Source organism: Miscanthus floridulus, chromosome 9, assembly GCF_019320115.1.
Source record: "Miscanthus floridulus cultivar M001 chromosome 9, ASM1932011v1, whole genome shotgun sequence".
NCBI classification, from domain to species: domain Eukaryota; kingdom Viridiplantae; phylum Streptophyta; class Magnoliopsida; order Poales; family Poaceae; genus Miscanthus; species Miscanthus floridulus.
Genome location: NC_089588.1, coordinates 122,624,557 through 122,695,612, shown reverse-complemented (window position 1 = coordinate 122,695,612; position 71,056 = coordinate 122,624,557). Strand labels below are relative to the sequence as shown.

At 46.5% G+C, this 71,056-nt stretch overlaps 4 protein-coding genes, 1 long non-coding RNA gene, 1 other non-coding gene and 1 pseudogene across 6 annotated transcripts; 3 read left to right on the top strand and 4 right to left on the bottom strand.

The window, feature by feature from the left end:
- Window positions 1-6,880: 6,880 nt before the first annotated feature.
- Window positions 6,881-7,019, bottom strand: LOC136484589 (small nucleolar RNA Z247). Its single transcript, XR_010766097.1, has one exon. It is a non-coding gene; the product is annotated as a small nucleolar RNA Z247 (small nucleolar RNA).
- Window positions 7,020-12,435: 5,416 nt separating this feature from the next.
- On the bottom strand, window positions 12,436-14,848 carry LOC136480793 (scarecrow-like protein 34). Its single transcript, XM_066478244.1, has 2 exons — window positions 14,097-14,848; window positions 12,436-14,065 (listed from the first exon to the last, which is right to left on the bottom strand). The coding sequence occupies exons 1-2, from the start codon at window positions 14,729-14,731 to the stop codon at window positions 12,520-12,522; spliced, it is 2,181 nt and encodes a 726-aa protein (XP_066334341.1). The 5' UTR covers window positions 14,732-14,848; the 3' UTR covers window positions 12,436-12,519.
- A 3,635-nt stretch (window positions 14,849-18,483) lies between these two features.
- Window positions 18,484-18,816, bottom strand: LOC136480792 (scarecrow-like protein 9). The gene has a single exon (XM_066478243.1). The coding sequence runs from the start codon at window positions 18,814-18,816 to the stop codon at window positions 18,484-18,486; it is 333 nt and encodes a 110-aa protein (XP_066334340.1).
- Window positions 18,817-26,609: 7,793 nt separating this feature from the next.
- LOC136482833 (scarecrow-like protein 14) lies at window positions 26,610-28,973 on the bottom strand (annotated as a pseudogene).
- A 2,810-nt stretch (window positions 28,974-31,783) lies between these two features.
- Window positions 31,784-33,220, top strand: LOC136482832 (uncharacterized). Its single transcript, XR_010765212.1, has 2 exons — window positions 31,784-32,799; window positions 32,867-33,220. It is a non-coding gene; the product is annotated as an uncharacterized lncRNA (long non-coding RNA).
- A 3,944-nt stretch (window positions 33,221-37,164) lies between these two features.
- On the top strand, window positions 37,165-48,663 carry LOC136480791 (transcription factor TEOSINTE BRANCHED 1-like). The gene is made up of 5 exons (XM_066478242.1): window positions 37,165-37,190; window positions 44,979-45,584; window positions 45,681-45,830; window positions 45,974-46,032; window positions 48,281-48,663. Exons 1-2 carry the CDS (start codon window positions 37,165-37,167, stop codon window positions 45,391-45,393), a joined length of 441 nt encoding a protein of 146 aa, XP_066334339.1. The 3' UTR covers window positions 45,394-45,584; window positions 45,681-45,830; window positions 45,974-46,032; window positions 48,281-48,663.
- Window positions 45,398-48,383, top strand: LOC136480790 (mitochondrial carrier protein MTM1-like). The gene is made up of 5 exons (XM_066478240.1): window positions 45,398-45,404; window positions 45,493-45,584; window positions 45,681-45,830; window positions 45,974-46,032; window positions 48,281-48,383. Exons 1-5 carry the CDS (start codon window positions 45,398-45,400, stop codon window positions 48,381-48,383), a joined length of 411 nt encoding a protein of 136 aa, XP_066334337.1.
- Window positions 48,664-71,056: the final 22,393 nt, after the last annotated feature.

The window sequence follows — 71,056 nt, the reverse complement described above, 5'->3', positions numbered from 1 at the left end:
CATTGCCGCCAGCCCGAGAGAAGCACCGAGGTGCACACCTTGGATGACGGCCTGATCAATGCGGCCGTCCACAGCATCAAGGCGTGCTTCGGATGTCTCCCCCTGGGCATTCACCTTGTCGGCAATCTTGTTCGCCGCCGCCTTCAGGCGATCATTCTCCGCAGAAAGAGCTGGGCAGAAAAGAAAAAAATGGATCAGCAAGCAAGGGAAGCCAGAATGATAAAACCAAATGGGGATATCAAACCGGTGATGGCGTCGCAGAATTGCTTCCGCTGGTCCTCCCATTCGGCTTGATCGATGCCGAACTTCTTGGAGACGTCGCCTAGCTCCTCCTGGGCTTCGTCCCTCTCCTGGCAAAACTTGAGCGCCTCCTCGTGAGAGTATGGATGGTGTGCATCTGCTGGTTCTGCCGGGCCCCAAGGATTGGAATGGTAAGAGCTTGAAGAGCTGGAAAATCCGGAGGAGCCGGATGATGGAGTTCCCGGTTGAGCTGCCGTCACCGGAGGAAGAAGATGATATTGGCTGGAGCTGATGACCCTTATCCTGATGAATGAGGAAGGAAAAATCGAAATTAAGAGATGAACAAGGAAATTGCAAAGGGGGCAAAAAGCCGAATCATACCCACGACGCCGGCAGCGCGATGCTCTGCTTCCTTCAGCCTCTCCGTTGGCAGGACGCTTGCCACGGTTGCCACTGTTCGTCATTTGCTTTGATGGAGGTTAGGGTTTTCTTCTGAATGAATCGAACGAAGGAAGTGGAGGAGACGGATGTGGGAACGCTAAAGCGAAGATAGCGATGAAGGCTAACGGAAGGGTCTATTTATAAGCCGAGGCGAAGGATCGTGGCGAATTCCATGGGGTTGTGGGGCGAGAATCCCGAACGGTGGAGTAGGGTTTTTCCCTTTCGGCTGGGCCGCTACTGGGCTGGGCCAGGCATGGGTTAAGTCGAACGTCGCTCGACTATCTCCCTGGTTTGTTGGAGCCAACATTGTTCAGCTATACCCTCACAATATTTGAATTGGATTCGTTCGGCTATCGGAAGAATGGAGACAATCGGCTACATTCTAATCGAGTAATTTAAGGGAAAGTGGCCGATTGCTTTTTTTTCGAACGAATAAAAATAAGTAAACATAAAGCTGGTTAATCAAGGGAAAGAGGATATCACACTTAAGTTTATTACAAACCCAATGTCTACTGGTTCAGAAGATGATTGATTGCCTCTATGGCCTTAGTCCTGATTCGGCTAACATTATCTAGCACTTTTTGATCTTCATCTTCAAAAATCTGGATGCTGGATAACTTAGTTTTGATTTGCTGGTCTTCTTTGATGATCGAAGTCATCTTCAATGAAGCTGCTTCTATGTTCTTTGGCAAATTAGCTATATGGGCCCTGTGAGACTGAATTTTGGCATTCAGTTCGGTTAGTTGAGCTTCTAATCTGCTTTTTTCGTCCTCCATGGCTTTCAGTTCAGGCTCCAAGGTTGTCAAGGAATTTCTTGCAGTATGGATATGAGAGTGAAGGTCTTTAATCTCCAGTTTTTTCAAAGATCTATCCTTCTGCAGAGCAGCACTCGAAGATGTGTTCTTGGTTGCCCTTCTCACCATAGCAAAGTGGTCATCAAGATGGGCTACAGATTCTAGGGAGGCTTTGAGAGCAGAGGGGATATCTTGATCAATGAGTTCAAGGAGGTCTTTTATCTAGTCTGCATCCTGAACCAGACTAATGGTATCCTTGTTCAGCAGAATGATCACCTCTTTTAGCCGAGCCTGATTTTCCAGCGATAAGGTTTGATGGGAAGTAATCTCTTCACCTTTCTCAATGATGTAGTCCTCAATAGAGAAGGAGTAACTGGTGGTCGGTTTAGTGATGTTCTTCTAAAGAAAAGAGAAGAAAGAAGGTGTTAGCCGGTTGGGTAATTTTGTTAAAATATAGTGTAATAAGGAATTACCTGCTGAGCTGGTTGATCATCAGGATGGGTTATACCCTGGCTTGCTGGGGAACTTGGCTGAAGATTCAGTAGGGACAGGTTTGGAGCTTGATCAGGAGAAGTTTCCCTTGCCAGTTCATCTAAGATTTCATCTATTTTCAGTAAAGTAAATGATAATGAGCACAAGAGATAGATGTTATTAAAAAGAAAGAAAAAGAGAATTGGTTGAACAATGTTACCTATAGTCTCATCAGGTTTATGAGCCTTTGAACCTTCAGCTTCATGAGTCTCTGAAGTTTTGCTATCATGGATTTCTTCATCTTCAGTAAAAACTTCAGGGGTTGGTTCTACAGGTGCTGAGGTATTGCCTAGTGTGGGAATTTCGACTTGTGGCTGCAATGGAAGTAATGAATGTAAGAGGTGGTCAGGTTTACTGCTAAGTGAGGTTGGTAACCTGATAGAGAATAAAAGGTTCATACCTTAAGAGATAATTTGGCTTTCTTGGTCCTTGGTTTCTTGGGTAAGAGAAAACTTTCAGGTGTTTTCCTTTTGCTTTTTCCTCTTGAAGATGCAGCAGCTGAAGTAGCAGGAGTTCTCATGAGTGCCTTTAGAGGTGCTGAATCCAAAGTTGCAGAAGTTTTCATGAATTCCTTTAAGTTTGGAGCATCAAACCCCAGAGCAGGCTTGGGACCAGCCGAATAGTACTGGATTGCTTTGGCTGGGGGAGTAAACTCAAGATCCTGTGCATGACCAGATGTTAAAATAAGAAGTGGATTCAAGAACAAGAAATGATGGGCATAATGAAATTACCTCACTGTCAGAAGCAAAATCAGGTTGCAAGTTTTTGCATAAAGAATGAACTGATATATTGAAGATATGAGCATGCCATTCTTGCCACCAAGAAACAAAGAAGGGATGAGCAACATCTATTAGCCCAAATGGAGATGGTTCGTATGTTGGCAATTCTCATCCTAATTCAAAGACCTTCTTGGCTTCCATTCCTTCTGTTATTACTTCCCTTGACTTTATGATTGTTGAGAAGAGGAATTTTGGAGGCAGTTGGCCACATCCTAATTGTCTGGCCACCATGTTTGGATAATAGAATTCATAGGTGGATTGCACTAACCTCCCATGATGAAATTCGACTGGCAAAGTGCAAGGTTTGATAAAGGAGTTGAAAATCTCCGTGGATTCTTGACCTGAACAACCAATTTCATAGCTAAACTTGCAGGGCAAAGTCAAATTTTCATTTTCTCTGTAAGGAAACCAGAGCACATTGCCGAATCCTTTGAAAAATAGCTTGAAGAAATGACCGATGTCTATATCAATGCTTATAGATGATGCTGCTTCCCCATAAGTCTGACAAGCCTTAACCTTTGCTGTACTGCCTTCAGCATAGTTAACTGAAGGAAAACTTAGATTGAAGAGGCTCACAGAGGTTATCTGATGCATATATAGCTGGAGCCACATTTGAATTAGCCACCAGGGACCATTCACACAAGAGATTTCTCCACCTTGGCGCATCTGAAGAGTAATCTGATGCATCATATGATAAACAGACCCTAAGAGATATTTGCCTAGTGGGATCTGAGTGCCTGCAGCTAAGTCTTCAGCCATTACCATGTGATTCAGGGTTGGTTCATTGGATTTTCCATAGAAGATGAATCTGCATAGCCACATATTCATGAAGGCTTTCAACTCTTTGTCAGAGACGGTGCCAGATGCATTCATGTAGTTCTGAATATGTTTGACCCATCCACATCCAGAGCTGACGGCTCTTTGATTACTTTTGCTCTTGTACTTATAGGGATATACTGGCAATGACACGTTCAAGCCAGTCATCATGAACACATCGGCTAGAGTGATGGTCATCATACCATGACCAAAGATAAAGGCATTGATAGTGTCAGACCAAAAATGGGAAGCTGCTATCAAAAGGGAATCATTCCTGGGTGTTTCTGCTAAAGATAATTCCAGACAATGACTGATGTCCTGACTTTCCCAGTGGCTGCTGCTTTTCTCTAGCATTCTCCTGTACCAATTACGCCATCCGGTGATTGGGGGAAATGACCAATTCTTGAACGTGTTTGGCCATCGGTTTGACGAGGTGATCCCAGACTTGAAAGGAATTCTTTGGGTTTCCTTCTCAATAATTTCAGAAGGGTCAGGATTTCCCATTGGGCCAAGGAAATAGGAGTCGGGGTTGGCAGCATAGGGGATCAAAATCTGGCTCTTGTATTCCTTTAGAAGGTGATTGAAATCAAAGGGGAATAAATCAAAAGAGGAACGGGAGGATAAAATGAAAGTTGCTGAATATAAGTAAAGTTTACCTCTGGGATTTCATCCTGGGTCGCCATTGAAGATTCGAAGGAGGTCCGAGGTTGCGCTGAAAGCTTGAATTTTTGGGCAGCGGCTGCGGTATTGAACGGTGATGACCTAGGAGGATGAAAGAGCTTGTGGTCAATTTCAGAATAAAACAACTTTTATCCCGAAATTGAGGGGGCATGTGTTAACACTGGATTTTGGTCGATTCTGGAAGATGACAGGTAGACCCGCATGCGGGAAGAAGGGTGTTCGGCAAACAAAACAAGCGGTCGACTAAATGCTTGTGCGGTCAGTTACTCCAGAAGGCGGTAACTCCATTCGGGAAAACAGAAGATGGCAGGCAATACCGATCGGAAAGATGAGAGTTGTAATAATAAAGGAATCTAGAAGTTTAGGGTAAGGAATCATAAGTTTCCAAGTTTGTTTAAAAGTTCCTTTGTAAATCGTAGTCCTTTAGGACTCATGTTTTGTCTAGGGTATAAATATTGACCCTCGACCATTGTAATAAGGGTTCACAACCAAATCAATACAACCGGCCCCGTGCCAACTTTCGAGTCCTCTTGTCGTGTCGTCGAGTTCTTTGAGAGGAGTCATCGATCCGTCGACCTCCATAAGTTCCGACAACCTTGTTATCATGTTTAGTATCATGCGGTGGATTTAGACGTGATGCAAGTAGTCTTGTTTGTTTTCAATGGTCGTGTGGCGGATCTTTGCTTGACAATCAAGAAGTCTTTGCTTATGCTTTGTTTATGAGTAGATACCGTGCGGCAGGCGTTTGCTCAATATGCTTAGTGAAAGCGAGATAGTTATTGGCTCTATATTAGATATGGCAAATCTAAATAGATTCATTAAGTTATCCAGTGTTGCATGTTTTAAACCTTTTATATATTTGTAACACACTTCTGCCCAATTTAGATTGATATTGTTCGGCCTTCTTTCTCTCGTGGTTTTATTCGTGCTTCAACGATCATTGTTTTTTATATTACCTTTGCAAAAATAGATAACATGCTCATAATGGCTGAATTGTTTTAATCTAGATTGTCACATGTTGCGGGTTCATGCATGTTAATCACGTTTAAGCTTTAACGAAACTAGGTGTCGTGCGGCAGATGCAGGTTTTAGTTTAGTTTAATCGTTTTCATTTGTACGTTCCTTCTTCATGGACCCCAATTCGGCTGGATTGCCGAGCTTGGTTATGCATTAACTCATAATTAATTTCACTTGTTCAAACATGTCTTCCCATGCACATGCATTTGGCAATTAGGTCTTTACGTGCATTCACCTTACGATTAGCTGAATGGTTTATGAACTTGTTGGCAGACAGCTCTCTATAGCTGTATGTCGTTGTAAGTGGCTTCAGGGCCGTATATGTGGAACTGTCTGGTATTACCCGACATGTTCCGGTTTGACATTTAATTGTTTTATCCCTTGTTAGTTTTCAGGTCAAACTGACTGGCACGCTTCCGGATCACGAAACACCCGGGAACCCGATTGAAGCCACGCTTTCCGGCTTGCTGTGTGTGAGGCACAGTGCGTCACATTTTGTGTCAACACGAGGTTTTGAAAATCTTGGAAAACCCGGAAAACATCAGATTTATGTTTCAAGAGGTAGATCCATGTATATTTGCTATAGTCGTCAATAAAGCTAACATAGTAGCTGTAGCGCCCAACAGAGATAGGAGCAGGTCCCCAGACATCAGAATAGATCAAATCAAGAGGAGCACTCGAAGTTTTATTTGATAAAGAATACGGAAGTTGATGACTCTTGGCCCTTTGACATGAATCACAAACAGACTCCACACTCTTGGTGCTATCACATGGTAATTTATTGGAACTAAGAACTTTCTGAACTATAGGAATAGCTGGATGACCTAGACGACTATGCCATAAGGAAGTAGACGGCACATGGACCCCAAACACTTCATGTTTCGACCCTCTCTCTTCTCCTGTTGATCTTGGAACAAGAGGGTACAAGCCTCCCTTGCATCTACCGCGGTGTAAAATCTTCTTCGTGTCCTGATTCTTAATAAAGAAGAAATTAGGATGAAATTCAAGGAAGGCATTGTTGTCTTTGGCAAGTTTGTGAACGGAAGCAAGACTTTTGGAAGCAGTAGGTACATGAAGGATATCCAAGAAGAAGTTTACTAGAAGGGGTATGAAAAGTTGCATGTCCAATATTACTGATGTGCATACCTGTGCCATTGGCGGTGTGAACTTGCTCATGTCCGCTATATTTGTCACGAACAGTCAGCTTCTCAAGTTCGCCGGTGACATGATTTGTGGCGCCACTATCAGCATACTAGTTGGTGTCGACGCCGTAGGCTTCTGTAGGTCTTCCACGGTACTGATCGTCTTCGTCATAGCGGAAGTAACACTGCTTCGCTTCATGGTTGGTCTTCTTGCAGATTTGACATGGCGGCCTCTTGTTTCCTTGCGAGCTGTTGCCTTGATTGATGGTGTAGTTCTGATTGTTGTTGCTTTGTCTCGTACGCCCTGGATTGAATCGGCCACCACCAGATCGGCCACCACCACGACGACCACCAGGGCGTCCACGATTTCCACGGCCTCGGGACGCCATATTTGCTGAGGATTGGTATTGTCCGGCTCCTTGAAACATCTCAAGCCGGAGGTCATATTCCATGAGAAGTGAATATAATTCAGAGAGCGAAAGATCTCCTGATCGGCCCATCATGGAAGAGACAAAGGGGTGATAATCAAAATCTAGACCATTGAGTATATGAGCAACAACCTCATCGTCATTGACGGTGACGCCAGCTGAAGCGAGTTCATCCTTAATATTTTGCATCTTGTTGAAATAGGCCGCCGTCGAGAGGCTTCCCTTCTTGGTGGTGGCCAGTTGCATGCGCAGGTTTGTGACCCGCGCTCTTGATTGCGCTGCAAACATGACCCCTAGTGCCTTCCATGCTTGAGCGGAGGTCGTTGCAGTCGCGATCCCGGTGACTGAGTTCACCAGGTAGCTAAGGAGCTGTTGATCTTTGCTTACCCATGAGTCATGCTCTGGGTTAGGGACTTCTTTCTTCTTGCCGTCGACTTCGACTTCTAGTACTTGTGGCGGCTCAGGGATTGATCCATCCAAGATGCCAAGCACCTTGGCGCCGCGGGCTGCCGGGAGAAACTGAGCTTTCCATAGGACGAAATTGTCCCGCGTAAGCTTGTCAGAAATCGGCAGTCCTAGTGGTGTCGAGAGGGGCGCAGAGGAGGACGACGCCATGGGAACGTCGGGGCTTCTTCTTCGCGCAGACCGAACGTCGAGGCGTCAAGATCCTGCCGCAAGGCTTCTGTCTCTCGTTTTTTTTTTATGTGTTAGGGAGAGGCGGCTCTGATTACCATGATAGATTGGATGGTAACTATGGTTGCCTATCTTGGCTCACCATAGGCTGCGCGTTTATATATATAGAACCAACAGTTACAGATATAGATTGTTTAAACTAGGACTCCTGTGTAGATATTACATTGAACCCGAATTGAATCTATCCTATCTATAGGAGTCCCAATTGTAACAACCTGGAAAGCACGTTACAATATCTTGTATAACACGTTTATCTCTAACAGATATGTGAGAATTGTTGGGGCAGCTGGAATCTTCATCATTATTTTCAGAGAGGGTGCCTCTGATCCCATCCTAGCTTTTGGGCATGGATGGTAATACTGAATAATGCTTGGTGGAATTGATTCAGGATCCTGCAGGTATTCAGAAATAAATTTGACTAAAAGGAATGAGATTTATATAATAAAGGAAAAGGGTTTACCTCACTGTCAGAAGAGAAGTCCTCATCCAGCATTACACATTTATTATGGGCTGCTTCACAGAAGAGGTGAGAATGCCATTTTTGCCACCAGCCATCAAATGATTCAGAGGTGAATGTGACTCTGGTCCAGTCTGCCAAGTGATATGAAGGTAGCTCTGATCCCAGCTGAAATACCCTAAGGGCTTCCAATGGTTCACTAATTCCTTCCTTCGGCTTTAAGATGTTGGAGTAGAATAGCCGAGGGGATAAATGACCCAGACCAAATTGTTGAGCTACAAAATTTGGATTATAAAATTCATAGTATGGCATATTTTCTGGGTGTGAACTGCTGCTTGTTTTGCCACGACCATGGCAAAATTCAGCTGGCAAAGCACAAGGTTTGATAATACAGTTGAAGATTGAGGTAGCTTCAGGATCAGAGCAACCTGTTTCAATTCTAAAGTTGAAAGGCAGGGTCAAATCATTGTCTTCATCATCATAGGGCAGCCAGATGAGAATATTTGTCTCGAAGCCTCTATAAAATTTCTTGAAGAGGTGGCCTCTGTCAAGATTGATTGAGATTGCTGAGCAGCTTCACCATAATTCAGACATCCTCTGGTGATCTCATTATACTGTTCGACAAAGTGGGTAGAAGAGAAACTCAGGTTTGTCAGATCTGGCTTGACAATTTTATGCAGATATAAGTTTAGCCACATCTGAATTAGCCACCAAGGGCCATTGCAGTAAGGAACAGCTTCATTTTTCAGAAGATAGGAAGCACTTGGTTCATCAGATGATAAGCTGCTCCTAACAGGTATTTGTCCAGAGGAATGGCATCTCCAACTACTAGGCCTTCTGCCAGATATTTGTGACTATAAACTAGACCACAAGAAGATCCATAGAAAACAAATTTCTCCAGCCATATGAGCATGAAGGCTATATACTCCTTATCATCTATGTTGGGTTCAGTCCCTTGATTCTTCTTGATGTAGCTAGCCCATCCTGAATATTCTAATATTTTGGGCAGTCTTTTGTAACCAGTGCCTAGCAGTTCGGAGGGTTGCAATGCTCCGGTGATTTGAAGGCCGGTTAACATGTGAACATCGGCTAAAGAGATGGTCATTGGTCCATGACAAAAAATGAAGGCGTTTATTGAGTTGGACCAGAAGTAACAAGCCGATGTCAGCAAGGGTTCATTTCTTTCCATCTGGGATAAAGATAGATTAAGGCATTGGTTTAGGTTTAAAGTTTCCCATTCTGCGCCCTTCTTATCAGAGATCATGCGATACCAGTTCCTCAACCCTTTAGGCATCTTGGGCTAGTATCGCATGATCTCTTGTTCGTAAGGCATTGATCTATGTTATTGTTCGTAAGGCTGCATTAGCTGATTGATCTCTTGCGAGTGGTAGTATAGATTAGTTATCGACTCTTGCTTAGTTCTTGTACGGCTGCATCGGTTAAGTCTGACCTCCACTGCTCGAACTAGATTAAGGTCAAGTTATCGGCTCTATCTAAAGGTGGCACTTACAAAAAAATCATAGGGAAGCTACTTACAAAAAATTCAGCTCCAAATTCCATGGTCTTCATATCGGACACTCCGGTATTGATAAGCATACCAGAAAATTTCTCCAAAGAAAATAAGAACTGATACAAATCAGGTTTAACTAAAACGCATAGAGCTTCCGAGGGTGATAGTTAGCCAAACTTAAAAAAAGTTTGACTCCTCGATAAGGAGATGTGCACTTATCCTGTGACGGAGGATGTACATAGACAAAGATTGTACATGTTAATGTTCAAGAAACACTGAATATGCATGGAAACCAACCGTACATAACATGGCCAGAGAAGAAGCGATGTACCTTCCTCTGTCATGACATATACAGCGTTTATTAACAACATCACAAAAGTCTGCATCATGACAAAACGGGAAAAAAAAGTAAATGCGTGGTGGCAGATAAAAACAGAGCAACAGGTTACTCTGAAACAGAGCAAAAGGTTACTCTTCTTTTTTTTTAAAAAAAAAAAGATCTGTAGACCTTCGGTGAAAACCAAACTGTACCTGCTTGAAGTACGTATCACAAGGTTTCATTGTGTTCAGAAACCATCACAAACTGTGTAAAGTAATCAGCTACAATTCTAAGACTGTCATCTACAGCCCATGTGGACATCACAGGAGTCTGCATCATGACAAAAAGAAAAAAAAAAAAAGAAAAACTAAACAAGTGGTGCAGATAAAAACAGAGCAACAGGTTACTCTGAAACAGAGCAACAGGTTACTAAGTGTCACACAATTAGTGCTAAGATACAGTAATTAACCTAGTATGCAAACACACGAGCGAACAGAGTAACAAGCATCTCTCTCTCTCTCTCTGTCTCTCTTTCTTTTTTTTTTTGTGCTGCTGACATAAGTGAAACAACCCTTGACCTTGGGTGAAAACCAAACTGTACCTGCTTGAAATACGTATATATGTTCACCTGTAACTGTAACCTTTCGTAGTCATCGTTAGCATGCTTACAAAGGTCACCATAAGGTTTTATTGTGTTCAGAAACCATCACAACAGTGTAATAAAGTTCATAATATTTGTCACCACACCAATTAAGCGGGTCCCGGCCATCAACTCTTCCCAAACTGCAGAATACACATCAGTTATTCAGCGATCTTTTATTTAGCTGTTTATTTACTCACTCTGATGAAATCATAATTCCACACCGCAGGCAGACGACTACCAAAATGAAACAAAAAAGAGTAGCCAGAGCAGGAGCTGCTTGATGATTAATCTTGCATCTGCTTGAGCTCTCCAGACGCAAAGGGAAGTTCCAAAAATCTGTTTGTTGTTACAAAAGTGAGCTCCTCGAGACAAGGCATCTGTTGAATTTCAGCAAGTGAAATAATATACAGGCATATGGTACGAAAACGAAATAAAAAAATGGTTTTCAGCTATAATTCTGATGAGATGGTGTCATCTGCAGCCCACGTGGACATGACATGAAGTATGCGGCCCTTCCAGCCATGTAGAAGTATGCGGCTACTTCTTGTACATTCCTTTTCTTCGCATCATGTTTCTGGTGCTACTTCTTGTACATTCCTTTTCTTCGCATCATGCCCTGACAGAGATTTATAAGCTTTGGAAGAGGAGAAAATGGGAGATCCCCAAATGTAGGTCCACTTATCATTTAAATAATTGAGCCTGAGAGTTGACAGTTCAAGTTGAAGTTCCTGAAATTGCAAGTGAGCTTCTACTGACAAAGGCAAGTTAAAGAGTTCCAAGAGTGAGTTAGAGCTATGAGCTTGGCTTAGGCTCAATGACTTGATTCTTGCAAAGGAGTGCAGTTCTGGAAAGAGCAATTTTCTCACTCGACCATTCCAAAGATCATCCCAGAGAAGGCATGTTTGTCCACTAGAAATGATTACACTTGCCAAGCCGTTGTATTTATCTAGCAACTTCAGAGCATTTCTCCACCAGAAGGAGCCTTTGGGGGCATTTATATTTGGCAATCTTCCATTTCTGTAATACTTATCCCAAATCAATTCTACCCATGGTAAGTCACTTTTGTTGAAGAACTTGTGTAGATGCTTAAGGATCAAAGCTTCGTTATGAGTTTGGAGATTGAGAACTCCCAGTCCACCTTCCTCCTTTGAAGTGCAAACTATTGGCCATGCTGCTTTTGCCACCTTTTTTCACTTGCCTCTGCCCCCCTCCAGAGACAATGCCTTCTATATTTGTCAATGTGTTTTATCACTGTTTTTGGTAGTACAATTGAGCACATTGTGTAAGTTGGCATAGAAGAAAGTACTGAATTTGTGAGTTCAAGTCTGCCAGCTTGGCTGAGGAAGGGGGAGATGTAGTTTAACCTCTTCTCACAGTACTTGCTGATGAGTGGCAGAAAGTCATCCACCTTGGGTCTGGTTAATCCCATGGGTAAACCCAGATAGGTGAATGGGTAGGAACCCGTTTGACATCCAAAAGTTCTGGCTAGATGCGTGAGTTTTTCAGGTGATCCATGAGTTGACTTGTGCATGTAGTTAGAAGACCCTAGTAGCTAGAAGACCATATCACGCATGTCAGATCGCTACCAGCAGACTATGGAGCGCACATGTATCAGGAACTATATTTGTATTTCTTTATCCAATATGAATAAAATATGTGTTCCCTCCTTTTCTCTTTATTATGTACTTTAGTACAATGGCACGTCCGTAGAATTTTTCTTCATATATAGCAGAGAGATCCCGTGTGATTTTTCTCTCCAAACAAAAACACATTACAAAGACATATTTTTGTGTTACAAAGAGAGAAAAAAACATATTACTTGGCTAGCCTACCGTTGCACCTTTTTTCAAAAATATTACATATATAGCAAAAACATATTCTGTGTTACAAAGAGATAAAAAAAAACATATTACTCTGCTATATATGTTTTTGCAATGGTAGGCATGCATTTCTGTAGCAGAGAGACCCTAGTACAACCTAATTAATTAAGCATGTCACATGTATTACAAAGACGACATTTCTGTGTCGCTAGCCAGGACTTGAGATACCATCATTTGCAACCCATGTGGACATGGCATAAAGTAGGCGTCCCTTCCAGCCTTGTAGGAACCATTGCTCATCTACATTGACGACAAACTCCCTAGAGTAGTTCTCGCGGACCTTGTTACTCACAGCCTTAACTATATCAGCGTCCAACGGCAGCTGCCTCAGGCCCGCCCGGTTGTTTCGTACTTGCCATTGCTTATATGTCTCGGGCCGCTCCACTCTATCCCAGCCCTCACAGGCGATAACATTAAAAGCATGTCGTCCAAGGAGGTTCTGCTCAAACAATATGCGATCGTTGTTGTCCCGTGGCGCCACTGCATCCATCATGTCAAACACTGCAGAGTGATAGAACAGTGCCCCCCGGAAGCGTGTTAAGAAGAAGGGTGTGTTGTATGAGCTGTTCTCGATAAAAAGGATGAACACATCAGGACGCATCTTTTGAATATTCTTGAGGACCATGTCCCTAGGGCTTGGGCAATCTATGTTGTGGACGCTCTCATCCATCAGCCTCCCAAAATCAGCTAGGCCATTGACAATTAGTACCTCATCATGTTCAATGTTGAGGTCATCAGCACATACCGTCTCCCACTTTGCCACGATGCTGCGGAACTTGAACGGGATGCCACGCCGACGAGCAAAGTTGTTGAGTCGGCGTCCAGTCTCCTCAATTCGAGCTGCCGGACGGAACCCGGTTTTAGGAAGGACAATGCAGGTGATTCTCACCTCCAGTGGTCGTCCTTCTTCCTCCAAAGTTGCCCAATTGCCAAGCAGGGTCGGCCACTGGAACCCATAATGCTCACCATAATCCACAATGTGCACCTTTTTTCTCCTAGCCCTACCGGCGACAGCCTTCAGGATGGTTAGGTTGGAGAACATGAACGCCATCATTTTGAAACAAGAAGCTGGAATGCAGAGCTGATAGGCCTTGAGGAAGAGGAACTCATTAGCTGAGGTGAGCTGCTTCACCATGAGTGAATTGTACAACTGGCTTCCCATGCCATCCAAACGTGCTTCTAGCGCCTGAGCATAACAATGTGCCAACCTTTGTGTGGCATCTCCCATTGGCGAGGAATGTTGCTTGATCTTGTAAAGCAGCTCGGTGGCACCAAGACGGTTTCCTGTGGCCACGGCATGAGCACATTGCATGAGCAGGGCGCGCAAGTCGACGGCAGGCTCATTGCTCGTGACCGCTACGGACTTCCTTTTGCCCTTGTTGGCATTCTTCTCAGCCTCCATGTCCACGGCGATCATCTTGTCGAGTAATGACTGGTACTTGATCAAAACAAATTTGTCTATCTTTTCCCTGGTTTGATCTGACTCTGGTGCTATCACGGCAATAATGCTCAAGTCCGCCATTTTTCTGTCCATCTCGACCTCCAAGTCGTCCCAGCGGTTATGGTCTTTCTTACAGGCTATGCTATCGCTACCACTTTCTTGTAACATTGATGATGACGTGATCCCATCAACAATCCCCTTCTCCTTCACTTGTCCATCGGCAATCCTGTGTCTGTCTCTAGACAGGTGCTCCCTAGACGACCCACCCAGAGATGGCCTCTGAGTGGATGGGGAGCATTTTGGTGGTGGGCAAGAACTTGTTGGCCTCTTCCATACCCTTGAGGAATGCCTGGTTGAGCATGTCCATGGTTGCCTTGTCTGCGTTCTGTCGTCGGAATTGTCCCACGCTGGTGGTGTAGTTGTTATCTTGCTCGGCCAAGAAGGTGGTGTTGGCACGACCATGATCACCCGTGGTGAGGGTGAGGCCATCACGTCCGGTTCTTCTGACGTTGTCGGGGACGTGGTACGGAGTCCTAGAAAGGAGATGTAGGGAGAGCTCGACTGGGTCATAGGGCCAGGTAGCGGTTCCGAACGCGGACACGGCATTATTGGGGAAGAAGGGCGAGACGGTGAAGGTGCTGGTCGCTACGTTGGTATTGGTGGTGGTGGTGGTGTCGGATAGGATCTCAGCGAAGGGCTGCTGAGCTTGGAGTACCGCTTGGTGATCGGGGCACTGGTACGACAGCTTGTCGTCGTCGTCCATGAGTATGTGTGAGATGAAGGGGATCACGAGGTCGTCTGACGAGACTACCGGGTCCTGCCCATCATCGGGAGGAGTTGGGGGCAGGTTAAGAAAAACAGAGGGAGAGAAGGGCTGCTCGTCGGTGTCGGCGATGTACCTTGCAGATTCGGATGCCATGGCGAAGCTCAACTTGAGAGCTGGCGGTTGAGTACGAATGGTAGGTACGTAGCTCACTTGCTGCTTACTCGTGGAGTTGTGATGCTAGACGAATGGTGAAGATCAAGAGGAGGAGGATTGAAACAGAATGAGGGTCGGCCTGCTGTTGCTGGGTGGGTCTGAGTGCATAAAAAGCAAAGTTTTGATGGAACCTTTAAACTGCAAAGGGAGTTGGTGGACGACGAGTCCAGCCGCCGGGGTTGTCGTGTTCATCACTTCACTGTGGTTGTTGACGTTCCATTGCGTGATGAAAAACGAAATGAGAATAATTAATGGAATAATGGAAAGAGAGGGAGGGTGCATAAAAAATCAAACCTTTGATTTGACGACGACGCAAGCCTCTAGACAGCAAGCTAGCTAGACGGATCAAACTACAGAGGAGCAGCTGAAGAAGAGAATTTTCTGGGAAGCTAGCTAGGCAGCCAGATGCGACTGCGACCGGAACTGCATTATTATTTTTGTCATCCGTAGACGTACTACAGTGGAGCAAGGGACAAAAGAAGACGAGACCAAATGAGGTTTCAAACGCACTAACAGCAACTCTAAAAACCTTTTTATATCATTCCTAGTTAATAAGAATAAAGATTCTGATAAAAACATATATATTCTTTAATAGCTTTTCTAATTAATCTCTAAATATTGTTATCCTTTATTTCGGATTTCTCGCTAGCCAAAGATATAAAATATAAATGGCTATGTACACCGTATAGGTAAGCTATTAGAACATCTTTATGAGTCTTTCTAAACTTTATTCTCTAAATCATCATTTGAAAAGTCATTTGAATAAAAAATGTTTTCTATGTCTTTGTATCTTTCAACAATTGTTTTTACATCTTGTGCGCGCTCTAGAGGTGCATAAAAATCCACCTCCACCGTGGTATCTGCGTAGTCTCTTTACTGAAAATATTCACTGTTGTTGTATGTACAGCTTTTGATTTGTTTATCTGTTAGACAACGGCACGCGCTGGCCCTTGGGTTCGGTTGTCAAATAGGTACGGCATAGAAGCTGTCCTAACAGATAGATAAAAAAAAACATAGGGACCAAGAATCAATGGAAACAAAAGGCACTGGTAAAGAACAGCAAAACCGAAGCAACAACTATCTTAGGCTCTGTTTGGATGTAAAGTATTTTTAAAGTATTAAAGAAATAATATGATTATATAAAATACTTTGGTACTCAAAAGCTATTTGGTGTTTGGATGCAACAAATCCTATTGTCGTTAATTCAATAGTTTTGTCAAAATTGTAGTCTTTCAGAGTTTTAGAAACTCTACTCATAGCCTCTTTTTTTCTAAACAACATTTTTATGTCCCTTTGACTAAGTTATGGAGCAGTATAGGGAGAAGAAGAAGGACCTACACATGGTTTTTATTGACTTGTAGAAGGCTTATGATAAAATACCAAGGAATGTTATGTGGTGGGCTTTGGACAAACATAAAGTTCCAACGAAGTACGTCGGGCTCATTAAGGACATGTACAACAATGTTGTGACTAGTGTTCGAACAAGTGATGGAGACACGGGTGACTTCCCGATTAGGATAGGACTATATCAAGGGTCAGCTTTGAGCCATTATCTGTTTACCTTAGTGATGGATGAGGTCACAAGGTTCATACAAGGGGACATCCCTTGGTGTATGCTTTTCGCAGATGATGTAGTGCTAGTTGATGAAAGTCGGACAGGAGTGAATCAGAAACTGGAGTTATGGCGGAAGACTTTGGAGTCTAAATGTTTTAGACTCAGTAGAACTAAAACTGAGTATATGAGATGTGACTTCGGCACTACTACTCGGGAGGAGGAAGATATTAGTTTGGAAGGTCAAGTAGTGCCTAGGAAGGATACCTTTCGATATTTAGGATCAATGCTACAGAGAGACAGGGATATTGATGAAAATGTTAGCCATAGAATCAAAGTAGGGTGGATGAAGTGGCGCCAAGCATCTGGTGTCCTATGTGACAAAAGGGTACCACAGAAGCTAAAAGGGAAGTTTTATAGGACGGCGATTAGACCTGCTATGTTGTATGGTGCAAAATGTTGGCCTATGAAAAGACGACATGTTCAACAGATAAGTGTCGCGGAAATGCGTATGTTGCGTTGGATTTGCGGTCATACAAGAAGGGATCGAGTTCGGAACGATGATATACGTGATAGATTAGGGGTAGCACCAATTGAAGAAAAGCTTGTCCAACACCGGTTGAGATGGTTTGGACATGTCCAACGGAGGCCTCTAGAGGCACCGGTGCGTAGTGGAATCCTAAGCCAGGATAGTAACGTGAAGAGAGGCAGAGGAAGACCGAAGTTGACTTAGGTAGAGGCAATAAAAGGAGACTTGAAAGGATGGAATATATCCAAAGACTTAGCCTTAGATAGGAGTGCTTGGAAAACAGCTATTCACGTGCCTGAACCTTGATTGCTTCTGCTGGGTTTCAACTCTAGCCTACCCCAACTTGTTTGGGACATAAGACTTTGTTGTTGTTGTTGTTGTTGTTTGACTTATAAGACCACAATTTTCGAAAGCTGCATAATCTGAACATGCCCTTATCTAATTCTTGCTAACTGGAGGCTCTACATCAATCCTTACTAGACATGTAAGAAAATGACAAGTCTATATTCTCACAAAAAATCAGAAGGAGTTGATCATCAATTTGATACACTCTAATCACTATCTTATCTTTATCTTTACTATAAAGGAGCGAAGGAATTGGAAATCATCTGTTACCATAAAAACTTCCCCACTGTAATTGACAAGTGGACCCAGAAGAGAAGACGTCAGCAACATGTGTGTTTCACATTGCCAATCTCCCCTCCACTCCGGTTTTTTTACGCGCGCCGAACGTACCCGCCCGCCTGTACCCACTCGTGATCTCCTCCTGCGACCCCACCCTTGTACCCACAGGCCCAACCGCATCCGCGGCATCCCGAAACCATCATCTCATTCTCCTTCTCACGCACACCCACCCGCCGCCGCCATCCCCTCCTCGTGTCTCCCGGCACTCCGCGCGACTACCTCCGACCCCAGTATCGCCCGCGTCCACTGGCATGGCCTCACCGGCCGGCCAAGCAGAAGACCAGCCTCTCTTTCCCATCAGCATCGCCCCTCCACTCGGCGTGGCCAAGCAGAAGGCTGGAGGACGTGCTCCAGTCATTCGGCGTCGATGGAAAGAAACGGCCTCGGGCGGAGATCCACCCCAGCTTGCCGGTAAGTTGTCCTCATCTACTTTGTGTCGTTCAAGGTCAAATCCAAGCCTAATTCTAATCTTTTTTCCCTTCTGTACATACACTTTCCGATCCAGATAGTCCCGCCTGGATTTGTTTTGCTACTCTTGCATAGCACCAATCCGACCAATATTTGTTACGCGAAAGGTACATTAATCCTCTGAGCTGTGATCTCTCTATTTTCGTTAGCTCTAAGGACTTGCAGCCATGCCTTCACATAAGTGAAACAATCCTTGACCTTGGGTGAAAACCAAACTGTACCTGCTTGAAATACGTATATATGTTCACCTGTAAGTGTAACCTTTCCTACTCATCGTTAGCATGCTTACAAAGGTCACCATAAGGTTTCATTGTGTTCAGAAACCATCACAACAGTGTAATAAAGTTCATAATATTTGTCACCGCACCAAGCGGGTCTTTTGGCAGCAACTCTTCCCAAACAGCAGAATACACAACAGTTAAAGTTTCAGCAATCAGCTACGACAATTCTGAGATGGTGTCATCTGCAGCCCACGTGGGACATGGCGTAAAGTATGCGGCCCTTCCAGCCTTGTAGAAGCCAATCGTTTTCGACGTCAATGACAAAGTCCTTGTGGTACTCGTTCCTCATCTTCTCGCTCAGGATCTTCTCAGCATTTGGAAAAAACGGCAGCTGCCTCAGCCCTGCCTTGCGGTGCCTTGCCTGCCACTGCCTATACATCTTTGGGCGCTCCACCCAGTCGTGTCCTTCACAGGCGACGACATTCAGGGCGCACCGGCCGATGAGGTCACGCTCCACCACCAAGCGCAGATCACTGTCCTGTGACACCATGGCGTCCAGCATGTCAAACATCGCCGAGTAGTAGAACAGCGCCTCTCGGAACCGTGCCACAAAGAACGGCGTGGCATATGAGCCATTGACGACGGAGTGTGTTCACAACATAGTTTTAAATAGCGGGCTAAGGTGTTTAGCGGCATACCTCTGAATCAGATAATAGCGGAGCTAAATCGGGCTATAGCGGCTAAATTGTACATGAACACAAATAACGGCACCTTGCCTTAAAAGGCTATAGCGGGCTATAATGGTAGCTATAACGGGAGATTTAAAACATTGGTTGACAACCAAAATTGTCCATTTTATGAAGTTGTCAAAATGTGAAACGGACTACATCATTGTGTTCCTCTCGTCGAGATGGTCAAAAAATATATATGGAACGTCCAATTCGGAGTCCGGATGAAGGAGTTATGCCCCCGGAAAGATGCTCCGTTGCCGGAAGTTCCGACCCAAGTCGGAAGTTCCGACGGAGGTCAGAACTTCCAGCAGACCTACTAAAAACCATGTTTGGATCTAACCTTTTGGATTCCAATGTGAACTATTCCAAACTCGTGGGAAACTTGGAAAATAAGTCTTGGAGAGGTTTCCTGCTAGGATAAGACCACCCCCTCCATATATATGAGAGGATCATGGCCGATTGAGTTCCCATCTATCCAATCGACAAAATCAATCTACTCCAACTCTTTTACCCTATCTTCCAAACCCCATGCTGTTCATCCCTTGATCCGACGATCAAGGATGGCGCCCTAGGCTTGCCGGCCGACCTAGGGCAACCCGGCGATGTCCTTGTCCTAACGGGGTCCCTCCCGGGCGAGAGCTTCGGCGGTTTCTTTGCTAGTTTGCCTGAAAACTATCCGGTTCTTCGTCACGTAAGTATGTTGGTTATCCTTTGATGGTTTGCTTGTAAACCTCGCCGCTTTTCACCGTGAAAGTGTGTTGGTTACCTGCTGCGTTCTTCGGTCCATGGCGACCCTGGCGATCTAGCCCTAGCTGGTGTGTGATCCTGGATCAATCCGGCGTCAACACACTTTTTGGCGACTCCGCTGGGGAAGAATTTGCTTCGGCTCTACTTTGTAGGCGAATCTTCTTACCCTAGCCCTACTCTTTGCTAATTTATCTTCTTTTGCTTGCCATTACCATTACATCTGGCCCAAAAGGCCGATCACTTTTGGTTTTGACCCCTTGTGATCCTGTTTGCTATTTTGCAACGTGTTGCACTTGCTATTGGAAAATTCAGCAAGGTGGTCAAGTTCTAAATCATGCAGTACCAGGGTGTTGCGTCACAAAACAACTACAATTACCCCGTGGTACAACTTGCACATGCATCTTATGGTTATAAGAATTATTTTGCAAGTAATATGAACTCTCATGTTGGTGTTGCTAGGTACTAGTAATAGATATATTGCATTGGCTAATGCTTTTGATAATAGTCCTCATCATACGCATCATGGATATTATGGTCAAGAGCTGATGTAAACTATGAATTCTTCGAGTTTTTATTCTACTAGCAACATACAACATGCATATCCTGATTCATCAGCTATAAGTTCGCAATATGTGGTTCCACCACAAGACATGCCGATGAATGAGAGAATTGGTTATGGTAATGCCGATTATTTAGCCAATTATTCTCAAATTTCATATGATGCACAACATGCTAATAGATCGAAGGTTTTGCCTACAAATTCAGCATCATATGCAAATGCTAATGCTCATAATTCGGCCTCATATATTAATAACAATTATGGCCGAATTAATGAAATTTCAGCAAGGCGTTCAAGTGCTAATACTTAAGATTCGGCTTGACGTGTAACTAGTAACCATAGCCGAATCAATGAAAATATTCATGATTCAGCTTTAATTTTAAAAAAGCCAAATTACTAAAATTTTAAATGGCATGCCTACTCTCCCTGAGCATGGAAGTATTAAATGGCATATTTTTTTTAAATAAATTATACGATGCTTCTCTTACTCCGAAGGAGAAATCTAATGAGTACTATCTTCAGGTTAAAGCTGCTTTGAATATAAGCGAGAGTTCGGTTGACAAGACCGAACAAAACAATATCCAATCCGAATCGGTTCCTTCTCAAGAAACAAGTCTAGTTGTATCAAAACAGGGGAAGCACAAGAAATTGGCTAGACTTGATTTTTCTGGTGCTAAAGGGTTGTGCATTTATCTCATGATTGCCGTATCATTGATGGAGATCAAGCCCCTACAAATTGTTTTCTAGAGATAAAGGGCAACGTCATGCAAATCAAGGACATGTACTTCTCCGGCATGATTAACAAAGTACAAGGTGCAAGCATTTTACCAAATTCCCAATCTGGTCATATTATTTCAATTGCTATATCTAAGAGACCAATTGGGGAAAGTAATTTACTTGTTGATCATGAAATAAATTTAGATTGCATCGGCCAACATATTGTCCCTTATCAAGAGGCCGATGGCAATATTTTGTCAAAGTCAAAGCTTTCCCTAATGTTTACCTTGGATTCTATATCTATGTGGGTTGCTTTACTTGTTTTAAATTTAGTTCATATTTGGTCCCATAGAGATACAAATTCTGTAATTATTTTGGGTTTAATAATTCGGAACCAAGATTAAAAAATATTGCCCATACCGATGTAAATTTTATGATCGATTCTAAAGCATCTAGTAATAAAGGCAATTGCAAAGTTGTGGCCGAATGGATTGATATTAAATCTAATCCCTTGGTTTGCCTAGCTTTAAGGCTGACTCCACAAAAGAGTCGGTTAAAGAAATCAAAGTACACATTTGACTTTACTTTTTGTGATCATGTCTTTGATATCTTGTTAAAGAATAATTTTATTAGGATCATTGATCACAAAGCTTTGCCATCACTTCAAAACTTCGAAGAGCTTACATATTGCAAGTGGCATAATTCATTTGATCATAATACTTCTAATTGCAATATGTTTCGTCAAGTGATCCAATCGGCCATTGATAAAGGATGATTCAGATTTTCTGAAGCTCAGCAAATGGAACAATTGGAATCAATTGGTCTCGATGACAAACAAGTTTCAAATCGGCTACCATTAGCTGATTCACTCAAAGCTCAAGGCTCAAATGTCCAAGAGAGTGATGTGGAGCCCTCAAGTGAAGACAGGGTCGTTGACACTAGGAGGTAGAAGAAATCTCTCCAGTTAAAACAAAGGCTGATTGATCCCATTCAGCAAGAGAAATCGGCTAAGGATCATCCTTTGGAGCATGTCTATGAAGATGGGGAGAAGAGGGAGGATGCCCATAGAGCTAATGGAGGTAAAGGCCAGTACAAGGAGAGTTCTAGAAGGCCGAAGCTCAGCTTCGAAGAACTTCTAGTTAAATACAAGAAGGAAGCAGAAGCAAATGTCACCAATCGGCCAAAGAAGGTCCAATCATCAAAATTGCCTCCAAAGCGCAAGTCTCAAGAGTGGAATTGGCAAGGAGAAAGATCTCACATAGCAGCAACATATTCTCCTTTCGAGCATCCGATTCCTATGTGATATGGAACACGACCCACAGGTTTTCATCCTTATTCTTCTTGGGGTTGGTTTGACCAAGAGGCACATGTTCCACCACATTTTAGGCCAAGTTACATAGAGTATGCAGCTCCTAAATATTTAGAGAAATCATCATATTGCAAAGACCATTTTGATCAAAATCGGTCTGGAGCTCAACCAAAGAAGAAAGTCGTAAAACAGATTTACCGTGAGTTCATATTTAAATTCAACTATGCAAAAGCCGATTACATTGCTAAAATATCGGGCTATTGATGGCAAAGAAGTGGGAAAATCATCTATTAATATTTTAGATGCCAAATCTGAACAAAAGAAGGTGCGAGTGCCCATAATCAAGGAAGAGTTGCCGCTGTCCAAAACAAGAACAAAACCGAGATGCTCACTCGGTTTATCAAAGTGGCAAAAGAAGAAGTTGCAGAAGCTTAGTGCAAAAAAGCTAAGAGAAAAGGGCTTAGCATGGGCTCCTAAAAAGAGTGTTCAAGCATAGAAGGGTGATATTCAGGCAAGTGGTGCAAAGGAGAGACCGAGATTCAAGAAACAATTGACAAGTTAGAGGTTTGCTCCAAATCATCAAAATTATTGGTCATGGCATCATCCATATTCTCTACCTATGTCTATGTGGAATTTATTCACAGGTATGTAAGGTTATCCCTCATCTCCTTATTTTGATCCTTGGTATGGGTCTCTATATTATGGACGGTTGCCAAATTATTTTACTTATCGATGATCAAGAGCCGAAATATTTTATTTCGGTTATGCATGCTCTTGTGGATGAATTCATATGGCCGATACATGTATCGCCCTTAGAACAAATATGGCCGATGTATACATCGCACTTAGTCGCTGAGCAGCCGATGAGATGGGTATCGTCGCTGTTCGGTTTTGTTTGATTAAGTGTTTTCAGGTTCATGCATTATTCGTCTGAAAACGGGGGGCATATGTTGACAAACAAAATTGTCTATTTTGTGAAGTTGTCAAAATATGAAACGGACTACATCATTGTGTTACTCTCGTTGAGATGGTCAAAAAATATATATGGAATGTCCAATTCGAAGTCCAGATGAAGAAGTTATGCCCCCAGGAAGATGCTCCGTTGCAGGAAGTTCCGACCCAAGTCAGAGGTCAGAACTTCCGGTAGACCTAATAAAAAACCTAGTTCGGATCTAGTCTTTTGGATTTGGATCTGAACCATTCCAAACTCATGGGAAACTTGAAAAATAAGTCTTGGAGAGGTTTCTTACTAGGATAAGACCACTACCTCTATCTCCTACAACTAAAAAGAACAAAGCGTGGACACTTTTTGGTGCGCCATTTGTTTTGGGTCTGCCTCTCTGCCAACAACGTGCGACCGCGACTCTCCTTCTTTCAAAGCACCGGCAGGTGGGACCGAATCGTCCGTCTCGTCGCACCCACTCCTCCTCGTGCGATGCCTCCTCCTCCTCCTCCTCGTGCGACGCCCTCGCGAGACCGCGGCTTCCTCCTCACGATGCCACCGCCTCGTGCGATGCCATCGTGAGACCTCGTGACACCGTGGCCTCCTCCTTGCGACCTCGTCTCCGTCCTCCTCAATCCCGATCCATCGATCGGCCTGACGCCACCGGATGCCAGCGTTGCGCCGCCGACCCGACGCCACTAGACGCCGCCGCCGACCCGACGCGACGCAGTAGGATCGCCAAGTGTGCCAATCCTCCACCTCCTCTTCCTCGTGGCCCTCCTGACGCTCGCCCACTCCCTACCGCTACCACGTCTCGGCGTCCGCCGCGGTAGGCCTCAACGGCACCATAGCTCCTCTGCTACCCCGCTCCCACTCCGATCCATGACTCCCGCCTCACACGCCCGCTCATCCAATAGGCCCTATCAGCAGATCTGGTGCCTTGGTACCGCACCGTGGGAGGAGACCAAGGTAATGCCGTCAATTTGCTAGAAAACTCGCTGGTGGTTTGGGGTACGGGACAGCTAATGACATCGAGTCGCCGGACTACACCATTGCCGATCTATTCACTCTACAGCCGATTCATTATCTTGCCCCATTGTTGCAGGTCTTGTCCCATTGTTGCAGGAAGAATCCTGCTTTCCTAGAACCTCCACGTCGATGATACCTCCACTGGTTCCCACAGCAGGCTGCAATTTAGGATCCGTGGCTCGGTTATATGGCAGTGGCAGCACGGACAGAGGCAGTGGCAAAGAAGGGCTGCGGCACCAATCTCGTCATGACCTTGGACTCAGACGAGGCATTAAGAGGTTGCACTCTATGGTTTGCTCTAGAAGTCATGATTTGTTTTTCCAATAAATACACAAAATCAATTAGCTTGTAAGATGTTTCGTTTGGGCATCTGATTTGCGCAACAATTTTTGTGAAACAGTTCGTAAACTGCAATTCAGAGTAGATGCATTTAGTTTGTTTGGGACATGTAACTCAGTTAATATCTAGAACTGTGATTCTAATTAATTCATGGATTACATTACACAAGATAAAAAAACAGACAAACTCTATCTACAGTCTATAGGTTGTTGTTATGAGAGTAGATTTATGTTACGAGAGTAGATTTGTGTTCCTGAAGTGCAAAAAGGGTGGTCGGGCTGCTACGCTTCCTTTGTTCTCTGTCTGAGCAGAATTAGTCTCTCAGATTATGCATTATGAAAAATAGTTTGGTCCAGATGCAGATGAGGAGTTGATATATGGAAGACCTTGAGTTATAAATGCAATTTATATTATGTGACCTGAAATTGTGCAACATTTCTTGGCAGACAATTTGGTGGTATTGGAAGCTACTGTTTCATTTCTGGTGAAGAGGTGTGACACTAGGTGAGAACACAAGCAGCTCACCAGATAATTTTGCTGTTTATTTCACAAAGAGAAAATATTTTAGCATGTGGAAAATATTATTACCACTTGGCTTATTCTCTGTATTTATTCTGTGCTGACCCTGTATTTTGAGCAAGTTGGCAGTATTGGTTTAAAAATGCTATACTGGTAAGTTTGATGTGAAGTGAGGCTTTTCTTTTTATAAATTTGATGGTACATAATTGTTTTATCCTAAATGCGGGATGTTTGTTAGCTTGCAAAATTATATTCTGGTAACACACACCGATGGTAGCACTATCCTCTGATAATCAGCTACCTCAATAAATATTTTGCTTTCATGTTTTCTTCAACTCATGATATTTGAAGCCATGAAATCGAATTATTGTTGTTGTGGTGATGCATTTTGCAAACCAAGAGCAGCTGGTCCGGTCATTGCTGGTGAAGCAGAGCCATCATTAGAAGTGTGCGTTTCAGATTCTTGATTCCTTTGGCTTGGTGTGCCCGGCATTATGGGAGGACAGATCTTTCCTTGGCTGTCAGCTTCTCTATCCTCAGAGTAGACCAGTGCTTGATGTAGTCTTGATTATCTGAAAGAGGGCTGCATGAAGAACAGAGTAAAAAACATGCTCGTCAATGAAAATTTTTCATGATACATGAAACTGAGCATGTGTGTATCTATGGTCTCATCAAACCATTGCCATGTCATTTGTTGACTTCTCTATTCTGCCAACACAGTATTAGAGTGGAATAGCTATTGCCTTTGGGTGGCAGTCAATACATGTAGAATAAACCATGAGTTCCTTTTGGGATCAATCTGTGAGCAGGGGCAATTCTGCAATTGCATTTTCTACCGTTTAGCATGAGTGATTCAGAAACGATTACCATGGGAATGGAACCATATTACTGTTCACCAGGCAACATGCATGTGTTCCCACTTCTCACTCAAGAAAATGCATAAATCAACCATATTTGGCTGCACAGCACTGCAAATCTAGCCTTGAGTTGTTTCTGTCTCTACAACAAAATGGTTCAATGTAGGGAAGCTCGACAGCATCTGCTAACTGGAACTGGATAGTTGGTCTTAGGTTGGACGGGGAGAGAAACACAATATATATCGAGGCATAGATTAAGTTAATCCTTGTTGTATTGGACAACATAAGTTTGATCCTTTTTTGGATAATGATATAATAACCCTGTAAGTTTGTATCACTCCTTATTTTATACCGCGTTTGACTGTTACTTTGCATCACCTAAAATGTGATCGTGGTGTTAGCCCGGGGCAATATACGCTCTTCACCAGTCTGAATTCTCATGGGCAGCTCAGAGGTTGGCAGGCGAATGGCGGTGATACTTGTGGCCATTCATGGCAGGGCATTACTTGCTTAGGATCAAGGGTCACTAAAATGTGAGCCTTGTGATGTGGTGGAACTTATTCGTGGATTTATTGACAGACGAAAGAAATGAATATCGGATATTTATTCCTGCTGATATAAAATATTATCTTACCCGCATCACGGAAAGGTCTATATAGATATACAATAGAGTTTGTAAGCCTGCGACGCCGCGCTCTCCATGACCGCGTTAATTTCACGAACTTTGCCTTTTGGATTAAATGTCGCTTTAACGTCGGTATTTAATTTCATAGTATTGTTATCTTATCGTGCAATCCATGTGTTTTTAGTATAAAAGTTTAGTTGTCCCGTAGCAACGCACGGGCACGCTACCTAGGATATATATATGAGAAGATCATGACCGATCGAGTTCCCACCTATCCAATCGACAAAATCAATCTACTACAACTCTTTTACCCTCTCTTTCAATCCCCATGCTATTCATCCCTTGATCCAACGACCAAGGATGGCGCCCTAGACTTGCCGGCCGACCTAGGGCAACCAGGCGATGTCCTTGCCCTAACGGGGTCCCTCCCGGGCGAGAGCTTCGGCGGTTTCTGTGCTAGTTTGCTTGAAAACTAGCCGGTTCTTTGTCGCGCAAGTTTGTTGGTTATCCTTTGGTGGTTTGCTTGTAAGCCTCGCCGCTCTTCACCGCGAAAGTGTGTTTGGTTACCTGCTGCGTTCGTCGGTCCGTGATGACCCAAGCGATCTGGCCGTGATCCGGGATCAAATCCGGCGTGAACGGAGTGGATGAACACGTCCGCCAGCCTCATCATCTTCCGGATGTTACTAAGCACCACGTCCCTATGGCTCGGGGTATGTATGTCGTCAATGCCCTCATCCATCAGGTTCTCAAATTTGGTGATACTATTGACGACGAGCACCTCGTCGGCGTCAATGTCGAGGTCATCGGCACGGACCGTCTCCCACTTCGCTGCAATGGCGTGGAACTTGAACGGCAGACCACACTGGCGGGCGAACTTGCTCAGCCGGCGCCCCGTCTCGTCCACTCGCGGGGTTGGGCGAAACCCGGGCTCGGGGAGGTCAATGCAGGTCATCCTCAGCACCTCCGGCGGCCCGCCTTTCTTCCGCTTTGCCAGGTAGTCCAGCAGATTCGGCCACTGGCACCCGTACAGCACGCCGTAGTCGACGATGTGCAGCTTCTTCTTGCCGGCGATGGCCTTGCTGATGGTCATGTGGGAGAACCTGTAGGCTGTCGTCTTGAAGCAGGAGACGGCCAGGTACAGCTGGTAGGCCTTGAGGAACTCCGCCACGGACGTGAGCTTCGCCACCAGCGACGTGTACAGCGTGCTCCCCGTTCCAGCTAGCCGTGCCTCCAGCCCCTCGGCGAAGCACAACGCCAGCCTCTGGTTCGCGTCCCCTCTCAGCGACGAGTGCTTCTTGATCTGCGCGAAGCTGGGCTGCGGTGACATGGTCGTCCATGGACACCGCCTCCGCACAGTGGATGAGCAGCGTGCTGAGGTTGCTGCTGTTCTTATTAGCCACCTCGGGAGTGGTGGACGTAGTGATGCTCAGGGTCTTCATTTTGTTTACACACAGGGTGTACCCGTCGATGACCATCTTGTCGACCATCTCGCCGGCCTCCTCCGGCTCCGGCGCCATCAGCTTGCTCTTCCTGCCCGTCTCGCCCTCCTCCAACTCATCATGCCCCCTGTTCTTGCGGCGGCCTCGAGCTCTGCTGCTGCTGTTACCATTATTATTAGTTTCTTGGAACAGTAACATTCCAATTCCATCCGCAGCCTTCTCCTCCTTGTTGATGATGCTGCTGCTGATGCTGGTGGTAGGCAAGAACTTGCTGGCCTCTTCCGTGCCCTTGAGAAAGGCCTGATTGATCATGTCCATGCTCACTCTGTTCTGGACATGACTCTGACTGCCTAATTTGTCGGTGCTCTCATGGAATTGGGATCCTGCTTGTTCTAGTCCGGGCAAGGAGGAGGCGCTGTTGGCAGCACCGGCCGTGAGCCGCTGGGTGAGCTCGAGCGGGTCGTACGGCCAGGTGGCGCTGGCGAACGCGGGGACGGCGTCGTCGACATAGCAGGAGGACGAAGATGGCGAGTGGGTGAAGAAGGTCGTACCGCTTCCGCTGGCTGTGGTGGCAGCATCCAAAGAAGAGGAAGAGAAATCGGTGGTGGCATCGGAGAGGAGGATGTCGGCAAAGGGCTGCTGTGCCTGGAGCAGCGCCGGGTGGTCGGGGTACTGGTAGAAGAACCTGTCGTCGTCCATGTCCTCCTCCATGAGCATGCGCGAGATGTAGGGGAGCACCAGGTCGTCCGGCAACGGCGGGTCGTCGTCGCCGTCGTCGCGGGGAGTCGGTGGCAGGTCGAGGAACACAGACGGGGAGAACGGCTCTGGTTCGCCGTCCTCGGGCGCGGCGGCCGCCATGCCCGGCCGGCCGGCGGTAAAGGTGGAAGCTTTATCTTTTTTCAGCTGGGCCGCCAACCGGCAGTATGATACGATACGATACGACGATATTCGATTGCTTTGCTTGACTTGACCTTGGCGACCTGCCCCTCTCAAGGCCTAACTAATAAGCTTGTTAACAACATCACATGAGTCTGCACTGTGCACATGAGTGAGACGTGGCACGTTTAGAGCCTGTATGGTAGAGCTCCGGCTCCAACCAAAATAGATTCAGTTGTGGCTTCACTTGTGGAGTAGATTCACTTGAATAGCTGAAGTAATTTTTTTTTTTGACCAAAACAGCTTCGCCGGGTAGTCCAAAAGGACGAAATGTCCATAATACCATTTTTCTTTTTTTTTCTTTTCTTTCCCAACCTTATCTCCTCGCGCAACGCTAGCCATACGCACCGCATCTCCTTCAACCTTATCTTCCTCATGCGGCCGCACGCCGCTCCCTCCACTCTCGCGCCGGCTTCGCCCCGCACGCTGGCTCCCTCCGCGCCTGCGCCGGCTCCGCACCTCCGTAGCCAGTCATCCTCGCGCCGTCTCCACTCGTTCTTGCGCGGACACGCCGCCTATGCCGCTCGCCACAGCCGTAGCATTCCTTATGTTCTTAGTTATGATCTTCTACGTTTGTCTTGAGTATATGATTAGTACAGTAGAAGTTATTAATATATTTATACGTATGATCATAGAGCGCTCAATCTAGTGTTCGAACATGCACTACTGGAAACTCGAATTGTTCTGTGGGTGACGAATTTTTCTCTGTGTTTTTTTGGTACGCACATGGGTTTCAAAATATCCCGACAGAAAAATATGAAAACCCACAGAATAATTGTATGATTTTTCTGTGCGTGACAATACACACACGGAAAAAATCAGCACCCACAGAAAAATGAAACTTATTCTGTCGGTTCTTTAAAAACACATAGAAAAAATATATACACGCACAGAAAAAATATTATTATTCTGTCGGTTATTTTAAAACGCACAGAAAAAATGTACACACGCACGGAAAAAACCAAGAAGTCCTAACCCTAACCCGCCGCTGACTTGCCCGCTCGGCTCCTCACGCACGCACGCTCCCCTCCCTCCCCTTCTTCTTTCCCGCCGCACCCTCCCCTCCCCTCCTCCCGCACCCGCACCGGCCCATCCTCCGCCGGATCCCGCCCCTCCCCTCCCTCCCCTTCTTCCTCGGCGCGGCCGGTGCCGCCCCCTCCCTCTCCCCCCTCCCCTACCTTCTTCCCGAGATCCGGTGCGGCCCCTCCCCTCCCGCTCCCCACCGGCGAGATCCGGCGGCCAGTGCCGCCCCCTCCCTCTCCCCCCTCCCCTACCTTCTCCCCCGGCGCGGCCCCTCCCCTCCTGCTCCCCACCGGCGAGATCCGGCGGCCGTTGCCGCCCCCTCCCTCTCTCCCCCTCCCCTACCTTCTTCCCCGGCGCGGCCCCTCCCCTCCCGCTTCCGGTTCCCCGACGCGGCCCCTCCCCTCCCGCTCCCCACTAGCGAGATCCGGCGCGGCCGGTGCCGCCCCCTCCCACTCCCCCCTCCCCTACCTTCTTCCCCGATGCGGCCCCTCCCCTCCCTCTCCCTCTCCCCACCGGCGAGATCCAGCGGCCGGTCCGCCCCCTCCCTCTCCCCCCTCCCCTACCTTCTTCCCCGACCATTTGGTTATGTGTATTCAGAACAGATCTGATCTAATCCCATGTGTATGCTGTAGGATGTGGATTGAATTTTGTTAATATAACTAGTACTGATTTTTTTACCAGAGCAATACATGTTGAAAAATTTGTTCTTTGATTGAATGAACTTAGTCTTAGTTTGGTCATTGTCATATAGTTCTCTCCTTATTACAGTTTTGTCTAGTTCCTTTAACCTGATTATAGTGCAATATCTATCTGATTTAATTGATGTTATTAATTTACATTCATGGGTTCACAATCTTTTTGGCAGGTAGCACAGGATATTGCCAGAGATGAAAGGTACTAAGCTGTCTCCACTTTGCTAAAGCACAGTTGTTTCTAAGTTTATTGATGGATTAAATTTACTTTGACATTGCTAAAGCACAGTCCTTATTTTTTTTGTATGCCATTGTTGATAAAAAAAAATAGACATACCTTGTTATGCTTAAGGAAGATGAAAGTGACATGTAAGATTACTCTATGCACTTCATTTTTGCTCTTAGTTGATGTTCATGCCGTTTTGTCTTCTCTATTTTAAGTGCCTACTAGGTGCAATATTAAATTATTTTTGTAGTCAACAATCTATAGGCAACAGATAGAGCACACTATGTGATTGTAGTCAACAAAGATGGTATTGGTGAACCTAGCCGGACATACTAGGCATTCAGGGAATTTGCCAATATGAGATGACCCAAATGATTTAAGTGAATAGCTCTATCTTGAGTTGGTAGTTGCTATCAGACACTATCTTGAGTTGGTAGCCTCCATCTTATCTTTCTCACCCCAACTGGATCCTGCATTAGACTTGGCATTTGGTCTTCCAATTCCATCTCCAGCATTCCAAGCAAAGCCTCCCCAATCAGTGGAATTGTCCTGCACCTTAGCATGCACTTCCCATGAATTATCTTGATCTGCTGGCTTTGCAGCCGCTCCACCTCACTACTCCAGCCTCCCCAATCAGTGGAATTGTCCGGCACCTTAGTATGCACTTCCCATGAATTATCTTGATCTACTGGCTTTGCAGCAGCTCCAACTCCACTACCCCAGCCTCCCCAGTCACCAGAATCATTCGCAGCACTAGCATTTTGTTCCCAACTTGAGTTCATTGTTGTGCCATTTTCCCATGAGCTGCCTTTCTGAATATTTTGCTCTCCAACTTAAGTATTATACAACACCTCAGAATATCTAATTAACCCAATCAAACTAGAATAGACACTGATCCTAAACAAGGCAAGATCTACCAATCCCCAGAAGTCCTTAGGTGGGGAATAAATGTCCCTGTGGTGTTGCTGTAGTCAAAACTGTTGACTTAACCATTAATATTAAAACATGCTTGGTTGACAAACCTGCACAACTTGATTGAAGGCACATGAGATGCCAATAAGTTCCCTCACTTGCTGAATGCCATATGGAATAGACCTCCGTGTGTCAATGAGGTCAAGTACAGGTAAGCAGGCATCAATTGTTGTCCTCCAGGCATCACCATTGCTTACAGCATCATCTTTTTCAACAATGATTTCTAACGCCGGCTCACCTTTTGATATCTTCCGTGTGTTTTTTACCCAAGAGGTTGCATCTGATTCAACATGTAGAAATGGCTTGCTTGAATGAACATTCATGTTTGTCGACGGAAGGAACTGTCGAGATCCACCACTTGTTACTGTTGTTAGTTTGTATCTGATAATCAGAGGTCTAGTGTAGTCTGAAACTATCTGTTTTTTTTAAATGATTTATTTTGACCCTTCATACCTGAACCCTCACACCAAGTAAACACAACACAAAAGAAAATAAAAATATGAAATCTCTATCTTTCTGCGAATTAGAATTCACCTACTGTCCATCTTCAGACATACTTTTCTAATTTTAGTTTCTTTGTCGCTGTTATATTCTGTGATTGTCGCGTTGGGGTCAATGCATTCCAATTTGTACAAGTAGTTAATTAATCTTCGTCAGTCATTTGTGACATGCCAATGAAAATTTAATGATCTCTGCTTGACTGAATATTTCTCGAGCATGCTACTGTATCCTTTTAAGAGTGCTACTAGCTCTGATTTTTCAGTAACTGGCTTGCTTGGAACAATTATGTTCTTTTGTATTCTATATGCAGCACTGTCTGTCTTACTTGATGGGGTCGAACAAAATTACAGTTGCAGATATGTGAGCTTCGGCATAGCTCCTATGCTGAAAGTAAGCCATGCATTGGGTAGTTGATGGAGAAAAAGGCTATTCTGACCCTTTGGTGCAATTTTTGTAGGCATCAAGGACAAGTTCAATTGCTCCTGCTGATGAGATTAACACTGAGCTTGTCAATCAGAGCTTTTCCTGGAGCTGCAGCTCTGAAGATGATTCAATTGGTGCGTGTGAAGAATCTGTTGTTTTGAAGAGTTGTCTGAACTGATCAGATGGGAGCTAGAACACAGTGCATGGTCCATCTTTTCATAAATCTGTAATTAGCCCTGACTTTACATTCTTTAGTTGCTTCTTGCAAGTATGAGCAAGAAGTTCTTTTGAAATAAAAATTGGACCATGGGTTCCCTTGTCATATGAGATATCGACAGTTCATGGAAATGGGAATTTTTCTAGGGTGCATTAATGAATGTGCTGAATATTTGGATCTTTATATGTATGCTATCTATTATGTTGTGATAAAATTACAGTATGGACAGTCCATATTTAATATGTTGTTGCTACTGTTCTGTTTCTATATAATTATTGTATCCAATTTGCTGCATGGTTAAGGGTTTTTCTGTCGGTGGTCTGTTATTTTTCTGTGCGTTAACCGAGACCGACACAACATTTAAATTTAATCTGGGCTAACGTAATTTTTCTGTGCGTGTAACACCCACAGAAAAATCATTTTCCTGTCGGGCTTTTCTTTTTTTCTGTGAGGATCAACGCACACAACATTTAATTTTAATCTGGGCTAACGTAATTTTTCTGTGCGTGTAACACCCACAGAAAAATTGTTTCTGACGACGAACACACAGAACAATTGAATTTTCTGTCATTATATTTATGTGGGTATTTTTCTGTGGGTACACCGTCAGAAAAATATTTTTCTGACGGTATTCGCATTTTTCTATGTGTTTTCGCACACACAGAAAAATGCGAGATTCCAGTAGTGAGGTTGAGTAGCCAAATAATATGTAGACGTGATGTTTACATAGTGTTTTGCTTGTGGTTACACCCTCCATTATTGAAAGAGTGGTAGAAGGTTAGGATGACAGCCTAGTGTTCCTTTGTAGTCCACCCCCAAATATAGGACTGTATGACTTAAAGTTACTTAGTTGAAGTTATATTCCTGCTATGCTTCTCTTCCGTAATGTCTCTTTTTCATAAGTGTAGCGGTAATCTTTTGCTATTTCTAAGTATGTATATGATGATATGACATGACTTAGACTTATAACTAGGACAACTTAGGAATTAATCTCTCTTGTATTCTACTTGACTTAGCTATTGCAATCTTATGGAGTTTCTCTGAACATTATGCTTATCATATACATACATATATCATTTGGTTGACCCCTGTCTAGAGTAAGTGTTTAGTCCCTTGATTAAGCAAAAGTATAAGTTCATCAATCTCTTTATTAGCATAGTTTCTCCCAGTGGTAAAAATATAAATAACGATACATGAAATACTCCCGGACGACTTGTAGAAATTCTAAATTCTATTTGCATTAATAAACACCAACAGTAGGCCATGCCAGCACGGCCCGATCCAACACTATTCGTGCCGTGCTTTTGCGGGCCCAGGCCGGGTCGCCTGTTTGGCCATCTACAGCTGAGCCCCTGCAATAGGCATGAACTCGGTGGAGGCGTCTAGCATATGAATGGACTCCTGGCCAGCACTGCACACCGCATACGCTCCAATGTATATGCTCGTTGCGGTGCTCGAAAACATCTAAATGAAATTGTTTACAATTGTTCGAAATGATTTTTATGAATTATTGAATTGAGCTTGTTGAATTGATCATATGAAAGACGATAACGCTTACAAAATAATTCTCATTATAAATCTATTAGTGTACAAGGTCTAAGAAACTACTAGAGGAAAAAAAATAAAACACGTGCATTATTGCTTATTGGGCTGGGCCCACTGAGTAGTGGGCTGGATTGGGCTGACAGATCTCAGCCTTCTGATTAGTCGGGCACCATAGAAGGGCAGAGATTATGGTAGTGTTTGGTTGGGTGTAGAGAGGTGAATGGGATAGATGAAATGAATGGATGATGGATAGGACAATTCTAGATGAGTTGGTACATGTTGATTGTTTGGTTCCTTGTACAGGATCGTATAAGCTGCTTGTTTGGATGGATGTATGGAATGGTATGGTTAGCGGTAAGATCATGTTTGGTTGGTTGTATGGGTTTATCTCAGGAATTTCACGTGCACCATACATTTGCACAAATTTAATATTACAAATGCAACAACATAATTAGATAGCTTACAATTAGTTTGTCTACTTCCCAATAAATAATTTTTTATTGCCCGGAAAAGGAAAGGGAGATGAACGTGAAAGCACAGAGCAGTACCCAACGAATCAACCTGTGCAGCCGGAGGTAGGAGGCGAGATGTGAGCCAAAGAGTGTGACTGCGACAGACTCCGTTTTGGATGGCGTCGTTCGGCCTTTCACGGTGCACGAGATTATGCAGCATCTGGAAAGAATATTCGACGCATCTGGATTGTTCTGTCATGGATGCATTTGTTCAATCAGGCAACAAAACGGTGACACAGGTGGACCCCACGTGTCTATCCAGGATGACCCAGTGCATGGACAGTTCGGTGCTGCCAACCACACGCTGCCTAAGGTACTCTCTCTGTTTTTCTTTTCTTGACTTTTGAACAAGTTTTTTAGTTCAAAAATGAACTAAAAGGTTTGGTCTAAACGTCGAGAAAAGAAAAACAGTGGTAGTATAAACATTAGGTCGAAAACAAGGTTATATATCTACCGCCCTGCTTCAGGTAAGGCATAGCAGGGGAAGAAAATTTCATTGCAAACGCCAACCGAGATTTTGCCCAAAGAATGATGACGAGCAGGACACAGATAGGTAGCTTGCAACAGCTTTGACGAAAATAAATAACATTTCAGTTCAAAAAATAAGCTAGGAAACAAATAATATTTATTGGAGGTTCATTCACACCGATACATGGTGAACCAAAACATGATGAAACCAGACACTGACAGGATGACGATTAATTAATCAGAGAAGAGGAATAAAAATAATGAAATTAAACATGCATGCATGGCCTCAGAATTGGCACAACGCGCTCCAGATTTGTCGCAACGATTATTATTCCTCGCCTTCTTGCACTTCAGGGGCATCTTTGGTGAGGGCAGAGACACCTCGTGGGATTTTTTTTTTAATTTTAACACTTTTTGAAAACTAATTTTAAATCTAACATGATCGGATTTTTTTTAAACTAACACTTTTGACCGCGCCTATTGCCCTGGCACGGCCAAATGCCTGTGCCGGCGCGGCAGAGGGCTGACGTGGCGGAGACCCGAATCATTGACCGCTGACGGGGCAGGGGCTGCCACGCCACCGATCTTGGCGCGGCACTGTCGCACCCTGATCCGTGGCGCGGCAGAGCCGAATAAGACCGGCCCATGTCCGCCAGCGGCCGAGCAGACGCCGTTGCCCGAGCAACGGAGCAAGGCCGCCTGGCCGCCGCGCCCGCGTCAGCCCGCCGCCGAGCACGCCGGCCGCCACACCACGAACGCCGGCAGCCCGGCCCCCGCCTCCCTCCCTTCCCTTCCATTCCCCGGCCACCTCCCTCCCTCCTCGTCCTCGTCCATTCCCGGTCGCCTCCTCGTCCGCCCGCGCTAGCCAGCCCGTCGGCGAGCACGGCACGCCCGCCGGCCGCCCGGTGCGGCCGCCGAGCCCGCACGCCGGTGCGCCAACCCCTCCGGCCATGCACGACGGCTGCCCGCCGAGGACTGCGTCCGCGCCTTCCGCCCCGGTCTAGCGCGCTGCAGCGAGGTACTCCCCTAACAAAGTTAGTAAAATTATTAAAGTATAGTTAGTAAAGTTAGTTAGTTTAGTTAGTATAGGTAATATAGTAAGTTAGTATAGGTAGTAAAGTTAGGTAGTTTAGTTAGTACAGTTATTTAGTCTAGTTATACATTGTATTTAGTCTACTTAGTTGTTGTTGTTAGCCTTGTATAGATGTTAATATTAGATTAGTTAGTATAGTTATAGTTAGAATATGTATTAATATAAATATGGACATTACGTACGATGATTTCGATGACTTGATGAAGTTTCTTGAAATGCTTTTACAGATAGATTGTTGTGTTAGAGTTTTGTATGGAGAAAGTGTTAGGAGAGAAGATGGTATGTTTGAGGATATGGAAGAAGAATTGGAATGGTTTGATGAACCTCCTAGCTTCAACGACCTTTGTGTCCGTTTGAATGCAAAGTTTGGCGGTGATTTCACACTGAAGGGGAGGTTTGATACTGGAAAGACTAGGGCACACTATGTCTTCATGCCCTTGCGCGACCCTGCTCACTGGTCCCGCTACACTAGGGTTCTCCAAGGTTCTAATGCGCCCATGGCTGAGGTGGTGGTGGAGAATGGGTACAGGATGCAGGGTGTTTAGGCCGGCCCGTCTATTGACGGTGTTGGAGGCAATGAGCAAGAATTGGGGGTCGAAGGGGAAGCAACTCAGGGTAACATGGATTTGGATGGTCAGTTGATGCAGGAGCAGTTTCATTCAACTGCAGTAGGTTGTATAAGCAATGACTTCGATGTGAATGATTTCGAACGGGGAGAGGAGGAGCAGGAGAAGGAGGACGGGATCGGTGATGTAGTTAGCAGTGATTCAGACGATTCTGATGATGACCAAGGAGGTACAGATGCTATGCCAACACGAGCTGATGCCATGCCGGTACCGGTTCATACTATGCCATTACCAGTACCAACTGAGGCTTTGCATGGTGTCCAGGCTCAGGGTAGACTAGTCACAGATTTGGCTACAGATGATACCCCCTATGATTCATGGGCCAGAATTAGCGAAGCACAGCAGTATGTTCCACCACCACCTTACACAGCGACTGAGCTTGAACAACTAAGGTCCAAGAACATACCTTTCATGGGCGTTTCGAACTATAGGGATGTCAGTATGACGGATATGGCAGTTTGTGACATCGATCTGCAGATGTGTAGGAATTCATTGTATAACCATGAGAAAGAAACCCTTAGGAAGGGGATGATATTCAACACAATGTCAGAGATGAAACTCTTCCTTTAGGACTATGCTATGTACCACCATAGGCCGTACACCATCACTCATTCGGACCAGGAGTTGAGGTACCACGTGATATGCAAAAACGGTTGTATGTGGAGGTTAAATGCACGAAAGAGACAGAGTGATGGCAAGTGGAGGATAACTAAAGTTGTCGAACCCCACACTTGCCTAGACAATAGGGGGAAGGAAAGTCATCAGCAGCTCACGACACATTACCTTGCCCGTCATATATTGGGCTCGTTGATGATAATAACGACATCTCGGTGTCTTCCTTACAATAGTCCATATCTGGATTCGTTAGGTATGATGTGATGTACGGAAAGGCTTGCCGTGCTAAGCAAATTGCTCTGGCGATTCGATGGGGTACTTGGGAGAAAGCGTACAATAGGGTGCTTCGCATCTTATGTGCAATGCATTACTACAACCCTAGCTTGAAATGGTTTGTGGACACCGGAGGGATGTTTTTTCAGGACCCATTGAGGCATGTCCTCTATCGTGTGTTCTGGTCGTTCGCGCAAACGGAACATGCATTCCAGTTTTGTCGGCCAGTCGTACTTGTTGATGGCACTTTCCTGATAGGAAAGTGCAGGGGCACCGCGATGATGGCTGCTGCTGTTGATCCTGAGGACCAGATAGTACCCATGGCTTTTGCTTTCGCAGAGGGAGAGAACAATGAATCATGGTCATGGTTCATGCGGCTTCTACGTGTGCAAGTGCTTGGCCCAACTCGCACTATATGTTTGATCTTGGACCGTCACGCAGGGCTTCTTAATGCTGCAGCTGAGCATATAGATGGGTTCCCGCCTCTAGTACATAGATGGTGCATGAGACACTTTGCCGCTAATTTCTGGCAGCATCAGCGGAAGCAGGAGGTATGTGACAAGGTAAAGGCTCTATGTTGTGTACGTACAGAGCACCAGTTCAAGGAGATAAAGAGAGAACTAGACAAGATGGTAAATGCATCGGGAAAGGCCTAGTTAGAGTCACAGATGGAACAGAAGGCTCAGTGGGCGTTAGCATATGACGAGGGGGGTTTCAGGTATGGCATCATGACCACTAACTCCTCGGAGTCCTTCAATCATGTATTCACCGGAGTTCGATCGTTGCCTGTGTCTGGAATTGTTGAGTTCTCGTTTCATAAGTGCAACGAATATTTTGTGAAGAGGTGGGAACTTGCGCAGAGGAATATAGCTGAGCAGGGGCATTTTGGAAAGGTCGGAGCTGAACATTTGAAGGAGGCCGGGGAATTGGCCAAGCAGCACACCGCCGAGCCAGATGGACCCCGCCACCATATCTTTAGTGTATGGGGCAAGGGCGGCACAAGTTTGGGCGGCGAACATTATGGTGGACGAAACTACCGAGTTGATCTTGAAAAGGTAGAGTGCAGTTGCAACGTCCCTCAGATCATGCATGCCCCTTGCTCTCATATGATCACGGCCTGCAGGGTTCGCGGGTACAACTATGAGGATCTGCCATATATGTCACTCTTGTATCTCTGTTCGAACACCGTTAGTATTTGGGAGATGAGCTTCGAGCCATACCTTGACCCAACACAGTGGCCACCTTATAATGGTTATGACTACGTGTCGTATCTGAATCTAATGAAGGTAGGGAAGGGTAGGAGGAAGAAGAAGTGACTCAAGGGGGACATGGACGCTATGCGAGGGTACGACGAAGACATGTATGGCGGGGGAGACTTCAACGAGACCCGTGGCAGGAATCTTTGCTCCGTTTGCAAACAATCTAGTCACAGGGCTAGCTGGCATAGAATACGAGGGCAGCAGGTGATTTCATATTGTGTTCGTATTGCATAACAAGTAGTTCAAATTTTGCAATGCTGCATAATGTTAATCTGAATATTGTTAATTTGAATACTCTAACTCTTTGTTTATCAATTTGTAATAGGATGGCCCCTCCCACGCCGCACCAGCTGTACCCCCTTCTTGAGGTGGGGTACGACGACCCCCTTCTTCCACCGGACGACGAGGTTTCCAATAGGCGTTCGAGGGATCCTTACATTTCTGAGACTTAGTTCATTACGTCGAACTTATGTCGAACGAATATTGTCATCGAAAGCTTGTAGACTCATAAACCAATGAACATGTTATGTAGGAACTTGTCGTCCATTTATTTGCTTCATTTTAGTTTGAACTTGCGCACGGTCACGGCAGCACATGAAGTTTTTTACAGCACCGACAACAACTCGATTGAGGCTGGCCGTTGTCTGGCCGCGTCACTACCGCGCCGTGGTCTATGGCGCGGCACTGACGCTCCGTGGACTCTGGCGTGGCAGAGCCTGGGCTATGGCGCGACTGAACCAGTGTGCTACAGCGCTGTATTTGAGATAATTTAACATGATTACGTTCGTTTTAGGAATTCTCAACGCATGATACAAACAGATGTGATCACTTAAGATCGATCATGTGTAATCCGAGTACATGATACATGGGTACAATACATCAGTAGTTCAAATGGAATATAAGACAACACAATGAAATTTTTACTACATAGCTACATTGATCATTAATAAAGCTTGGAACTAACTGACGGCGCAATCAAAAATCCTTAGTCAGAAACATACTGAGTAAGCAACTCGTCGTCCGAGTACCAATTCTCAACCACAACCCTGTTGCTGTGGCTAGGGTCACCTGCATTGCCATGATCAACAAAATATTAGTAACCTAGTAATACAAATGAAGAAGAAAAATATACGGAAACAATTACTTACATTAAAACGACTGCACGTGTAGAAACAACGAGGCGCTGTGTCCGGATGTCTCGATTGAAACAGGTCGGCCGGACGACCACAATCACAGTTAGGGACATGGAGTTCAGGTGGGACGGGGGCATCTTTGCTAGACTCGTCGGGGTACAATTCTCTAGGATGACCCCGTTTTCGCCATAACTGCTCCTGAAACATGTCTTCCATCTAATAAAACGGTTCAAATTAAACATTAATCAAAACAACGCAAATTAATGTAAAATATAATCATTTGCAATGCAACTAAAATAATATAACCGACAATTATAGCAACAAATATAGACATGGTAAACATACTTCTAACTAAATAATTAACCTTAACATTGATAAAATCAAACTAATATCTTCCTTCAAACCGTAGACTATAGTTCCCAAACATAATTTTTTTCCTAAACTTAGCTCCCATTCATAATATACTATCCACCATTCAAACGAAAATAAAATGTGCGTCATTACCTTGCACGAGGACGAGGAGGGAGGGAGGCGGTCGGGGAATGGAAGGGAAGGGAGGGAGGCAGGGGCCAGGCTGCCGGCGTTCGTGGTGTGGCGGCCGGCGTGCACTATTAGAAATAGAGCATTTGCCGAGTGCAAACTTCTTTGCCGAGTGTCAAAAATTGGGCACTCGGCAAAGACCTTCTTTGCCGAGTGCCGCACTCGGCAAAGAATTGCACTCGGCAAAGAGTTCTTTGCTGAGTGCCGGGCACTCGGCAAAAAAGGGCACTCGACAAATGACTTCTTTGCCGAGTGCCAGACTCTCGGCAAAAGCGCGGCACTCGTAATAGGCTGCCCCGCGTAATGGTGTTCGGCCATGTCCTTCTTTGCCGAGTGCCTGCTATTAGGCACTCGGCAAAGTTTTTTTTGGAAAATACTTTGCCAAGTGCCCATGACCCGGCACTCGGCAAAGATTTAATTTTTTTTTAAATGTCTTTGCCGACTATCCCAGATCTGGCACTCGGCAAAGTTTTTTTTTGGAAAGTACTTTGTCGAGTGCCCTTGACACGGCACTCGGCAAAGATTTAATTTTTTTTGAAAAGTCTTTGCCGAGTGTCCCAGATCTGACACTCGGCAAAGTATTTTTTTTTAGAAAATACTTTGCCGAGTGCCCCTGACACGGCACTCGGCAAAGATTTAATTTTTTTTGAAATGTCTTTGACGAGTGCCCCTGTGGAGGCACACGGCAAAGAGTAAATTTCTAAAAAAATAAAAAATCCTCTTTGCCGAGCGCCTTATTCTTGGCACTCGGCAAAGACCCCCTTTGCCGAGTGCCATGCCCCGGCGCTCAGCAAAGTTTTTTTTTGTTTTTGGCCTTCAAATTTTTTGTGCAGACCTTTTAAAGCACCAGGAACTCCTTGTTAGAATTTGGGGATTTTTGTGGCTTTTTGATATATTTAGTTATTTTATTTCGTTTACTTGAATTTTTTTGAAAAATATAAATTTGAACTACACGTGGTACGAATAATGGAATTTAGTGATTCAAAAATTGATAGTCATGTTAGTGAGTGTAGTGTGAGGCTGAAAGCTCTAGTTTGGTTTTGGTTAATTGATGAAACCCTAAGTGCTAAACTAGTTTATCAAGTGATCATGAGATAGATAGCACACTTCAAGTGGAGAAGCAAATGAAGATCATGACATGATGGTGGTGGTGCCATGTTGATGATCAAGTGTTTAAACTTGAAAAGAAGAAAGAGAAAAATAAAAAGGCTCAAGGCAAAGGTATAATTAATATGATCTATTTTGTTTTGGTGATCAAGACACTTAGAGAGTGTAATCACATTTAGGTTTGATAGCCGTACTATTAAGAGGGGTGAAACTCGTATCGGAATGCGGTTATCAAAGTGCCACTAGATGTCTAACTCATTGCATATGCATTTAGGATCTAGTGGAATGCTAACACCCTTGAAAATATTTGTGAAAATATGCTAACACATGTGCACAATGTGATACACTTGGTGGTTGGCCCATTTGAGCAAGGGTGAAGAAGTTAGAGTTGAAAATGAGTTAGTCGCGCTGGTCACAGAGTGACCGGACGCTGGTCTCTGAGGGACCGGCGGGTCCAGTCAGATGTGCTAGTGAGATGCTGGCGTCGGTCTTGCGACCGGACGCTGGGTCGCTCAGCGACCGGACGTTGAAGGGCTGCGTCCAGTTAGGTTGTCGGACGGCACAGTAACTAGGGTTAAGCACCAGACGTTGGGCTATGTCCGGTCGGCAAAAATCGGTTTTGGACCCTTACTGTAAATTACCGGACGCTGAGGGTCTAGCGTCCGGTCAGTTTTATACGGAGCGTCCGGTCAACAGTTAACCGTTGAAATCTGACGAACAGTGTTTGAAGGCAGTGACACGTGGCCGCCATCGGGCGACTAGACGCTGAGGACCAGCGTCCGGTCAGTAGGACCAGAGCGTCCGGTCACCCTGATCTGTGCCCAGTGAAGGGATACAACGGCTCTATTTCGTGGGGGCTTCTATTTAAGCCCCATGGCCGATTCAAGCTCACTCTCTTGACCATTTGCATTGACATAGCAACCTTGTGAGCTTAGCCAAAGCCCTCACACTCATTTCCATCATAGATTAAATATCTTTATGAGATTGGGAGTGAACCCAAGTGTATTTCTTGAGTGATTGCATCTAGAGGCACTTGGTGATCATGTTTCGCTGCGGATTTCGCTTGTTACTCTTGGTGGTTGCTGCCACCTAGACAGCTTGGAGCAGCGAGGATCATCGAGCGGAGGTGATGATTGTGAGGGGTTCTTGACCTTTCCCCGGCGGAGTGCCAAAAGGTACTCTAGTAAATTGCTCGTGGTTTGTGTGATCCTCATCTTGTGTTGGTTGTGCGGCACTCTATTGAGGGTTTGGCGTGTGATGCCAATTAGCGCGTGAACCTCCAAATGAGTGAATCGCCAAAATGAGGACTAGCTTGCCGGCAACCAAGTGAACCTTGGTAAAAATCATTGTGTCATCATTTGATTCCGAGGTGATTGGTCTCCATTGTTATTCTCTCTTGTGATTGATTGGCTCCTTCCTCGACACGGCGGTATAGCTATCTTGCTTACTCTTTATATTAACGCAAACTAGTTGTCAAGCTCTTTAATGTAGCTAGTTGTGAGAGCTTGTTAGTTAGATTAGTGTAGCTCTTTAGTTAGGATTTGAGAGCACACTAACTTGGTATAGTGTTATAGCCATTGTGTGGATATATTGTATCTAAACTAGAATTGTGGTAGGTGGCTTGCATTTTAGTAGGCTAGGGCAACATTCACTTCGCTTCATAATTGTCTAACATATTTGTTAAGTGTTGTTGTAGAATTTTATTAGGCTATTCACCCCCCTCTAGCCATTACAACCTTTCAGAGGCCGTATCCAGGAACGGACCCGAAATTTCGGACATCTTGTTCACAAAATATGACCGCGAACTTGCGTGCGAAATATTTTTAAATTCTAAAAAAACGAAGTCCGAAAATCATGAAACTTGTTGAGATGTCGTGATATCATATGTGGAGGCTATGATAAAAATTTCAGAAGATTTCATGCATGTTATCACGTACGATGCTTATAAACCAGGACAATCTCCAAAGAAGTTTCATGATTTCGTGAAGAGGCCGACGAGGTGGTAAGCATCGTACGTGACAAACTTGCGCGAAACCTCCTCAAATTTTTATCACAGCCTTCACATATGATATCATGGCATCTGGACTAGTTTCATGATTTTCGGACTTCATTTGCTTTTTATAGAATTTAAAAACAACTCGACCTCAAGTTTGTGGTCATGTTTCGTGAACAAGATGTTCGAAATTGGTGGTCTGTTCCTGGATACGGCCTCACATTATACTAAATAACATGAATATCATTTTTCCATTTATTTTTTCATTATTCGAATGACTAGCAGTTATAATTTGAATTATCCAAGAAAATTCAATTAAATGAAATAAATTAAAGAAATATAGAAAAAGTTTGAGAAATGTGCCACATTGGAACATGTAGTACCAGGTATTGTATGAGGGCTGCATAAAAAGTTTGGAGGTCAAAAGTGGAAAAAAATATGGTTTGCCGAGTGCCAAACAATGACACTCGGCAAAAGAGACTCTTTGCCGAGTGTCATGACCTATGGCACTCGGCAAAGATTTTCTTTTTAAAAAAAATTGAAAACCCCTCTTTGCCGAGTGCTGGCCCGGGTGGCACTCGGCAAAGAATTTAAAAAAATTAAGTTTTTTTAAAAAATTCTCTTTGCTGAGTGCCAGACCAGATGGCACTCGGCAAAGAATTAAAAAAATAAAAAAACAACTTTGCCGAGTGTCAGATCTGGGGCACTCGGCAAGGGGATTTAACCTCCCGGCCCAGCTGGCCCACACAGCGCACACACGCACAGGTGCACGCCCGCGCCAGCGCCGCCGCCGCCCCCGCCCGCGCCGCCGGAGGAGGAGGAGGAGAAAGAGAGGAGGAGGAGAGGAGGAAGAAGAAACGGAGTGCCTGCCGCCGCCGGCCAGGGCCAGGGCCACGCCCGGGCGCGGAAGCGGCCGTTCCGGACGGACAGGCACAGCAAGATCCGGACGGCGCAGGGCGTGCGCGACCGCCGGATGCGGCTGTCCCTCGACGTCGCGTGCGACTTCTTCGCGCTGCAGGACCGGCTCGGCTTCGATAAGGCCAACAAGACGGTGGACTGGCTGCTCACCCAGTCCAAGCCGGCCATCGAACGGCTCGCCGCCACCGAGCCCTCCCAGCGAAGCGTCGGCGGCAGCGATGACGCAGCTTTGTCACTAGTCGATTATACATATTCTTTTTAACCGGATGACATGTTGGCATCAACTTTAATTTTGGCACTTGTCAACTTCCCGTATTCTTGTCTTGATTCTAACAGCTTGTTGTTTTGATTGGTGAAACAGTACAAAACTATCGTGTTCTGTGGACTGGGGTGGGTGCACAACTTGCTCGAGATGTTCCTTTCTCCGCTATATGCTGGTCAACTCTTGAGCCTGTAAGTTTCTGCCCTCTTGGTCATGGGAACTCCTATTTGTTAAATTCATGCCGCACTTTCATGACATGAATCTCACTTTGCTAACACCATGTGCAGATTCGAAGAAAACTGCTTGGTCTTGTTGGAGAAGAAGGCAATGCAGCTAGTGTATTGGGAGCAAATTTTGCTGCTGGTTTTGTAGCAGGCAGTCTTGCTGCTGGTGCTACATGCCCTCTGGATGTTGCAAAAACAAGGAGACAGATAGAGGTTTGTGTATTATTTGGTACTCTGTATACTTCATGTTCCATTGTTTTTCACCTGCTACATGTTTCTTATGCGGGCATACTCTGCATATTGCCATTTCTTATTCCTGTTTCTGTTTTTCTTATTCCTTTCTTTCTAAATTTCAGAAAGATACTGAGAAGGCAATGAGGATGACTACAAGGCAAACATTAACTGAGATATGGAGGTAAGGAAATACCTCATTCCCAAAATATAAAATAGCATGTTTGATGGGCTGTACATTTGTTATTGTGCTTGTGTTGGTTTCAGTTTTGAACACTACATGTGGCTCAATCAATTGGTCGTATAACTATGCTCTTTCTATGTTGTCCACTGTACCCCAATAGAGTTGCTGCCAACCATTGCCTCTATTCAGTAGCAAGTTGGGTTCACCTAATTGATTTCTTACACTCCAGTTTGCAAACCCCAGGCATGACACATAGGTCGGCCTGAGACATTCTTTTAAAACTCATCCCTGACTTTATGACATTCTCATTTACCGCTTCCATTCAATTAAATATAAGAAATCTGATTAGCGAATTTGTGTGTAAAATATTCCATGAATGTAAGTGGAGTCTGGTGTGCCATTGGGCCAATGCACCTGGCAGACTGATCAACACTTCAATCTTACGATCTATTTGACTATTTATAAAATAGTCGCAAGATTCTTTTTGAAATATATGACTGTTTTCATCATCATCGCAAGAAATTCAACCTTTTGGAAGTTATCCTTAATTTAAACTCCAGTTGATTACTATCCTAAATACATCGAAAATAAGGACTTGCTGTCAGGTTTTAGATTATTTGCTTTTAATTGTTATTTATGTGTGTTAGTTTCAATTTATAGGCTGACATAGGAAACCAGGAATATGCCTCAAAAGCTAGTGAGAGCAAGACCTTAGAAAACTAGATCAAGCTAAGTCAATCCCTTGGTCATTCTGATTGTATTTGTTAAACTTAAGTTCATTGTTGTAGCAATTATTATGCATAATACACATAGTAGCAATTATTATGCATAATACACATATAATAATTTTCTTCAATTAAACTAATAGGATCAATATGATCAATGAGTTTACTTACTGATTGACATCTCTGTAGGTATTGCTTGAATTTGCTCTTGAAAGTTGCATCTTCTGAACATTTATGTGTGAAACCTAGCAAACTAAAGCTAATAGGATATATGATACAAAATATTAGATTTTTTGTTTCTTATGACTATGAGCAATAAGGAAGTTGATCAGAGTTGGACGGCTTTAGAAGATTGAATTAGCAAAAACGATGAAAATAGCAGGGCATATTTTTGTTAGAGAAAATTTGATTTGCCTTGGGTGGTCATTTCCATAATAATCCAGAAACCAATAATCTGGTTCTGCGGTTGGGTCCATGTTTTTTTTTTCTGTGGTGGTGGTAGTGGGGGGGTGGGGGTCACAGTATGTTCGCAAAACATACACCAATAGGTGGGTAGGGAAACATGCTGATACAAATTCCTTTTATGTACATATTGGAAACCAGTGAGATGACAACCTTGCACATGAAAGGTGAAACTGTTTATTAAACATTTGTAGTGTCAGGGCTGCCCTTCTGTCACACCCCTAAAGGTTTAGGAGCTGGGTCATAAGTGGAAATCTAGTGGGTGAACTTCACTTGACATAAAATTCCAGAAACAATTTCCATATTTTTAGATTAGTGGATTTAGTTTTCGCGGTTTGAACAATTTGTTTGTCATTTTTATGTGAGAATAGTGATCTACCACATTGGTGCCAAACTGAGCACCGACACGAATCAATGCTGCAGCTTCACAGGCTGGAAAATTGTAGGCGGATTGGATAGGTGCCATAAATGAGGCCCATGGTCTTTTAGGCACAGTTGCTGAACCATTTGCGGCCCGCCCAAGATGTTTGTGCATTTGCTTGTTTGATTCATGACATATTCATTCCATCGGTACAAAACCTTGTATTGCCTACATGCTGCACTCATTTTCCCCTTGTGTATAAATTGTGCTGGTTCAAATTCGCTGATGTTGAGCCTGCAGTTTTTTCCTTTGAACTTTCAGCAAGATTTCTGAAAGAACTAGTATGTTGAATCTGCACATTGCTGCAGAAAAATAATCTGCCATCGTTCATGTAGTTTATTATAGATCTATATTATTATTCATTTTTGGAATAGTATTAAGGAAGAACGTTTTAGCCACTTGCATGTTTAGTTTTGATATTCCCAAGAAATTGTAGCAGGTTGCAGATCTTTGATCTAGTTAGTTTTGCCTTGCTACATTTGTGTCCATTAGATTAGAATTGTTCAAATGTGAACGGCAAAATGGGTGACGTGGAGCTCCTTACTTCCATAAATTTTTTTCTTAGTTCTAGTTTAGTAATTGGTTTGATAAGAATACTCATAATTGTGATTTGCCGCTTGCTTATATTGTTCTCTGGCAGGTCTGGAGGCATAAAAGGGCTGTTCACAGGCGTCGGCCCACGGGTTGCACGTGCTGGTCCATCAGTTGGAAGATCAGAGTGCTCAGCAGTGAAGACTCAATAGGCTTTTTCATGGACAATGTCCATTTCGGTCGAGGATAACATATCAGTTTTTGCCATGGAGCAGGCTCCAGTTCCTCCTGGTGGGTTTTGGACCATCGTCTAAGCTCATGTTTTTGGGGGCCTGAAGCTGCTTTGATTAACTTATTAGGTAGTTCCTGTAATTGGATGGACTTGAGCACTTATTATTATATATGTGATATATATTGTGATGGATATGATATGTGCGGATGGATGTGTGGATGGATGAGATATATATGTGATGGATGAGATATATATGTGATATATGTTTGTATGAATTTATTTGTCATGATGGAATGTAAAAAAAATTAAAAATTGCCGTTTTGGGTCACTTTGCCGAGTGTTGCACTCGGCAAAGGACCCCTTTGCCGAGTGCCATGGTCGCAGCACTCGGCAAAGTTGGAAAAATGGGCGCCCAGAAAACCATTTTTCCAGCTTTGCCGAGTGCTGTGACCATGGCACTCGGCAAAGATTTTTTTTAAAAAAAATTTCAAACTTTGCCGAGTGCCGGCCATAGGGCACTCGGCAAAGAATTTTTTTTTAAAAAAAATTCAAACTTTGCCGAGCGCCGGACAGGGGGCACTCGGCAAAATAATTTTTTTAAAAAAATATATATATTTGCCGAGTGCCTGAAGGGTTGGCACTCGGCAAAGAAATTTTGTAAAGAAAAAATAAAAAATCTTTGTCGAGTGCCTGCAGGGTTGGCACTCGGCAAATAAATTTTTTTAAAAATAAAAAATAAAAAATCTTTGCCGAGTGACTACAGGGTTGGCACTCGGCAAAGTGACCGTCAACGGGGCCGGCGCCGTGACGGTCGCTTTTCTTTGCCGACTGCCCGATAAACACACTCGGCAAAGAACCTGAATCCAGCCGTGACGGTCGCTTTTCTTTTGCCGTGTGTTCGTTGCCGAGTGCCGCACTCGGCAAAGGCTTTGCCGAGTGCCTCGGGCACTCGGCAAAGAACCTGAATCCAGTAGTGGTGCTCGGCGGCGGGCTAGCGCGGGCGGACGCGGGCGCGGCGGCCAGGCGGCCTTGCTGCGCTGCTCGGCCGCTGGCGGACGCGGGCCGGTCTTATTCAGCTCTGTCGCGCCATGGATCAGGGCGCGGCAGTGCCGCGCCAAGATCGGTGGCGCGGCAGCCCCTGCCCCGTCAGCGGTCAATGATTCGGGTCTCCGCCACGTCAGCCCTCTGCCGCGCCATCATGCATGGCGCGGCACAGGCATTTGGCCGCACCAGTGCAATAGGCGCGGCCAAAAGTGTTAGTTAAAAAAATCGACCGTGTTAGATTTAAAATTAGTTTTCAAAAAGTGTTAAAATTAAAAAAAATCCCTGGGGGCTCTTGATTCCAATTCTCTCCACCAGTTTATTATTACCATGGTCCCACCAAAACGACATGCACTTCAATGATACCCGCGGAATAGGTGACCATCAACTGCAGGGTCTCCAGTGGCGACCAAAGGCTGGTAGGAGGAGTGTGACGGCTCCCACACGGCCTTCCTCGCAGCGGTCTTTCCATAAGTCCCGCTACACCAGTACTTGGGATCGGATATGCATATAGCTAGAAAGAGAAGCACAAATACTCTGTATATATTCATATAAAGCATACAAAACAGAAGCAAAGCTATTAAGAATAAGAAAGGAAAAAATAGAGCATAACTATATATATATATATATATATATATATATATATATATATATATTAAAAACATCTATGACGAATTAAATGTTGTTTACTTTAGTAGATACTACTCTTAGTGAAATATTGGCTCCATTCAAAGATAGGAGGCATATTTTGTTCCGTTATTAGGACTACTGGCCTCTGGCTAACAATCACTCTATTTTTTAGACAATGAACAATCACTCTTTTAGTGATATACATTTTTTGTGAGACAAAATTGATGTCATTTGACTCATATTTGAAGCTACTACCTATGGCTATAATCTAGTCAGAAAAATGACGTATTACGTAGTAATGCTTAGTCAACGTTCAGAGAAAATGAAGGCGCATTTTGTTTGAGAAGCAAGAGAGTATACAGTATTTTGATTTATGAGGAGTCAGCACAAAAGCTAGTTTATTAGAAGAAAAAGGAAAAAAAGATAACCTGATCACGCAAAGAGCCTGGTGGTTGAGCACGAGGTGAACGGCCTCTAGGGCAAGTCTTTTGGACGTGATGCTGATACGCTCTAGCTCTGGACATTTCCAGTGCAGCAGAGTTCCTGACATTTTCTCCCAGGCCGAGACGTAATCCATCATTTTCTCGGTGAATTCCACCTTGGTGCCCCAGTCGCTTTCAAAGGATTTATGGAGAGAAAATCCAACTTTGCGGACTCTAGCTATCTCCATGTCAAAACGGTTCGTAGCCCTAGCATCACCAAAGTCTTCTTCACCACTAAGATCATCTTCGTCGCTAAGCTCATCCTCAATAGAAAAGTCTCCGCTAGCGTCGTCCAAACCTTCTTCTGCATCACCAATTACATAATCATCATCCTCTTCATCACTATCATGATTGCCCTCACTATCGGCAACCGCATTCTCCTCCTCATCTCCACCGCCCTCAAACCAACCTCCAACACGCTCGAGCGATCCAAACACTTCACCACCACCGTAGCCTAATTGTGTGACAAGTATTTCTTCTTCAGACAAAGGACCATAACCTTTGTGAGCGGGAGAAGATGGGCATGCTTCGAAGTTATCATTTCCTAAGCCGGACTCCTTACTTACTACTAAATCCAAAGATCGCACTTCTGAGGCCAATACAACTGCCTTGTAATCATTCCATTCAGACTCGCTTGTAATTTTGAGCAACCGCTTGATCCGAGGACCCTTCGACGACCCAACATCTATGACACCTTCAAACTAAACATGCACGTCTCCTTCATTCCAGCCTAACTTAACCTTCACTCGCTCCACTAACTGGGTCAAAGATGGTGTTTCAGAAAAAATCAACAACTCCTCACACATGTCCAGAAATTCCAAACTATCATCTCTTGTCCTAACAATACGGCCTCCATGATGCAACCTCACTAATTTATCCATCTACAGCCATCACACAACAAGTAGTGTCACATATCAATATATCATGCGAGTTTCAATCAATAAGTAGAAACTAAAATATATCATTTCATCTTTTTCAACCCCAACAACATAATCATTTCTAGTCATAAAAAATTGAAATCTAATGACCAACAAATAACTAACCCTAATGACACCTACAATAAACAAAGAACCCTAATGATCAAAATAACTAGAAACCAAACTAACCTAACATGTTCAGCACATAAAACAGTTAAACAACAATGCACTCAATCAACCTAAGCCATACATTTTGCAAATGCAAATACACATATACCAAAACACCATACACCCATGATTCCACATGATTAGAGACAATGCAAGCACATCTACGCGGATAGATTAGAGGAGGGGAGGGACCATTACCTCGAGGAAGCTTCGGGAGATGAGATCCGGGCACCTAGGGTCGCATTTGGGGGTTAGGGTTCGTGGGGGCCGTGGGGGGAGAACAGAGAGAGAGCCGGCGGTTTCAGAATGGAGGGAGGAAGAAGAAGGGGGCCGCGGCGCGGCTTCAAGAGTCCAGACCTCGGCGTTGAGTCGGGCCGCGCCGAGTCTGATGGCTCGGCGTTAAGTGACCCCGCGCCGAGTTATTGGGCCACGAAGCGTTGTTGGGCCGCCTGGGCCGCGCGCCGGATGGTGCCAATAGCTCGGCGTGTAGTCCCACCGCGCCGAGGTTGGGCTTGTGGCGTTGGCTGACACAACGCCGACGTGTCGGACCCCATGCGCCACCGTGTCGCTGTCGACCAGGGTCGTCCGTGACGTGGCAAGACCTCGGCGTCGTGTCAGTCGACGCCGACCCTCATACCTTGGCGTCATGTTCTAAGACGCCTAAAAAATGGTCTATTTTCAGCAAACGTTTTGGTATAGGTCTTTTTGTAAAAAATGTTTTCAAAAGAGACCAAAATGCAAAAATTTCACTGCTATCCTGGGGTTCATACCGTCTTCGACATCTGGGTAGCGCGACAGTGTGCGCAAGGCGTTCATTCCTTTGTGATGAACATCTGCCCTGCGTTGTTCAGTTCCTCCCGCCAGTCACTGGCCTGCAATATCTGGTTGTAGCGGACTCCCCAGCCTAGGAATACGGAGTTGGACTTGGCAGGTAGTATCTCGTCTCTCCAGATGTAGCGCACCCCCCCCCCCCCCCCCCCCCCCCCCCACCCCCCACAAGCAGCCAAGATCGTACCAAACTTCACTCTGGTTCATGAAGCCAACCCCCGAACAATTGTCATCCCTGACGTCTAGTGTTGTCGACCAAGTTTCCGCATCTGCCCCGGCTTGCAGCTCGATATGGACACACCGCTCTGCTTCTATAAACTTATCACCTGGTTTGGCGAGTATTGGGCGCTTACTGATGCCCTTGAGATCTTTGCGTTTGTAGCCCTCGAGGACATGCTCGTGGTTGCGCGTGGCGACGTTTTCACGCAGCTCCACGATGCATTTAGTGAACGCTTGTGCATCATCACCGACGATCCACCGTACTTTGTCATTGTCATCAGGTTTCACTGTGCTCTGCAGGATAATGCATGATGAAACATCAGGTGAACATGATTTGTTAAAAAAAAAAGGAAACAAGTAATCTGATTTGGCAAACATGCACCGCTCCAGATATTATCTGGTGCGGACACGATCTCTTCGATACCTTTTGTGGAATGCCGTCCCAGGCGATGTTCACTTTAACTTCACTGTCATTGTCTCCCGAAGATGGACTCAACTCTCCGAAGTCGAAACTGAGACAACGATCAGGTATACTGACCTCTCGGTCGCCCAAGGTAACAAGCAGGTGCTTCATCTCAATATGGACCCGCTTATCGCGTGGCACCCAAACGTCAGACCGCTGCAGGCGATGTTCAGCCTTCGATTTATCATTAATTCTAAAGAGCACGATCCGATGATCGAAGCCGTCGATGCGTGCTGCAATTTCACTATGAACAGTGCACCATATGGGTCGCCTCGGTGCCGCAGCTTGACCTCCACCTTGGCCTTTACAGTATCGGACATCACCAAGTAGGTGACATCCATCTTGCGCTCGGAATCAAAAGCCATGTTGCGAGTCTCAACTTCTGTGGCATCACAGGTTGTGTGGCAACAGCACCTGTTGCGCTCGGTCTTTCCTGTTTGCGGCAATCCAATCTCCATCTCCATGTCACAGGTTGTGTGGCAACAGCACCTTGTGGAATGGCATGATGCTCAAATTTGATGTCGAAGTCGAACCACTTGTACCCCGAGATGCCTTCGGGGACTACATTCAGCTCCAAATCGACCATTCCCTGCATGCATTCAGTTGCTTGGATGTGAAAGGTTCAAACAGACCGATGTGTGGCATCATTGAACATGATATATACTACTAGGTGAATTCACCATAATTTTAATTTGTCGCAGAAATTATTACTGGATAATTTCAGATGGAATACTGGATGAATTAATTACATCCAGATGATATGACATTTTGCCGAACTCGCTAAGGCTAATCCCAATGGAATGGAGACTTTCATATTGATACTTCCAAGAGTGTGACATGTGCAACACAACACCTAAGTAATAATTGCAATAGTCCTTACAATACATTGTTTTTTTATTGTTTCACAGGCTACATAAATAAAAAAGTACTTGTGTAGGAAATAGTGTACTCTTTTAGAAAATATGTAGAAGAGAATAATTAGATAATAACAAAAATTCTGTACGAAGACATGTTGCATGGCGAGAATTCCCTCGTTGCCACTAAAAATTATAACACTTCCTTCGTTGCCATCAAAATTTTCAACTTTTTTTTGTGTTTGCCTGGTTGCCATTTCCGTTAAAACATACTCCCTCTGTTCCGAATTATAAGTCGCTTTGACTTTTTCGGTAAATCAATTTTGCTATGTATCTAGACATATTTTTATATCTGATACATAACAAAGTGGGTGTACCAACACTAGTAAAAAAAAGATTTTTTGGGATGCCTCCCTTTTCTATCAGAGGCGGTTAAACTAGCACGCCGCCTCTATCGTTGCTGGAGAGCACTGTAGCTCCATGATCGTCGCTGAAGATCCATTTTCTAGGGCGGTTCCATTAAGAAATCTGCCTCTAAAAATATATCCATTTTTAGGGACGGTTCCATTAAGAGAACTGCCTCTGAAAATGCTATTTTCACAGATGGTTGCTTATGTCAACCGTCTCTGAAAATGAGTCATAGTAGCTGCAGTACAAATAAATTTATATCTTTTTTAAATGAAGTCGGATAAAGACAAAATTTATATCAAAATTGTAGAGCTCGACCAAATCTAAAACTTTGTAGTTAATAAAATTTTTGTTTGAGATAATTTAGGGTTCCAAATAAATAAATTAAGTTTCAGATTTTGAATTTCAAATTTTTAATTTTTTTCAAATAACCGTGGATGGAGAAATGTCGTATATGAAAGTTGTAGTGCTAGACGAGATCTAAAACTTTGTAGTTGAAAGTTTTCTCATTTAAGATTGTTTATGAGTTAAAATATTGATTTCAAGATTTGCAAAAAAACCAAAACGACTTGTAATTTAGAACGGACGAAGTATCCCGTTATAGTCGATGATAGCTGGGCCCCACCATTTACCTCCGTTACGGTCATGTCATCCTCGTCCCTGTCACCGTGCGCTCGCCGCCGCAGCGCGATGTGATGGCCGGGCCACCATCCTCGAGACCCCGAGGCCAAGGCAAGCGGCGAGCTGCGACGCGCATAGGGCAGCACCAAACGCGAGGATGGCAGCGAGCGGCGCACAGGTCCAGCGACAACTAGCGAGCGGCGGAGCCGGCTCACAGCGAGGCCGCGGTGGCGCGGGCAGACCTCGCCTAGGGGCTACAGGAGCCGACTTCGCGTGCAGGGCCACGACAGTGGCACCGGTGCATGGCGAGGCCACTTTGGTACGGGGACACGCCATCGTCCTGCCTCCTCTGGTTGGTAGGGCGGCGATGCGAGCACGTCGGCGTCGGGTCGCCAGGGTGATGGCACGGGGTGTTGACCGTCGAAGCGTCGAGGCGGACATCCGGGTCACCAATCTGATTCGCTCCGGCATCGAGGCGTCAGGCCTAGGCGGCGTCCGCGTCGTCGTAGAGGGTCGGTCCTGGGTAGCTTCGGCGTCCGGGGATATGTGGCCAGCAGCAACAACGACGAAGCCTCGGCCACACATTAGCGTCCAGGGATACCTTGCTATGATGGGCGGACAGCAGCGCACTTGCAATGAATCTGAACCAATGTGTGCTAAAGTAATCCAATCCACAGCCTTAATAGAACCAACACTAGTAGAGAACAGAATTTCGGTTTTAGGGTTTTGTGCCGGCAATTTTTGGGTCCGGGACTAAAGAAAGAATTAGTCCTGGTCGGAGGCCCCAACCGGGACTAAAGTACCCTGCCCAACGGATAGTGCAGCAGAAACATTTAGTCCCGGTCTACAGTTCAAACCGGTAGTAAAGTCCAACTTTCAATCCGTGGTGGTATTTCCAACCGGGACTAAAGGTCCCGTTGGTCTTCTATCCCGGGTTGTGGTTCCAACTGGGACTAGAGGTTGATCCTTTAGTCCTGACAGGCTCTACCAACCGGGACTAAAATGTCCCCACTATATATAGCCGCTTCCACTGCCCCCCCAGCTGAAGACACAGGTCAATTGTCGGTGCAGAAAGTGACCAACACGTAAATATTTGTAGTTTTGCCGTACATTGTGATCGGATGTGGCCTAGCACTCAATGACATAGGGTTTATACTGGTTCAGGCAACGTGCCCTATGTCCAGTTTGGGTCGGTTGGTGACTTTATTCCTAAGCCTAGGTGCTCAAAGTTTGCTGTGGGGTTACAAAGGAGAAGGAGAAAGATGGGGGTGCAAGAGGCCCGATCGGACTCTAGTCTGAAGGACCGAGAGTGACAGGAGCTCCGCTGTGTGCTAAGTGTTCGAGTGTGTGCTCGAGGTTTGAACCTGGTGGTTCTGTTGTTGTGTGTTGAATTGATCGATCCTCCTCTTTGCGAGAGAGCGCACCCCCTTTTATAGATGAAGGGGATGGCCTTACAAGTGAGAGAGAGAGTGTGTACGTATGCTAAGTCTCGTTGCCCACACCGTCGGGTACAAGACGATTTGTAGGCGCCCATAACACTGTTAATGTCAGATGCAAGTGGGAGGTTGCGTCGTCTTCTTTTGGTATGGCAGATGTCGGTGCCTGTCATACTGTTGATGCCCAGAGGCATGCAAGGGGTTTTACCGTGCTCGTCTAGTATGGGAGTTGCAGGCGCCCACAACACTGTAGGGCAAATGTCGGCGTCCACAACACTGCTTGGGTTCCGACATGCCTAGAAGGTTGTAGGGCACTCTTCTGACATGTCCTGCCGGTACTGTCCTATAGGTGTATAGGGTACGGTCCTCGGTATTGCGGTTAAATTGAGTGCCCTGCCTTACTTGCTCCGTCCATTTCCTGGTCCTCACCGAGCGGGCGTCCCCGGTCGGTTGGTCCTAGTTGGCTACGACTGCGCTAGTTGGTGAAGAGCTGTAAGCAGGGGTTCGGTGCGTCCCCGGTCAGAGACGCGGGTCGGAGTTCGGAAGCGGTGTTTGGCCAGGCCTTCCGGTCGGAGATGCAGACCGGAGTCAGAAGCGAGCGTTGTTCCTCCTTGTCCAGGCCTTCCGGTCGGAGAGGCGGGCCAGAGTCAGAAGCGAGCACTGTTCCTCCTTAGCGAGGCCTTCCGGTCGGAGATTAGATCGCCCTTCTGGCCTATCGTTTAGGTGTTTGGGCCAGCCTAGGAGTTTGCGCATCATTCGCAACGTCATCTACTGGGCCGAGCTTTTCTGGGAAGCCGGTCCATGAGGGACCCCGGGTTTATGAACGCGACAGGAGCCCCCGAGCCCCCGAGCGATTCGGGTAGAATCATCTGGGGGATTTTTGTCTTGACGGCGGGTGTAGCCCCCGAGCCCCCAGGCGATTCGGGTAGAATCGTCTGGGGGGTTTTTCGTGTTGCCAGTGGGGGAAGTTTTGTTTCATCAGCGGGTGCGCGCGAGCACACCCACGGGTGTAGCCCCCGAGCCCCCAGGCTATTCGGGCAGAATCGCTTGGGGGGTTTGTCAGCGGGCGTGAGTGTGTGCATTTTTGGTGGACGTAGCCTCCCTTCTCTAGTTTCTGGCCCATCGTTTCTAGGAGCATGGTCCTAGGCGTTTGGTCACAGCCGTGGGACTAGGCGAGACGGTGTTTCGCCTACCAGGACATCGGGCTTGGTAGGGGTCGGTTGAGTTTTTTGCGTTACCCCGTCCGCGGTTTCTCGCAGCCGGAGGGGCTGAGCTAACGTCACTTGCCTTGATGGCTCGAGTGACGCGCTTGGTGAGCTTGCTAACGGGCACGTTCGAGTGAAGTCCGGGTTCGTCGTTCGTGACGGGGTCGGCATAGCCCTCATGTGGCACTCCACTGCTCCTTAACCTACAACCCGGCAGATGCCTGGGTCATTCCGGAGACTGACTCGGGTGGCCCGCTAGCCTCCCCTCGATGGAGATTCTGTGGGTATGGCTCGAGGTTAGGATCGAACAAGAAGGTTGAGATGACCCTGTCTGCTTCGGGACAGACTGGGCGAGGGCCGCTCGGGGCTCATCTGCGTTTTCTCCCCTGGCTCTGTTTGACGTGAGGCGGCCTCGAGCCCTTCGTGGGCTGGCCTTCGAACCCCAGTCGGTCGTTGCTCATGTTGAATGAGGCAACTGCCACTTCGTGATGCAACACGGAGCATTGTGATGCATTTAACTGCATATGCGATGCTTTTGGATGTATGGAATGAATGAATGCGTGCATAGATGAATGAATGTTCATATAAAGAAATAGTGGGGTTTGGTAATGTTACCTTGATGACTCGAGTGACGAGGTTTGAAGAGCTCCTATCAGATATGTCCGATTGGGATCCACGCTCGTCATTCGTGACGGAGTCGGCATGGCCCACATGGGTCCTCCCTCTGCTCCTTACCTATCTCTCAGCGTTCGCCTGAGCCGTCCAATTAACTCAGAAAGCCCGTTTGTCTCTCCTAGCGGAGATCCCGTTGTTGGGCCTTTCCAAGTCCCGCCTGGGAAGGCGGAGGGCCGCCTACGCGCAGTGGTGCCTTGTTTCTTGTGCCCAGCGTGCGGTAGTGGTGGGCCATACCCAGGCCACATCCCGTCTGACCAGGTGTCGTTTTGTCAGGCAGGGTGTGTCCCATCGGTTAGGGCACGTCCCATCGTATCCCATCTGCATTGAATTGGGGAAGGGAGAGGGGTTTTCACCCCCGTCGTTTTGCCTTTCCCCAATCGCTGTGCCTTTGACAACTGATGTGCCTCTTTCTTTAAGTAGGGGAAGGCAGAGGGGGCTTCCGTTCCATTCCTTCGCCGATTCCTCATCTGCCGCCTCTTCTCCTTCTTCCTTCTCACCAAGAGCGTTTGAGTGCCGCGGCGGTTCCTAGGAGAGAAAAGGGGAGAGCGAGGGAGAGGAGAAAACTCACAGATCCATTCACGAACCTAGAGTGCAATGTCGAGCTAGAGGTCATCCGTCGTGAGGGAGTCGGTGCTGGCTGCCTTCGCCGAGAAGGGGTTTCTGCCGCCAAAGGAGGTGGCGCACTGGAGGGCTCCTGCGGGGGAGGATTTCTAGCAACCTCGGGCTGGCGAGGTTGTTTCCTTCCTTGCCTTCCATGAACGCGAGTTAGGATACCCCATGCACTGGTTCCTGCATGGGCTCCTTAATGAGTGGGGCCTAGAGCTGTAGCACCTCAATCCGACTAGGGTGCTGCACATCGCCGGATTCATCACCGTGTGCGAGGCCTTTCTCAGGATGGAGCCGCACGTGGATCTCTTCCGGCGGATGTTCTCTGAGTGAGCATTGTTAGAGGGGAAGCCACTCAAGGTTGTGCCGATGGGGGGCTTTGTAACACCTCTAGTGTTACGATTTTGTTTAGCACCGCAATTTAGGCGTAAGCGAAATTTTCGAAACGAGTTTCTCGGATTTTTTGGATTTAAAATGTATTTGATGCGATAAGCGAATCCCGTGTGACTTAGTTTTGGACCACGCCCCTCGACGCTGCTCCTCCCATGCGCCCATGCCGCAGTCACCGCTGCTCCTCCCGCAGCGCCCGCTGTGGCCACGTGCCACCCCGTCCCTGTTGCTGATGCCGCCGTAAGGCTCGTGTAGGGCCTAGCTAGGGTTGCGCTGGGTCTGCCCTATGCCATGGAGCCTGCCCTTGCCTGCCGCTGTTATTCCATGGCCGTCCGTGTGCGCACGTGACGGGTGCTCCTCGGGTCCCGCCCGGCCACACTGTTTCCGTCATTGGGTGTGGCCGGGGCCGCTGGCACTTCCCTATGCCGCCTCGCTTCACCTCCACCACCGGCAAGCCACCGATTGGGATGGCGGAATGCTCCTCTGTGTCGTGTTCTATTTGGAGGAAGGAAGGAAGGTGAGAACGGTGAATTGAAACGAATACGGGGTTCTCGTTGCACATACATGACTCATGTTAATAGGGGTGAATAGTGTCTAGAGTACCGCAGGTTAAATTAGGGAAAGTGCAGGGGCCGCTTTGCAAATGTGCCGCGCCACCTGCCGCCTAGGCCGGATTGGTGTCGCTCGCACTGGGCCGGCCTACCACCGTGCCTGGGCCGCGCCTGCGCCGCGGATGGGCCTGCTGGCTGGGCAGCGCTCGCCGCGCCTTTGGGCCACATCCTAGGCCATCGGCCGCGCCCCCGCTTGGGCCGGTCTAGGCCGCCTGCGCTGGGCCATGTGTGCGCACTGTGCGCCCGTCCGTGCTGGGCTGCAGGGCCAGTTTGTTGCCACCGGTCTTTTTGAATTGTAGAGCACTTTCTAATTTAGCTTGCAAGGTAAACTTGTAAAATTCATAGTAAATCATAAAAAAACATAAAAATGCCAAACCAGTTTTGTTGAGTTTCTAAAATCATGATCTACCTAATAGTGTATTTTGTACGCATAGGTTCGGTATGTTTTTAGGGTTGTTCTAATTATTTTAACATGTTTAATATTGTTAAAATGTGAAGTTGTAGGAATTTCCGTGATAAATCGGTGATAGCGTTGACTCTGAAAATTTCACAGTAAATTACTAATATTATTAGCCACTCACTATAATTTTTGTAGCTCCGGAATAATTAGCTTGCTACATAGGTAATGATGCCCTATTTCGAATAATGATTAAATCGACATAATGAAATAAAGAAACAACCTTGGTTTATATAACTAAAATGGTTGTTGGGAAATAACGCCTTATCCGACAATATGGGTATGTAGCCTAAGTACGGTCGTCGTCAGAACTAGCTCGTTAGCTTATAAGGCGTGATCGTATTTCTAAGCATTTTGGCTGTCGTTGATTGTTTATATCTATGCATTTGCATCAATGCATATCATATAGGTACAATGATGGATCAATGGATCAAGTGAAGGATGAGTGGGAATCTGCAGATGGTGCGATGGTATTCTCTCTAGGAGATGATGCGATGGGCTTTCTATTCAGATGATGTGGATGATCTAAAGTTGCAAATACTAACTTTTGGTTATATTTTACCCAGGCAAGCCCCAGAGCATAACCCCTACTTTTCTGCAGTTTAAATTATATTTGTGCATTAAGTTTTAAGGAGTTAAATGAAACCCACTTGCATATATATATCTTTATCCTATAAGTCTTACTAGTATGACAGGATCGTGTAGATTGCTATGCTATAGGACTCCGGTAGAAGTCAAGTGATTGCTGTCACTCGCGAGATATAGGAAATATAATACTGTATTATTATCACTTGGAAATTATAAATGGTGGAAAGGAAAATGGTGACCGGGCAGGGACATGGTTTGGGTATTGGTGGGTGTAAGAGGTTGTGTCGCCATGGACACGGGGCATAGCTTGGTTACACTGCTTGTCCCTGTCTGTGTCGGTTAAGGATCGGCCGTTGCATAAGACTCTAAGGCAAGTCACAGACTTATTATCCCGAGCACATACTTGGGTATGGACGCTTGGAGGACTTGTTGCTCTCTTGTCGTGGATCCGGCTCTTTCCGGACTGACTGTCTTGGTGGTTTTTTGGGTTAGGAGGTCCTTGCACCGCACTGAGTCCGGGAATCAGGGGCGGGGGCTTGGAGTCCCAGTTTGGACAGAGACTGTGGGGGTATTAACCCCTATACCCTTACGGCTAAGCTTGGGCTGGCCCGGATCGATGGGTTCAGTCCACCCGAAAGATGACGTGCGGCTCAGTTAACCTGATTTGAGTCCCGCACAAGGAATCAAGACGGATTTGGCGACCAAGCAGGATCCTGGTCGGTTAGAATAGGAATCCTTATCCAGCCACATATGGCAATTGTAACTGACTAGGATTAGTTTCCAGATTTGTAACCCTGCCCCCCGGACTATATAAGGCGGGCAGGGGACCCCTCTAAAAAATATCTCTCATTGACATACAGCAATACAAATCAGACGCAGGACGTAGGTATTACGCCTTCTTGGTGGCCGAACCTGGATAAAACCTCGTGTCTGTCTTGCGTCACCGTCTTGTTTGGGGCTTGCGCATCTGTCTGCCGATAATCTACTACCTTGGGCATACCCCTAGGTAGACTGCCGACCATATTTCGTCGACAGTGGCGCGCCAGGTAGGGGGTGTGCGTACTGCTCTCCAAGCGAACAAGATGGTCATCATCTCTGGCTCCATGGCTACGCCCAACGGCCTCACGTTCACCGTCGGCCAGATCACCTGGACCACCAGCTCCGACGACTCCATCGCCATGATCGCGGAGGAGGCGTGGATTCAGCCTGCGCCGACGACTACTTCACCTGCATCGGCTATGGCTCCGACCACGGTGAACACGGCTCCGACCACGGTGAACACGGCTCCGACCACGGTGAACACGGCTCCGACCACGATGGACCTGGCTCCGACCATGGGACATCTGGCTCCGAGCACGCCTACAGCCACGCCAACAACCCGTCATCCGCTTCCCCGCTACAGAGGGAAGCAGATCGACAACACCGACCTGCTCGACTCCGTTGATCGGGTCGGCATCCAACTCGCTAAAACCCTGGCTCTGGTAAGTATGATTCAAGTCCAACCTAACGAGCAGGTAACAGCTCTCCACAACAGATCTATCCGACCAGCTCGGGCCAGTCATCCTGTGCGACTTGGAACAGATCTTGTGGTCGTATCAACTCCTGAGGGGCGTTTCGCTCATCGCCGGCCAGCCATCGCGACGGGTCTCTGACTCTGCGAGTACGAAGCCCTGACGGAGAACCACCAGGTCCAGCCCTACGGCCTGCAAAACGCTGCCTCCAGCTACGTGTACAACCTGCGACGCCGCTCGGATCTGTGTCCTATACACCGATCTCGGCCGAAGCCATGCAACATCGTCAACATGGTCCGGATTGAAGATTATCAGGAAGGATCCGTCCACACAGTCCGAGAGGGCGACTCCAGCTCCTCATCCGGCATCGCATCCAACGCATCTGTCCACACCGAGCTTCAGCGTCACGAAGATGAAGGCGTCAAATACGATCTGGATCTACCATACCACGCCCCGGGTTTCCCCCAATTTCCGTCTTTCCCGCCAAGACGAGGGGATTTGATCCATGTTGTCAGCAACGACGAGCCGCCAGCAGTTGGCGAAACAGAACAAGAAAAGACTGCACGCGAAGCACGCAATATTGACCGGTTTAAACGCCGGCAAATCGAAGCTGAAGCAGACCAGGAGGCACGACGCATAAGGCTCTGACCTCGTGACCTCAACAATGCTTTTGACAGGGTGGGGGACAAACAAGTCTTCAGGACCCCAAGCGCCAACATAGCCGTCGCCATGGCGACAATGCAGCGGTTGCCCAACACTCCCGAGACCCAAGCAGTCCGTGATGACATACAAGCTTATCTGACAGCTGCTATGGCTCAGACCGCAGAGATGAATCAAGCCCGGGCTCCATCCGTTTCTATCGAATCAAGCCATAGTCGCCAATACTCGAGTCGCTCATAGCCACTCAACCAACGTGGCTCGCGCAATAACGACCCATCAGACAACCATCAAGGCAGAAACGGTGGTCATGATGGTGGTTGGGACGACAACCGCCGTCAGGAGGATAACCGCCACGACGTTCGAGGCGACAACCGCTGAGATAACTGCGACAATCGCCGTGATAACCACGGTCGCAGGGCTAATCCAGATGGCAATCGAGATCGCCACGATAGCAATAACGATCTCTGCCATTACCTCGGCGGACGTGATCTGCGTGCTCGCATCAACCAGAGAGCCGACGATCGTGCATCCCATGAAAGCTATCGCCGTATGGAGTATGACACCGCCCACGGTCCGCTGGGTCTGAAGCAGTTCACTCCACACCTGCGCCAAGTCATATGGCCCAAGAATTTCAAGCTCGAGAAGCTTCAGAAGTACGACGGCAAGGAAAACCCCGAATTATGGGTCATGCTCTACGAAACTGCGTGCCGCTCAGCCATGGCCGACGAGCACGTCATGTCTAACTACTTCCCAGTCACTGTTGGTCATGCAGGTCACCAATGGCTGGTTAGCTTGCCAGCGAACTATTTTGACTCTTGGCAGGAGCTCAGGCAGGCCTTCATCGACAATTTCATCGCTACTTGTGAACAACCCGGCAACAAGTACGATCTGCAGCGGATCTGAGATCGGAAGGATGAACCACTGCGCGAGTACGTTCGGCGTTTCTCGGAGATGCGCATCAAGGTCCCATCAATCTCCGACAACGAAGCAATCGAGGCTTTCGTCACCGGCCTCCGCTTCCACGACGCCCTAAGAGACAAGCTCCTCCGGAAGAGACCCGAATCAGTCACAGCGCTTTTGGCCACCGCTAAGAAATACGCGGACGCTGACGACGCTAAAAAGATAATCGTTGAAGAAGCAGTAAGGGTTCCACGCTCCGACCACCCTCCACACCGCGACGACTACCACAGCAATCGTGGTCGGAACGACAATTTTGACCGCCGCAACCAGCGCAACGACTCTCGCGACCACCGTGATCAACGTAATCAGCAGCGCAACCGCCGTGACGATTACAGAGGCAAGCGCGCTCGGGAAGACGACGGCGAGGTCAATACCGTGAAAAAGGGCAGCGGACGTCGAAACTACGAAGACGACTACGCCAAAGCATTGAAGGGACCCTGCTAGCTCCATCCCAAGTCGAACCACACCATGGAGAATTGCCGCGTCCTCAAGACTATCTACACGCGTCAACAGGCTCCGGATACGTCCGACAAGCCTAACGACGCGGGGGAACAGCGCAACGAGGACAACGACGACGACGATGTAGATCCTCGTCATAAATACGTCAAGCCGACTGATCGTGTGCACACCATCATCGGCGGCAAGGTGTCCATTGAGACCAAACGAGAACGCAAGCTGCTCGCCCGCGCTTGCTTGAACGTGGCAAAGACCGACAACCTTCTCACCGATCCGCGGCTTCCTCCGTGGTCTCACCATGAAATCTGCTTCAGCAGGAAGGACCAATGGGCCGCCATACCCGAGCCAGGGCGTTTTCCCCTGGTCCTCGATCCTTGTATCAACAAGGTTCAATTCGACAGGGTACTGATCGACGGCGGCAGCTCCATTGATATACTGTTCAAGAATAGCCTGCCCACTCTGAAAATAGCCCAGGCGGACCTGAAGCCGTACGAGGCACAGTTCTGGGGCGTTCTCCCCGGACAGAGCTCCACACCTCTCGGGCAGATCACGCTACCTGTGCAGTTTGGGACTCCGGACCACTTCCGCACCGACTACGTCAACTTCGTGGTCGCTGATTTCGACGGCACCTACCATGCTATTCTTGGTCGACCATTGCTCACCAAGTTCATGGCCATACCTCATTACAGGTATCTGGTGCTAAGATGCCTACTGAGAAAGGAGTTTTAACCCTCAGGGGCAACGTATACGCAGCTTATACCTGCGAGGACGACAGCTTCAAAATAGCAGAGGCCCACGACCTCTCTATTCGCATGGCCGAGACCATGCTCGACGCTAAGAAGACCCCGGCCGATCACCTGGAGATCCTAGAGCTCGAGGCTCCGCGCAAGAACATCAGATCCAAGGAGCACAAGACGATCCAGCTGGTCGAGGGCGATCCCAGCAAAACGGCCCTCATCGGGGCCGACCTGGATCCCAAATAGGAAGACGCGCTCGTTAGGTTCTTGAGGGGCAACGTGGATGTGTTTGCATGGAAACCTTCCGACATGCCCGGTGTACCTCGGGACTTGATTGAGCACTCCTTAAATGTCAACAGCAAAGCCAAACCAATCAAGCAGAAGCTACGACGGTTCGCTCGCGACAAAAAGGAGGCGATTAGGGTAGAAGTTACATGGCTTTTGGCAGCCGGATTGATCAAAGAAGTGTATCATCCGGAATGGTTAGCCAACCCGGTTCTTGTACGCAAAAAGAATAATGAATGGAGAATGTGCGTTGATTACACTGATCTCAACAAACACTGCCCTAAGGACCCCTTTGGATTACCTCGCATAGACGAGGTCGTAGATTCAACCGCCGGTTGCGAGCTGCTTTCCTTTCTCGATTGCTACTCTGGTTATCACCAGATCGCTCTCAAAAAGGACGACCAGATCAAGACATCTTTCATCACGCCTTTCGGCGCCTACTGCTACACGACCATGTCGTTCGGGCTCAAAAACGCCAGTGCTACCTACCAACGCGCTATACAGGCCTGCCTCAACGACGAGATAAAAGACGGCCTCGTCGAGGCTTACGTCGACGATGTAGTTGTCAAAACCAAGGAAGCATATACCCTTGTTGACAATCTGGAACGCACCTTCACAGCCCTTAATACGTTCCAATGGAAATTAAACCCAAAGAAGTGCATCTTTGGTGTCCCTTCTGGCATATTGCTCGGAAACGTCGTCAGTTACGACGGCATACGCCCTAACCCGGAGAAAGTCAAAGCTGTCTTAGACATAAAGCCCCCAAAAAAGGTGAAGGATGTCCAGAAGCTCACCGGCTGCATGGCTGCTCTAAGCCGTTTCATATCAAGATTAGGAGAAAAAGGACTACCGTTCTTCAAACTGCTCAAATCGTCCGAGAAGTTTGAGTGGTCGGAGGAAGCAGACGCTGCCTTCACGCAGCTGAAACAATACCTCACGTCACCTCCGGTACTTACTGCTCCCAGAGAAGACGAAACTCTCCTACTTTACATTGCGGCAACCGATCGGGTGGTTTCCACTACAATGGTGGTCGAGCGCGATGAGCCGGGCCACGCCTACAAGGTACAGCGGCCAATTTATTTCATTAGTGAGGTACTCAACGAATCCAAGACCAGGTACCCACAGATTCAGAAACTGCTCTACGCCATACTGATAACATCCCGAAAGTTGAGACATTACTTCGACGGATATCGTGTGGTGGTCATGACCGAGTATCCTTTGGGGGACATCGTTCACAATAAGGATGCGAACGGGCGCATCGTCAAATGGGCAATGGAGCTATGCCCATTTTCCTTGGAATTTGCAAGCCGTACTACAATCAAGTCTCAGGCACTCGTCGATTTCATCGTCGAGTGGATAGACTTAAGCACGCCTGCCTCTCCGGGATCCGACGAATATTGGATGATGTACTTCGACGGTTCTCTCAACATTGACGGTGCGGGAGCGGGAGTTCTTCTCGTATCACCATCCAAGGAGCAGCTCCGGTACGTCCTCAGGATTTATTTCCCAGCATCTAATAATACCGCCGAGTATGAAGCATGCCTGCATGGTCTACGCATTGCGGTCGAGCTTGGAGTTAAACGTCTCTATGTCTACGGAGATTCGGCTCTGGTCATCAACCAACTCAACAAGGACTGGGACACGACCAGTGAAAAGATGGACGCATATTGCAAATCGATAAGAAAGCTGGAAGGCAGGTTCTATGGCATCAAGTACATACACGTGGTCCGGGACAAGAACCAGGCAGCGGATGCGTTGTCAAAGTTAGGATCATCCCGAGCCAAAATCCCACATGGCGTATTCGTCCAAGACCTGCTCACGCCTTCCATTGAAGACAAAGATTCAACGACCGACAAAGTTTTAGACCAGCAATTAGTGGCTACGGTTCCGGCGCCGAGCACAACCGAGCCGCTTCCGACCACTCATGAGCCGGACTGGAGAACACCTTTCATCAAGTACTTAACAGACGGTAGCGGTTATATCGATCGAATAGAAAATGAACGCCTGATGCGTCGTAGTAAGCAGTATCTGCTCGTCGATGGCAAGTTATGGTGCAAAAACGCTAAGGAGGAAATCTTGATGAAGTGTATAACCCAGGAGGAAGGCAAGCATCTCCTAGACCAAATCCACTCTGGCTCCTGTGGCAACCACGCGGCCTCAAGAACACTGGTCGGTAAGGCTTTCCGAGCAGGGTTCTATTGGCCGTCAGCAGTGGCCGACGCAGAGAAGCTAGTCCGCCGCTGTGAAGGTTGTCAGTTCTTCTCCAAGAGAATCCATGTACCAGCACATGAGATCCAGACGATTCCAGCCTCTTGGCCCTTCGCATGCTGGGGACTGGACATGATCGGGCCTTTCAAACCAGCTCCTGGGAAATTTACATGCGTCTTCGTGCTAATTGATAAGTTTTCTAAGTGGATAGAATACATGCCTCTGGTATAGGCATCCTCAGAGAAAGCTGTCACATTCCTCGACCAGGTCATCCACCGTTTCGGTGTGCCCAACAGCATCATTACTGATTTGGGTACTCAGTTCACCGGGAATGCTTTTTGGGACTTCTGCGATGAAAGGAGCATAGTTGTAAAGTACGTCTCGGTGGCGCATCCTAGAGCTAATGGACAAGTCGAGCGGGCAAATGGCATGATCTTGGACGCATTGAAGAAGAGGATGTACAGAGAAAACGATAAAGCTCCTGGAAGATGGCTCAAGGAGTTACCTAGCCGTGGTCTGGGGCCTCCGAACTCAGCCCAGTCGTAACACCGGCGTCTCACCATACTTTATGGTTTACGGCGCTGAGGTAGTCCTCCCACCAGATATAGCTTTCAGATCAGCACGGGTAGAGAACTTCGACGAAGGCAAGGTCAATGAAGTACGGGAGCTAGAAGTCAACAGCGCAGAGGAGAAAAGGCTTGATTCTTGCGTACGCACGGCCAAATACCTTGCTGTTTTGCGCAGGTACTACAACAAGAACGTTAAAGAGCGTTTCTTCGTGGTCGGAGACTTAGTCCTAAAGTGGAAGACGAACCAGGCTGGTGTCCACAACTCGCAAACCCCATGGGAGGGACCCTTCATGATCAAGGAAGTCACACGTCCAACGTCTTACAGGTTAGCTCATCTGGACGGCACAGATGTACCAAACTCATGGCACATCGACAAGCTTAGACGTTTCTATGCTTAACTACTGAGATATGTACTCTACTTGTATTTTCGATTTACTTTACTAAAGAATTATGATTTCTCCGACCACTCTAATGTGTCACTCCGAATTTTATGGTTATTCTAACTTAAGCCAGTACAAGCCGACCACCACTCTTTCTACGGTTTTCGGAGCAGGCCCTGTCTCTGGTTCCTCCCAACACGTGCACGGGATCCGCTCTCTACGTTGCGGGTGATCGGCAGGTCCCCCCTGGTTTGACTTGTTTGCGTCCACGTGTGCACAGGTCATAGTACCTCACACTCCGACCACATGCCAGACTAGGGCCGCACAAACTTTTCAGGATGACGTGTCGAGCAAAACGGTACAACTAAACAGAACGTTAACACGTTCCCACTTAGTTACACCAACAAAAAATTTCAAGCTTAAAGTACATTTTGCATAAAACCAACAAGCTTACAATGATATACAGTTACGTTATTACAAGCTTCCCTGAAAAGGCTCAAGTTTACAATAACACAACTATGTCCTCCTTCTACAGCTCTAAGCCTATTACATTGGCTGGTCGGGGTGCATGGCATTTACTGCTCGCCGCCTCTGATACCCTACTCGAGTTTCGGGGACTCTTGAGCTAGTCAAGCTGAAGGGGATGGCCCCGCCGGTGCCTGGCTGGTCGAGACCGCAGGCTTCGTTGGTTGGCTTGCAGCTGATGGCATTTCCAGCTGGCTTGTCGATGGCATACCCTGCACAGGTGCTGTCCCACCTCCGCACAGGTTAATATCGCCAATTATCTTTGACGACAAATCCAGCTGGGCCGTCCGAAGCTCTTCGGCCTTGTCTAGGTCTATTTCCTTCGGGTACCCAGCCTCCAAGCATTTGAGATCGATCAGGGGGTAGTGAGCACGCATCATGCTTAGCACATGGGCACCCGTGTACTCACCCGCCTCCTTTACGAAGTCTTGGAACCATCCCCATGCTTGCTTGCATCTCTCGACCAGTCCGAGCTGGGGCGTCCTTAGCTCTTCCTCTGTGAGCGCCGGGTCGATAAGGTCGAGGACGGGCACAATGCCAGTTGCCATTTCTTGGCACTGCTTGTTCCATGTGTCCCGCTCCTCGGTGGCCTTAAGGCATTGTGCTTTCCAGTTGTCATGCTCCTTGATCACGTCTTCCAGGTGCCTCTTGGCATTGACTTTCAAAACTGAAAAGAGTACAATACATCAAACGTGATGACACGACAAGGCAAGGTGGGCAATAGAATGAGAAAGGTGGTCTGGAGTGCTTACTTTTCAGGTCGTCCTTCATTCTGTTAGTGTGGTCTTGGAGTTCCGACTGGCTGCGCGCCAGTCTCTCGTTGTCCTCCTTCAGGCGACCACATTCTGCAAGCACACGGCTGTTCTCCCCCTAGAGGCGGGTCACTTCAGCTTCTAAACCTGCATTACAGCTATTACTGCCAAGAACACAATCACACAAGTCCCGCACTTGCTATGATACGGTGAAAACTTACCTGTTCTCTCCCGCTCTTTGTTTTTGAGCTGGCCGACCAGGTTTTGGTTCTGTGCTTCTCGGTCTGTCCTCTCCTGGTCGGCGGCTTCGAGTTGGTGCCATAGGCGTTCCACTTCAGCCGTCAGCTCCTTATTGGTCGTCGTGATTCCTTCTATCTGGTCGAAGCACCTTTTTCGGTATCTTGCAGTTTTCATCAAGTCCTGCATTCAAACAAGCTACGTCAGACAGTTCGACTACACAACAAGGTCAAAGGACTCAAGCCAAATATACCTGGACTTCCGTCACCAGACGCTTGGCCGCCCGTTCGACTCTTAAGGTCTCTTCGACCTCTGGGATTTCCTCATGCATGACCCATTCGTCGTTCCGATAGCGCGACACATATATATGTTGTCGCCTATCTTGGGGACGGCCCGGGACTTCTTCCACTTCTTCCTCTTCAGCCTCCTGTTCGGGAGGCGGCACTGGTCTGGAGTTCTTAGACTCCACGACCACCAGGGCTTTCCCACGGGCCGTCGCGTCGGGAACCATGTTCTGGGCAACTTCTGGCTGCTGCCCCTCGGCTAGATCCAGCTTCCTTGGCGCCGTGGTATCCGCCTCAGCAGGTTTCATGCTTGGAGCACTTGTATTCTGCTCGGTTGTCTTCCCGACCAGCTGCTCGGGGACTGGCGTCTGGTCGTCCGCCTGCTGAGGCTCAGGCGGAGTCCCTGCCATGGGCTCCTCCATGGCTGGTTGCTGAGCAGTTTGTCCCTCTGTTGTTGGTGAGGACGTTCCGCACCCAGTTAGCTGGTCGG

Coding starts and splice junctions, on each gene's coding strand:
- LOC136480791 (XM_066478242.1), top strand. CDS start 37,165: ATGGCTGAGGTGGTGGTGGAGAATGG. Junction 37,191..44,978: donor GAGGTGGTGGTGGAGAATGG/GTACAGGATGCA, acceptor ACACACGCACAG/GTGCACGCCCGCGCCAGCGC.
- LOC136480792 (XM_066478243.1), bottom strand. CDS start 18,816: ATGTTTGACATGCTGGACGCCATGGTGTCACAGGACAGTGATCTGCGC.
- LOC136480790 (XM_066478240.1), top strand. Junction 45,585..45,680: donor GCTGGTCAACTCTTGAGCCT/GTAAGTTTCTGC, acceptor CACCATGTGCAG/ATTCGAAGAAAACTGCTTGG. Junction 45,831..45,973: donor AAACAAGGAGACAGATAGAG/GTTTGTGTATTA, acceptor TCTAAATTTCAG/AAAGATACTGAGAAGGCAAT.
- LOC136480793 (XM_066478244.1), bottom strand. CDS start 14,731: ATGGCATCCGAATCTGCAAGGTACATCGCCGACACCGACGAGCAGCCC. Junction 14,066..14,096: donor ACCAAAATGCTCCCCATCCA/CTCAGAGGCCAT, acceptor TGGGTCGTCTAG/GGAGCACCTGTCTAGAGACA.